The sequence below is a fragment of the Ornithorhynchus anatinus genome, chromosome 21, assembly GCF_004115215.2.
Source record: "Ornithorhynchus anatinus isolate Pmale09 chromosome 21, mOrnAna1.pri.v4, whole genome shotgun sequence".
NCBI lineage: Eukaryota > Metazoa > Chordata > Mammalia > Monotremata > Ornithorhynchidae > Ornithorhynchus > Ornithorhynchus anatinus.
In genome coordinates this window covers 17452926-17513873 of record NC_041748.1, presented here as the reverse complement: position 1 = coordinate 17513873, position 60948 = coordinate 17452926, and the positions used below count along the sequence as shown (strand labels likewise).

Below are 60948 nucleotides of genomic sequence, written 5' to 3'. Positions count from 1 at the left end.
TCAGGGGGGAGGGAGGGAGCCGGGTGGGATTTGGGTTTTAAGGGGCAGTCGGGAGAGAGGAAGAGGAGTCGGAGGGCGGAAGCGGAGCGTACAAAGAGTTTGGAAGGAAGGAGATGGGACGATAACTGAAAGGAGCCATTGGGTGGAGGAAGGAATGTTTTTGATGGGAGACACGTGGGCGTGTTTAAAAGCAGTGGGGAGGGAGCCACTGGAGAGTGTGTGGTTAAAGATAACAATGATAATAATTATGGTATTTGTTAAGCGCCTGCTATGTGCCAGGCACTGTTCTAAGCACCGGGCTAGATACCAGATAATCAGGTTGGACACAGTCCCCGTCCCACATGGGGCTCGCAGTCTGAACCCTCATTTAACAGATGAGGGAACTGAGGCACAAAGAAGTTAAGTGATTTGCGCAAGGTCACACTGCAGACAAGTGGCAGAGGAGGGATTGGAACCCACGACCTTCCAACTCCCAGGCCCGTGTTCTACCCACTAGGCCAAGTTCCATCCCATGGTGTCCAGGGAGGGGATTAGAGTGGGTAATGTGCTGTGCCAAACATATTATTATTATTATTATCGTACTCATTATGTTTTTGTTAAGTGCTTACTATGTTTCGAGTGCTGTTCTAAGCACTGGGGTTGATATAAGTTAATCAAGTTGGACACAGTCCCTGGCCCACATGGGGTTCACAGACTAAGTAGGAGGGAGAATGGGTATTGAATCCCCATTTGACAATTGAAGAAACTGAGACCCAGAGAAGTTAAGTGACTTGCCCAAGATCACAGAGTAGGCATTCAGCAGAGCTGGGTTTGGAATCCAGGTCCTCTGACTGGCAGGCCCGTTCTCTATCCACTAGGCCACACTGCTTCTCCCGCGGCTCCTTCTCCACAGTCCCACCTCACAAGGGAACCTGACTGGGAAGCCGACGAGCTCCCTTTGCCCCGATTTCAGGTTGGCTGTCCGAGGGAGAGCTCAAGATGGGAGCTGGTGAAGTGAGAGAAGGGGGAGAGATTCTGGCTGGGTGAGATCAGAGCTCAGAAAAAAAACTATGACATTTGTTAAGTGCTTATTGTGTGTAAGACACTGCACTGAGCACTAGGGTGAAGGCGAGCAAATCAGGCTGGATGCAGTCGCTGTCCCATATGGGGCTCACAGTCTCAATCCCCATTTTGCAGATGAGGTAACTGAGGCTCAGAGAAGTGAAATGACTTGCCCAAGATCACACAGCAGACAAGTGGCAGAGCCGGGATTAGAACGCATGACCTTCTGACTCCCAGGCCTGTGCTTTATCCATACACTCCTCTATCCACCCCAGATTTCAGCTGGCTCAATTGCCCAGAAGGAGGGATGCAGTGTCCCCTCATCCAGTCTGACACCTAGACTACCCCTTCTAGCTCACACCCCACAGTCACAAGTCTCCCACAAATCCTAGAGGAAATATCAGTCAATCAGCTGTATTTACTGAGCGCTTACTTATGTGCAGAGCACTGTACTGAGCACTTGGGCCAGTACAATCCAACAGAACCAGCAGACACATTCCCTGCCCATTACGAGCCAACAGTCTAGAGGGGAAGACAGACATTAATATGAAAGAGCCGGGGCCTGGGAATCAGAAGATCTGGGTTTTAGTCCTAGCTCTGCCACTAGCCATCTTTGTGACCTTAAGCCAGTCACTAACTTCTCTGTGCCTCGGTTTCCTCATCTATAAAATGGGGGTTCAATAGCTGTTCTCCCACCCAGAAGATTTTGAGCCAGGTTGGGCAGTTGAGGGGGGCAGACTCAGTGACCCCTCGGGGACGACACGGAGAAATCCAGACGCGAAAGGCTAATCCCTCCTCCGTTCCGCCTGTTCTGTAGCTATTTCAGTCGTATTTATTGAGCGCTTCTTGCATGCCGAGCACTGTACTAAGCGCTTGGGAGAGTACAGTATAACAATATATAACTATAATTCCCTCAGGAACTACGAACCTGAAACATGGCAAATGTGCAGAGCAGGCAAATTGGCTATCCCGATGGAAGTGTTAAGTGTTTGATTTGCTGGGATTCATTAGGAGTTCAACTTTGCAGCTTTCCTTTTTCGAGTCATTCCGTCTTCCGTGAGCCAGCTTCCTTGCGGTTCGGACAGACGGAGTGCAGTACACATTTCCCCTTGTTTCCTTCCCCTGAGCTCCCTCCAAGCCTGGTTTTAACTTGAATTTTTCCAAGAATTCTCATCGTTGCTTTAAAGCTAAATAAGGAACAGCTCAGTGACATGGTCTTGTTTTTCTAGGACTCCGAAGGAATTCAAACAGGTCTTTGGAGCAAAGAGGCATTTTCAGGGCTTAGTTCATATTACACTTCATAGGCGCTTAGTACCGTGCTCTGCACAGAGTAAGCATTCAGTAAATGCTACCGACCGATTTTTTCTGTAGTGCTTAGTGCTTACTGTGTTTCAAGCACTACCTTTTTAAGGGTATGTGTAAAGTGCTTTACTCTATGTCAAGCACTATTCTGAGTGCTGGGGTAGATGTAAGATCGTCAGGTCAGAGACTATGACTGTCCCACGTGGGGTTCGCAGTCTAAATAGGAGGGAGAACAGGTATTGAATCCCCATTTTACAGATGAGGAAATGGAGGCCCAGAGAAGTGAGGTGACTTCCCATGGCAGACAAATGGGGGAGCTGGAATTAGAACCCAGGTTCTCCGGCTTCCAGACCTGCGCTCTATCCACTAGGCCACACTATTTCATGATTGATTGATTATCATGAATGTTCAGCCAGAACAAAGTAGAGTCATTTAGCCGTTTAACACCTTCGATGATCGCACAACAGGCTCAGAGTTAGGGAGAGGCAGGGCATTAATAATCATAAAAATGTTGGTATATAATAATAATAATGATAATGTTGGTATTTGTTAAGCGCTTACTATGTGCCGAGCACTGTTCTAAGCGCTGGGATAGACACAGGGGAATCAGGTTGTCCCACGTGGGGCTCACAGTCTTAATCCCCATTTTACATTGAGGTAACTGAGGCACCGAGAAGTTAAGTGACTTGCCCAAAGTCACACATCTGACAAGTGGCTGAGCTGGGATTCGAACCCATGAACTCTGACTCCAAAGCCCGTGCTCTTTCTACTGAGCCTGTTCTAAGCGCTGGGGTAGATACAGGGTCATCAGGTTGTCCCACGTAGGGCTCACAGTCTTAATCCCCATTTTACAGATGAAGTAACTGAGGCATAGAGAAGTTAAGTGACTTGCCCACAGTCACAGAGCTGACAAGTGGCGGAGTTGGGATTCGAACCCATGACCTCTGACTCCCAAGCCCGTGCTCTTTCCACTGAGCTACGCTGCTTTTCTAAGCAGCTTCTCTTCTTCATTACTATCCCATTTTACAGATGAGGAACCTGAGGCCCAGAGAGGTTCAGTGACTTGCCCAAGATCACTCGGCAGGCCGGAGGCAGGGTAGGAACATAAACTCAGGTCCTGTGATCCCCACGCCTTCTCCTGCTAAGAGACAGGCAGGATCAATCAATCAATCATTTTAATGAGTGCTTACTGTGTGCAGGGCACTATACTGAGCGTTTGGGAGAGTACGACACAATAATGTGACAGACACATTCCCTGCCAACAACGAGAGGTTGTATCTCAAAATCAGCTTTTCAATGAATCCTACCCAGGGCACTTGGAATCAGAAAGGGGAGTCACTGAACTGGGAGCACGGGAGATACTCTGGATGGACGGGGTCAGAGTTTAGAAGGAAATCAGGACTTCTGGCCAGCTGGGTCCACTTCCAGTTGATCAAGCGAGGGCTGAATTCCAGATGCTGTTTGCCAGAGGTCTGTCCTCCCGGGCCCCCGAAGTGTCAGAGGGCACCGTGGCCTTCGGGTCTGGAGGCTGTGGATGGCGCTGGCCCAGGCCGAGCTCGGTTCGGAGGCGGCGGAGTCCGTATTCACAAATCCCTCGGGATAGGAATAGGACCGGGGGAGCAGCCGAGAATGGCCCGGCACGAATATGGGTCATCACCAGGGATTGGGAATTTCAACTCGAGCTCCGGAACGGTCCGGCCGCTCCCTCCCGGTGGGCCGGTCGGAGACAGTCAGGGAGAGAGCGATTAGACTGTGAGCCCGTCAGTGGGCAGGGATTGTCTCTATCTGTTGCCGAATTGTACATTCCAAACGCTTAGTTCAGTGGTCTGCACATAGTAAGTGTTCAATAAATACTATTGAATGAATGAAAGCAGAAGTGCTTCGGTCCAGAGTGGGGAGAAGCGGGGATTTCTCTGGCCCGGTTCACCCAGCAAGCCATTACGAGGGACCCTGGTAAGAGGTAGCAGCGTGGTATAAAGGCTTGGAGTCAGAAGGTTACAGGTTCTAATCCCAGTTCCGCCACTTGTCTGCTCTGTGGCCTTGGGCAAATCACTTCTCTTCTCTGTCCCTCAGTTCCCTCATCTGTAAAATGGAGATTGAGACCATGAGCCCCATGTGGGGCCAGGGACCGTGTCCAGCCTGATTTGCTTGTATCGACCCCAGAGTTTAGTACAGTGCCTGGAACATAGTAAGTACTTAACAAACACCATCATCGTCATTATTACCGTTATTATGATTATCGGAGCCCATGTTGACATAGTACGTCAGTATAAGAGCCTCCGTCCATCTGGCGGGTGGTCACACGGCAGGCCACTCCGAGAGCCCCCGGGCACATGAGAGGCTGCTGTGAGAGGCCCCGTTCACACGGCGGTCACACGGTGGGCCACTGGGAGAGGTCCCGTTGACCCGGTGGGCCACCCCATTAGCCCGGCTGCACAACTTCCCGATTTTCCTTCCTTCATCTGGTCAGCCACAGTGGGCCGGCCGGCCACAGGGGGCCCTGTCTAGTGTCGTGGCCTGCCCGAGCCACGGTGGGGGACCTTGGGCCCGGCCTCCGGCCCGGGGAGACCCTGAGCCCGGCCTCCGTCCCGACAGAGAGGCCCGGACGGGGCCGTTCCGGGGATTTGGTCACTGCTGGAATCCCCGCCAACTTTCCAGCCTCGCTTCTGCTACACCCTTTTTCAGCTGTTTCTCTTGCAGGGAGGTTGTGCCAGAAACCCACCCCAGAAATCGTCGGGCTTAGAAGCGGCTGGGAGAGCCACTTGGTCTGTGTGTGTGTGTGTGTGTGTGTGTGTGTGTGTGTGTGTGTGTGTGAGTGAGCACGTCTGTGGGTGGTTGCAAGCAGGAGGGGCGAAGGTCTGTTCCCCCGACCAGAAAGTGGCCGGAACATCTGGCCCTCCTGAGTCCTGCCAGTCCGAGAGAACATCAGGGGAGAGGCAAAGCGGAGTCTGCTTGTCGTGAATGAACACACACGCACCGCCGCACGCACCCACCCCAACACACGTGCCCTTGGAGGCCCGAAGCCGCTGGGAGCCAAGGTGTGGCGGCGGGAGGGGGCGGCCGCCCGCCACCGGCTGAGGAACGGGACTCTCACGCCGCCCCTCCGGGCGCAGATGCCGCTCTGAAGAATCCCCCGGGCCAACCGGGCCGAGGAGCCAGCGGGAGGGGTCCTCTCTTCTCCCCAAGAACCAGGCAGGTAGGTCCCACCGGGGGATTTTCCTTCTCTTAAAGAAATAAGGGAATACGGAGTCCTCCGGACTCCACGGCCACAATCCTCCGCTCCCACAATCCTCCGCCTCACCTGTAGGACCTGAGGGGCTCGAAGGAGGAAATTCCTTCTTGGGGAGCACGAGGGTTTCTTTCTGCCTCGGGCGCAGGCTGGGACCGGTCAAGTAGCAAGGAAGCTGCTGTGTGGCCTTGGGCAAGTCCCTTCATTTCTCTGGGCCTCGGTTACTTCATCTGGAAAATGGGAATTAAGACTGTGAGCCCAATGTGGGACAGGGACTCTGTCCAACCTGATTTGCTTGCATCCACTCCAGCGCTCAGTACAGTGCCTGGCACATAGTAAGCGCTTAGCAAATGCCACCATTGTTATTATTATGAAGAGCTTAGGGGTGTGTGTTGAGAGGGGATTTGGGGCAGGGGCGGTTTCCACACAAGCCTACGTTCATTCAGTCGTATTTATTGAGTGCTTACTGTGTGCAGAGCACTGTCTTTCTTAGGATAAGAAAGCTAGGCTGAAGGATGCCAGCAGAAATGTAACTTGCTTCAAGAAATGTACTCTCTCAAGCGCTTAGTACAATGCTCTGCAAATAAATGCTCAATAAATGCCACTGATTAATCGATAGCAGAGGAAGAGGACTCTGCATCACCCGCCCTCATGGAGGTTCCGGGAAGAAGCGTGGCTCAGTGGAAAGAGCCCGGGCTTGGGAGTCAGAGGTCATGGGTTCGAATCCCTGCTCTGCCACTTGTCAGCTGTGTGACTGTGGGCAAGTCACTTCACTTCTCTGTGCCTCACTTACCTCATCTGTAAAATGGGGATGAAGACTGTGAGCCCCACGAGGGACAACCTGATTCCCCTGTATCTAACCCAGTGCTTAGAACAGTGCTCGGCACATAGTAAGTGCTTAACAAATACCAACATTCCTATTATCATTAATGAGAGGGACAGACAGACAGACAAAAGCGATCTGCAGATTCAGTGGGAGCAAGAGGGAGAATAGAGGCACAATCAGTACAGATCTGTCAGGAGGCAGCATAAAAGTAAGCTTGTGGTGGGCAGGGAATGTCACACTGTTTGTGTTGTGCTTTCCCAAGCTCTTAGTATAGTGTTCTGCACACCGTAAGAGCTCAATAAACACTATTGAATGAATGAATGACAAAGAAGCAGAGTGGTCCAGCGGATGGAGCACGGCCCTGAGAGTCAGAAGGTCCTGGGTTCTAATCTCAGCTCTGCTACTTCTCTGCTGTGTGACTTTGGACAAGTCACTTCATTTCTCTGGGCCTCAGGTACCCCATCTGTAAAATGGGGATTAAAACTGTAACCCCCATATGGGACATGGACTGTGTCCAACCTGATAGGCTTGAATCAACTCCAGTGTTTAGTCCAGAACCTGGCACATAGTAAGTGCTTTAAAAATGCTATAAAAAGACCCAAGAGCTACAAAGATAATGGAATATTCAGAAGAAAAAGATGTAAGGGCTGAGGAAAGGAATAAAATATTTATATGCCTGTTTACTTGTTTTGTTAGCTGGGACTGTCTCTATCTGTTGCTGAATTGTACTTTCCAAGCACTTAGTACAGTGCTCTGCACACAGTAAGCACTCAATAAAAATGATTGAATGAATGAATGAATATACCGTGTATGGGGTGGGTGGCAGGCTGACATAACTGGGGTTTTGCCAGTCAATCGGGTAAGGCTTCCTGGAGGAGGGTAGTCAGACCTGAAACCAGTCAGGTTCTCACTCGTTTAGGGCAAGTATTAGGATTTGTGGAGTCATCTCAATGGAAGGAATAAAAAAGTCAGTGTTTGTTCATGGTCCTCTCAGGAAGAGGTCATCACTAAGACAAGAATGACTGAGCAAGAAAGCAGAGGTTACCCGGACACCCGTGAATGGATGGTAAAGAATGAGTGTGGCCTAGTGGAAAAAACACCTGTCGAGGAGCCAGAGGACCCGGGTTCCAATCCTAGCTCTGCCAATTGCCTGCTGAGAGACCTTGGACAAGTCACTTTACTTCTCTGGGCCTCATCTGCAAAAGGGGGGATTCAATACTTATGCTCCCTCTTACTTAGTCTGTGAGCCCCATGGGGGCCCGATTATCTTGTATCTACCCCAGCACTTAGTACAATGATTAACGTATAGTAAGCACTTAACGAATACCAGTTGTTTACTCTGGAGGGGAATAGAATCTGATCAGAGAATGGGACTTCCTTCCAAGGATTCTTTGAGTGCTCTCCTCTCCCTTTTCTTTCCCCTCCTTCCTCAACCGATCAATGTTATGTATTGAGCGCTGAGAGCCCTATAAAGGGCCTATGACAACAGAGTTGGTAGACAGCATCCCTGCCCATGAGGAGCTCACATTCTAGAGGAGGAGCCTCAAAATAAAATGAATTACAGACAGGGCAGAGTGTAAGGATTTAGACCTAAGTGCTGTGGGGCTGAGGGAGGAGGGACTGTCGGAAATGAGGGGCTCCAGGCCAGAGCGAGGACGTGGGCGAGGGGTCAGCAGAGCTAGATCAAGCTCCTAGAAGCTGACCATCCGAGAGGATGTCCGCTGGTGGGTTATCGATCTGTTAAACGGGAAAAGTTTGTGGGGACCTGCTCTCTCACACACCGGCTAAAACGTAAGACTACTATTCTCATGTGACTGATGCAAAGTTTTGCCAGATACTGTCAAAATACATGAGATTTCTCCACCTCCTGGATGACTATTATTCCAAGAGAAATGAAGAAGGAGAAATTGAATACTGTAACAAAGAGCTGGTGGGTCTGGGAGGGCGAACTGCCATCAGGGAAGGGTCCACACGATTCACCAAGCAGCCGGAAGCTTCCATCGCTCTCTGGCAAAGGTCGAGCCGGGAGGCAAAATGAGTCAATCTGGTCTTGGGAGTCCTTGTGGGATCCTGGGAGGAGCCAGGGAGAAGTGATGGGGGGTCCTACGCTTTCATCCATGGGTGGCACCCTGGTTTGGCACCGTGGGTGAGAATAGGGGTTGCACCTGCCATTTTGGCCCTGGATGATCCAAGTTCTGGGGAGGTTAAGGGGGGTACATGGGTTCTAGGAGTTACCGTTCATTCATTCATTCGTACTTACTGAGCACTTACCGTGTGCAGAGTACTGTTCGAAGTGGGAGAGTACAATACAACAATAGAGTCACATCCTCTGCCCACAATGAGCTTACAGTCTAGAGGGGAAGACAGACATTAATAGAAATAAATAAGTGACAGATATGGACATAAGTGGTGTGGGGCTGGGAGAGGGGATGAATAAAGGGAGCAAGTCAGGGTGACGCAGGAGGGAGTGGGAGAAGAGGAAAGGAGGGCCTAGTCAGAGAAAGCCTTTTGGAGAAGATGGGCCTTCAATAAAGCTTTAAAGAGGAAGAGTAATTGTCTGTCAGATTTGAGGAGGGAGGGTGTTCCAGGCCAGAGGCAGAATGTGGGCGAGGGGTCGGCAGTGAGAGAGACGAGATGGAGGCACAGTGAGAAGGCTGGCATTAGAGGAGCGAAGTGTGCGGGCTGGATTCGGGCTAGGCCAAGGTACTTGTTGTGTTAACAGATTTAGCAGAAATCCCAGGAACCTTTTCTGCCCAAGATCTCACATTACTGCGGTTGAAGCCAGACTCGTTTCTCTCCTGGCTCCGGTCTTGGGCAGACTTAGAGTGCCTGGAGAGGATGACTTTAGAGCCGGAGATGAGAAAGAGAGAATGAATGGGAAGGGAACATGTCCCTTGGTGCGGTGGATATCTGTCTGGTTTTCAACTTACCCATCCACTGCCTGGTGTTGAAATACAAATAATAATAATGGTATTTGTTAAGGCCTTACTATGGGTCAGGCGCTGTACTAAGCACTGGAGTGGATACAAACAAATTTGGACACCGTCCCTGTCCCACAGTCTTAATTCTCATTTTACAAAGGAGATAACTGAGCCCCAGGGAGGTGAAATGACTTGCTCAAGGTCACACAGCAGACAAGTGACAGAGCCGGGGTTAGAATCCAGGTCCTTCTGACTCCCAGCCCCGGGCTCTATCCACTAAACCACTCTCCTTGCCCATTTCCTGCCTGGTGTTGATATGGCACCAGAAGCTGCGTGGTCTAGTGAATAGACCCCAGGTCTGGGAGTTAGAGGGGTACATACAAACTAAAGAGGTTGAACACAGTCCACGTCCCTCATGGGGCTCACAAACTTAATCCCCATTTTCTTCTTCAAATGCCATCAGATTGTTTCCGATCCCTAGCGACTCCGTGGCCACACCCTCTCTAGAACATCCCATCTTCTGTCATAAAGACGTCCTGGTGTGTATATCCGTAGAGTGTTCTTGGTAAAGATATGGAAGTGGTTTACCATTACCTTGGCTGCGGAATAGAAAACTTGAGTCTCTGCCACTGTCTTTGATCAACATTTTGATCACTTGATCATCCACCTTTGATTCCTTCCCGCGCCGCTGCTGCCCAGCATAGGTGAATCAACTTCGTCGGGTGCTTCGGCTTAGATCTCTCCATTCTGGGTAAACCTATACAGCTTAGCTGTAAGCTTCGTCAGCGTACGCAAACTCTCCTGCCACGATAAGGCGTCGATTCACACGTGAGGTAACTGAGGCCCAGTGAAGTGACGTGAATTGCCAAGGTCACAGACTGGAGAAGTGGAGGAGCTAGGATTAGAATCTGGGTCCTCCTAACTCCGAGGCCTGGGCTGTTATCCACTAGGCCATGCTGCTTTTTCCTCTCCACCCTCACAACATCCCACTCTATTTTGGGGCCTCTGTCGCCTTCTCCCCATCTCCTCATTTCCCCACCGTCCCCTCTGCTGCATCATCTCCTGCCCCACTTTCACAATTCCTGAAATCCCTTGCTGAGTTCTGGTAGCTTCCTCTTTCACAAGCCTCAAAAACTTCCTTAAGAGAGTGTAAGGAAAGGGGCGGGTCCATCTGAGGTTACACTAATCATAATAATAATAATAGTATTTGTTAAGCACTTACTATGTGTCAAGCACTCTTCAAACAAATCGAGTTGGACACAGTCCCTGTCCCGCCTGGGGCTCACAGTTTCAGTCCCCATTTTACAGATGAGGTCGCTGAGCCACAGAGAAGAGAAGTGACTTGCTCAAGGTCACACAGCAGACAAGGGGCAGAGCCGGGATTCGAACCCATAAGCTTCTGACTCCTAGGCCCATGCGCTACCCGCTACGCCATGCTGCTTCTCTAACTTTGCCTCGTTATGGCTCCATCTTCCACAGTGCAGGACATGGCCAAATAGCTGCAGTGGGAAGGATTTAAGTTAGACATGAATCATCACCATTATCCTCCAACATCCTCACCGCCTCAAACCCTTCTTTTTTCCCCTTCTGTCCCACAGAAGCTGCTGGCAGCATTTTTTTAAAGGACCATTTAAAACCCCTCCCTAACCTACCAAAAAGCCTTCAGTGATTCAGCCACAACAAAAAATAGAGACGCAGCTTGGCCTAGTGGATAGAGCACGGATCTGGGAGTCAGAGGGGCCTGGGTTCTAATGCCGGCTCCGCCACTTGTCTGCTGGGTGACTTTAAGCAAGTCATTTCACTTCTCTGTGCCTCAGTGACCCCAACTATAAAATGGGGATTAAGACTGTGATCTGTATGTGGGAAAGGGACTGTGTCCAACATGATTGATTTTGTATCTAGCCCAGTGCCAAGTTTACTGCCTGGCTCATAGTGAGAGCTTAACAAAAACCATTTGTATTTGAACAAAAAAACTTGTCATGACTGCTTCTCTTTCTTTGCCTCTTCCACCTTACCCTTTCTACTCTCTTCAACTTGGTGTCTGTCCCACCCGCCAGGCTAGATTTAAAACTCCTGAGGGCTGGGGTTGGGTCTACACTCTACCCTGTAAACTCCTTGTGGGCAGGGAATGTGTCTATCAACTCAGTTCCATAATATTCTCCCAAGTGTTCAGTACAATGCTCTGCACACAGGGAGCGCTCAATAAATGCCATTGATCACTATTTCTGTTGCACTCTCCGATCAATCCAACCAATAAATTTTTTATTGAACATTTACTCTCTGCAGAGGACTATACTAAACGCTCAGAAGAGGACAATATAACAGAGTTGGTAGGTGTGATCCCTACCCTCAAGGGACTCACAGTCTAGTGGAGGAGCTTATAATCTAGAGCCGAGAATCCAACGCACTTCATTCATTCATTCAGTCGTATTTTTTGAGCATTTACTGTGTGCAGAGCACTGTACTAAGCACTCGGGTAAGTACAATAGAATGATCAGCAGACACATTCCCTGCCCACGACGAGTTTACAGATGAGAAAGGGAGACAGACACGACTATAAATAAATGTTACAGATATGTATATAAGCGCTGTGGGGAAGCGCTGTGAGGCACAGTGATGTGGCCTTAATAGGTGATTTAGAAATACTCTGATTGATTGATTGATTGGAGGGAAGCCAAGCAGGTAGCTGGGGAGACTAGAAAAACATATGGCTCTCCTTCAGGAAAACTAAAGAGCCACTGGAATTCTGCAAACTCTCTGAGACAGTTGAGCAAATCCGCAGATGACAAAGCTGGAGAACTCCGGGACCAGAAGACTCCGCTGGCCTGAATTTCAATATTTCTGCAATCGGGCAGAGAAGTCACTGGAGTTCATATCCTGTCGTAATGCCGGAACGGTTGCCTAAGTGCTGATGAGCCGGGGAATTGGAAACACATTCAAGACCCTGAACTCTTCATCTCCTGATCTCTGGGCCATGTCAGAGAGAGGGATCACGGACAGAGCTTGCCTGCTGCGTGATCTTGGACAAGTCGTTTAGCATTTCTGTGCCTCAGTTTCCTCATCTGTAAAATGGGGATTCAATACCTGTTCCCCTCCTACTTAGCCTGTGAGCCCCATGCGGGACAGGGACTGTGTCTGACCTGATTAACGTGTATCTACCCCAGCGTACAGAACAGTGCCTGACACATAGTGAGCCCTTAACAAATAATAATAATGATAGTAATAATGATTCTCCGTCACTTGCCTGCTGTGTAACCTTGGGCTAATCACTTAACGTCTCTGTGCTTCAATTTCCTCATCTGTCAATTAGAGAATCATTCTTTCAATCGTATTTATTAAGCGCTTATCGCATGCAGAGCAGATTCAAAATCTGTTCTCCTGCTACTTAGACTATCAGCCCCATGTGAGACAGAGAACTGGGTCTGATCTGAATAAATTGTGTCTATCCCAGTGCTTACTACAGTGCTGAGTACATAGTCAGCACTTGAGAAATATGGTAAGTGCTCAATAAATATGATTGAATGAATGAATATTATAGTAATAATAATAATTGTAAGCTCCTTGTGGGCAGGGAATGTGTCTACAAAATTTGTTGTATGTCTCACTCCCTGGTGCTTAGTACAGTGTGCTGCCCACAGTAAGAATTTAATAAATATGATTGATTGATCAATTATAGGTTTGGGCTCAGTACTCTGATGTCAATAACACACATGTGTACCGGTTCTCTATTGGAATGTTCATAATGACAATCATTATAGTAATAATAATACTATTAAACACCTACTATCACTGCGCTAAAAGCCGGGGTGGGTAAAAAAAATCATCAGATTGGACACAATTCCTGTCCCACTTGAGGCTCACAGTCTAAGGTCGGGGGGAAGAATGGGTATTGAATATCCATATCACAGATGAGGAAACTGAGTCACAGAGAAGTTGAGTGACTTGCTCAAGGTCACGCAGCAGGCAAATGGTAGAGTCGAGATTAGAACCCAGGTCCCCTGACTCCCAGGCCTGCACTCTTTCCTCTAGGCCAAGTTGCTCCTTTGAAAATGAAAATAAATTAGGCAGTCAGTCGTACCTATTGAGCACTTACCCTGTGCAGGGCACTGTACTAAGCACTGGGGGAGAGTACACTACAGCAATAAACGGACAACTTCCCTGCCCGCAACAAGCTTACGGTCTAGACGGGGAGACAGATATTAATATAAATGAATCTATTACATAAATGATAAATAAATAAGAGATCTATTTAGAGGCCCCAATCCTTCTCGACATCTCTGCTCTGCCCCACTGTCCCGAGGGGCTGTAATCCGGAGACGAGCCTGCCGCCCCGCTGGTGGGCCAAACTGAAGCCCCCCGTTTTGTCCGTCTCCAAGGCTGGGGTCTCCGGGCAGCTGGGACGACTTGGCCATCCATCACTGCCAGGAGTGTTACCTCCAGGAAGTCCAACCTTGGGCTTGGGGCAGCTGTTGCTCTGCTGGGAAGAAAACAGTCTTGAGATCAGGGATGGGGGTTATTAACTCTACTGTCCTCGCCCAAGTGCTCAGTCCAGTGCTGTGCACTCAGTAGATTGTGGGGTCCGAGGGCAGGTATTATGCCTACTAACATTGTATTTTACTCTTATTGTATTTAGAAGCAGCGTGGCTCAGTGGAAAGAACACGAGCTTGGGAGTCTAAGGTCATGGGTTCGAATCCCTGCTCTGCCACTTGTCAGCTGGGTGAGGGTGGGCAAGTCACTTCACTTCTCTGGGTCTCAGTCACCTCATCTGTAAAACGGGGATTAAGACTGTGAGCCTCACGTGGGACAACCTGATTACCCTGTATCTACCCCATCGCTTAGAACAGTGCTCTGCACATAGTAAACGCTTAACAAAATACCAACATTGTTATTATTATTACTCTCCCAAGCGCTTACTACAGTGCTCTGCGGACAATAGACTGAAAGCTCTGAAGGCAGGGATCATATCGATTTACTTTCTCGTATTCTCCCAAGCGCTCAATACAGTCCTTCGTTCCATAAAGACGGCCGATCGAAAGGGAAAGGAGAAAAGGTCTGTGTCGATTTCCAAAGTGGAAGGAGTGGCCACCTTTGGGTGTTTGTCACAGGCCAGACCCTGCTCTCAGTCTCCCAGCCCAAGGCCCATCATCTTGTTTACTTCTCATTTCTTCCCCTCCATCCCGAAAGCCGCAAACAATAATAGAAAGGAAATATGAAACGGGAAAACAGGAAATGGGCCATGGTGAGCATCCAGGAGATGAAGCCGGGCAGGCGGAGAGCAGATGGGATCTGTTAATTCCACAGCTCCGCCCTTCCTCCCGTTTCCAACGACAGCGCTCGGTGTGTGGGAGATGCCAGACGCGAGGAGGGAGTAAAAAAATCGGAAAATCCTTGGAACTCGGCAGCGTGGCCGGATTCTGACAAAACACAAGGGTCCTTGGAATAGCAGGAACGGGGAGAAAGTGTCCGAGCTGAAAGCCCGTCTGGCTGAGCTGAGCTGAGCTCTGGGTGGACAGGGAAGGGGTCTGTTTATTGTTGTATTGAACTCTCCCAACCACTTAGTCCAGGGCTCTGCACACAGTAAGCGCTCCAAAAATACCATCGAAAGAGTGAATGAATGCTGGCTGACTTGCTGAGTCTTTCTGCTGCGGATGCGGGGGAAAGGGCACGGCTCTGGGAATCGGGGTACATTTGGCTAACGAGGGGCAGACCGCCCATGCCTTTCTCAGTGTGCTGCCTCCCTGCCCCCTTTCTTGCTCGTTGCGCTCCGGGCCCCAGCGGGACCATGACGACGTACGGGGACCAGAGCAGGGATGGGTGGCCCTGGAGCAAGCCACTAGTACCAACATCAACTCCTCCACCCAAGTCCTCGATGCTCAAGTGTCAGGGCTTGGCTCGTCTGCCATGATCGACGGGAAATCATCTTCTGATCTCCTGCGTTTCCCTCCCTCCCCCTCTCTGCCCGACCCTCACATCAGCTGAGAGCCCCCAGGGTGGTCGGGAAGTCGGGAGACCCGGGTTCTAATCCCAGCTCTTCCACGTGTCCGCTGTGTGACACTGGTCAAATCACTTCATTTCTCTGTGCCTCAGTTACTCTGTCCATAAAATGGGGAGTAAGACCGTGAGTCCCATGTAGGACGGGGACTGCGTCTAATGCCATAACCCTGTATCAACTCCAGGCTTAGTACACTGCCTGATATTTAGTCAGCGCTTAACAAGAACTATTTTTTAAAAAATGTGACTTTGGGTGAATTGCTTAACCACTCCGTGCCTCAGTTTCCTCAACTGTAAAATGGGGAAGAAATAACTTCTCCCTCTCCGCTTTAAACTGGAAACCCCGTGTGGCACGGAGTCCGTGCGTGCTCCAATTATCCTGTGTCTACTCAATGCTTGGCCTAGCGACCGCCACTTAATAGATGCCTTGATGAGGACGGGGCCTCTGGCTGGAAACCGATTTTCCAGAACAGGAACAACTGACGGTGGGAGGCCGATGTAACTCTGACAGGATGCCAGCCCGGTGGTTCCCCTCCCTGCCTGCTGTCGCTCTGGTTCCCGTCTGGCACTACCACACAGTTCTGAGGCTCCAATTATTCACGTTTCTGTGGGTCGGCACTTTACATCACGGCTGTGTTTGCGTGGTTCATCTGGGTGGTCCTATTTGTGACCGTCGCAGTGTCACCTAATGGAAGGCACAGGGCTGGGAGGGTCAGGAGACCCGAGTTCTAATCCTGGCTCTGCCGCCTGCCTGCGGTGTGACCTTGGGCCAGTCACTTAACCTCTCTGGGCCTTGGTTTTCTCACCTGTAAAAAAAGTGACGGTCATACCTGCTCCCTCCCCATGACCCTGGGGAGAGTGACAGGTGTCAATCTGCCCCATGGACTGGGGCTTGTCCCGGTTTAGACAGGCAGTCCATCCTCAAATAGCTCCAGGAACACCCCCGACCCAACCCCACCCCAAGCCCAGAAACACAACAGCCCTCAGCCCTGGCACCTACAAGTACCCTACCCTCCGTCTCCCGGGTTGTGTGACCTTGGGCAAGTCACTTCACCTCTCTGGGCCACAGTTCCCTCAACTATGAAATGGGAATTCATTACCTCTCCTTCCTCCCCTGAAACTGTGGGCTCCACTTGTGGCAGGGACTGTGTCCAACCTGATTATCTTGTAACTAACAAGTGTCGGGAGCATAGGAAATGCTCAATAATTACCACAATTAATATTTTATCAGTGGGGCTCTCAGCCTCTTCCTCGGTTCACACAGAGGTCTCCCCTCCCAAACAGCCGGAAGTAGGGTGACCCAGGTGAAGAGCCAGGTGCGTAGTGGGGGACGGTGAGGGAGAGGAGCAGACTCTGAAGGAGAGAGTGGACCTTGTTGTCTGACAGCTCCCACTCATCTACACAATCCAAATGAGAAGCAGCGTGGCCTAGTGGATAGACCCCGGGCCCGGGAGTCAGACAGACCTGGGTTCTAATCCCGGCTCTGCCACTGATCTGCTGCCTGACGTGGGGCAAATCGCTTCACTTCTCCGGGGCTCGGTTCCCTCATCTGTAAAAGGGGGATTAAGATTGTGAGCTCCACGTGGGACAGAGAGTGTGTCCCACTCAATTTGCTTGCATCCACCCCAGCACTTAGTACAGTGCCTGGCATATAGTAGGTGCTTAAATACCATTATTATTATAATTATTATTATTATTCCTACTATTACTTTACTTCTCAGGGCCTCAGTTCCCTCATCTGTAAAAATGGGGGATTAAGACTGTGAGCCCAACATGGGACGTGGACCGTGTCTAGGCCGATTAGCTTGGATCTACCCCAGCACTTAGAACAGTGCCCGGCACAGAGTAAGCACTTAACAAATACCATAAAAAAAATGGAATGGTTGGACTTTCTGTCCTACCACATTGCTGTGTTTCCCCAGGGGAGATTTTAGGTAAGAATCTGGGCATCTCTGCTCCTAAACCTATGCCCGTTCCAATTTTTTTATGGTATTTGTAAGGCACTTACTATGTGCTAAGCACTGTTCAAAGCCCTGGGGGTAGATACAAGAGAATCAGGCTAGAAACAATCCATGTCCCACAAGGGACTCACAGTCTTAATCCCTCTGTTACAGCTGAAGTACCTGAGGACCAGAGAAGTGAAGCGATGTGCCCCAAGTCACACTGAGGGGCCCTGGGGGATTTTTAAGCAGAAGAACACGAGTCCTGAGGCCAGTTACTGCTGCTTTGGTTGCCTTGTCTGCCCAGACTGCCTTCTTCCCTGGTTGTGGGGCAGCTATTTTTCCCTTTCAGCACCACACTGAAAGCCAAAGCCCACATCCTCCCTCTGTCCTGGAACACCCTCCCTCTGCAAACCTGCCCCTCCTTCAAAGCCTTATTGAAGGCCCATCTCCTTCAAGAGACCTTCCCTGACTAAGCCCCGCTTTCCTCTTCTCCCACTCCCTTCTGCGATTCCCTGAATTGCTCCCTTTCTTCACCCCCCATCCCATCCCCACAGCACTTATGTCCCTGTCTGTCATTTGTTTATATTAATGTCCGTCTCCCCCTCTAGACAGTAAGCTCGTTGTGGGCAGGGAATGTGTCTCTTGTTGTATTATACTCTCCCAATCGCTTAGTCCAGTGCTCTGCACAGAGTAAGGGCAGAACAAATACAACTGAATGAATGGATGAATGAATGAAGCTCAGGCAGCAGCTTAAAGGAGAAGCTTTGGTCAAGGGGTTGCGTGGGCGTGGGGCCTGATGCAACACCAATCGCCCTGCTAGGCTCGCCTGCCTTCCCTCAGGAAACAGACAGAGCAGAGCCAGGGCCAGTGGGTGGCCGCTGGGTCTCCTCAGCTGGAGCGGAAGGTGACGTGAATCACAGACGGGGCCCAGCCCATTTCTTCTCACGGAACCTGTGAGTGGTGGTGGTGGAGGCGGAGATGCGGAGCGATGGGGGTCTCACACGCCGGAGACTCCGAGCCTGGGCCCACCTCAGGTGAGCCGGGCTCTGGGGGTAGGTGGGAGGGCGGGTTTCCCCCCTTGAGGCCTCAGATGCAGAATCCATCGGTCCTATTTGTTGAGCATTTATTGTGTGCAGAACACTGCACTAAGTGCTTCATTCATTCAGTTGTATTTATTGAGTGTTTACTCTGGGCAGAGCACTGTACTAAGCGCTTGGGAGAGGACAACATAAAAATCGACATATTCTCTGCCCACAAGGAGCTTACAGTCTAGAGGCTCCCAAGAGCTCGGAGAGTACATCATAGTGGAGTTGGTGGACATGCAGATATGTTTCTCCTTTATATTATTCATGCATTCAATTGTATTTATTAAATGCTTACTGTGTGCAGACTACTGAACCAAGCAGTAATGCAGTAATCAAGGCAGATAGGTATACGTACTTTAATTGATATAGTAACAGTTTGGATGGAGAGGAAGGGGGGTGCTTTTAGCAATACCGTGAAGGTTGAACCAACAGGATTTAGTGATAGACTGAATAAGTTGGTTGAATGAGAGATACTGTCAAGGTTACAGGCTTGAGGTGCTGTCTGCGGTGATGGGAAAGCCAGGGGGAGGACAGGGTTTCGGTGGGAAGATAAGAAGTTCTGTTTTGGACATGTTCCGTTTAAGGTGCAGAGAAGCAGCGTGGCTCAGTGGAAAGAGCGCGGGCTTTGGAGTCAGAGGTCATAGGTTCGAATCCCGGCTCGGCCACTTCTCAACTGTGTGACTTTGGGCAAGTCACTTAACTTCTCGGTGCCTCAGTTACCTCATCTGTAAAATGGGGATTAAGACTGTGAGCCCCACGCGGGACAACCTGATTCCCCTGTGTCTACCCCAGCGCTTAGAACAGTGCTCGGCACATAGTAAGCGCTTAACAAATACCAACATTATTATTATTATTATTAGGTGACAAGCAGGACATCTGAGTAGAGGTGTCTTGAAAGCAGGAGGAAATGTGAGACTGCAGAGAGGGAGAGAGATCAGGGCTGGACATCTAGATTGGGGAATCATCCGCATAGAGGTGGTAGTTGAAGCCATGAGAGTGAATGAGTTCTCCAGAAAGTAGGTGTAGACAGAGAATAGAAGGGGATGCAGAACTGAAGCTGGGGGAACTCCCACACTTAGAGGGTGGGAGACCAGACGAGGAGCCTGAGAAAGAGACTGAGAATGAGCAGCCAGAGAGATAGGAGAACCAAGAGAGGACAGTGTCAGTGAAGCTGAAGTTGGATAATGTTGCCAGGAGAAAGGGAAAGTTTCAAAATGTTCAGAGTATGGAGGCAGCTGAGAGATCGAGGAGGACTAGGATGGAGTAGAGGCCGTTGAATTTGGCAAGAAGAGATCACTGGTGACCTTTGAGAGGGTGGTTTCTGTGGAGTGAAGCCAGATTGGCGGGGGTCAAGGAGAGAAATGGAGGAGAGAGACGGCAGGTGCAGACAATGCGCTTAAGGAGTTCGGAGGAATGGTAGGAGGGAGACAGGGCGATAACTTGAGGGGAGCCCAGAGCCCAAGAGTGTTATTTCTCCTTATCACAAGCTTCTTCAAAAACAAACTACTGAGCCGAAGTGACAGCATCACATTTTCGTGGTGAGCAGAGGGCTCCGAGGAAGGAGGAAACGTCTGCTGGGGGAACAGAGAGAGGGTTTTGGTGGTCACTGCCACCTCCAGCTCTTTAGAGCAGAGATCACTGGAGCTGGGTAAGGATTGGAAGGTTGCTGATCTAAGACTCCCTCGACAAGGAAGTGAGACAAGTGTATTGTTCTGTTCTCTTCCCAAGATGGCTCCAGGGGTCCATCCTGAGGGCAATGTGAGCTCCTTGGTCCCTTTGAAAAATCCAATCACGATCCCTGTGCCCGGTCCAGAGAGAAAACCCTCGCACTTGGATTTGCACCCTTTATATATCCATAATTTATGTTACCTATTTACATATTACATAAATAATTACATAAATCTGTAATTTATTCTTTCATATTCATGTCCATCTCCCCCTCTGGGCTATAAGCTCATTGTGGGCTGGGCATGTGTCTCTTATATCATTCTATTGGACTTTTCCAAGTTCTTAGTACCTTGATCTGCACACAGTAAGCACTCCATAAATATGATTGATTGATTGATTGATTGATTGATTGATTGATTGACTTTATTCATCCCCCCTCAACCCTACAGCAGATATGTCCACATGTGTAATGTATTTATTTATTTTCATGTCTGTCTCCCCCTCTAGACTGTAAGCTCCCTGTGGGCAGGGGACACTTCTGACAACTCTGTTCTGTTGTACCCTCCCAAGTGCTTAGTACAGTGCTCTCAGTAAATGCAATGAGCTCTCAATAAATGCAATTGATTGATTGATAATAGTAATTATGATATGTTTTAAGTGCTCCTTCTGTACCAAGAACTTTGTAATCAATCCCTACTGAGAGAGGGACTGTGTAGATTCTGGATAATCAGGTTGGACGTAGCCTGTGTCCCAAGTGGGGCTCACAATCTAAGTAGGAGGGAGAGAAGCATGTAATCCCCATTTAATAGTTGAGGTAACCGACACAGAGTAGTTAAGTGACTTGCTCAAGGTCAGTCAACGGGCAAGGTGGCTGAGCTGGGATAAGGAGCCAGGTCTTCTGACTCCCAGGCCCAAGACACAAAGAAGTCAAGTGACTTGCTTGAGGTCAAGCGGCAGGCAAGGAGGGATTAGAACATGTGTCATCTGACTACCAGGCCTGTGCTCTTCCCATTTCTCTAGTAAGAGAGTTAGCAGCTAGTGTTCCAAGCACTCTCTCGAGGAAGAAAAGAACTCACAGTTCTAACACTTTCAGTAAATGATTTGGTATTAGCCCAAGGGAAGAATCGGAGAATGTTTTCCCCACAAGGAGAATCTGTCTTGAGAGCAAATGATCCACAAGTTTGGTGGGCTTGAGATGAGATGATTGTGCGCGTGCCTGAAATCAAGGCTCGATGCCTCTACTCTACCCAACCTCGGGTTCGGGTGACAGGACTTTTGTGTCTCTTGGGGTTTTTGCTACCTCACTATCATTACTATAGTGGAACAGCAGCACGTAGCCAGGGTGAAAAGCATTCTCCTAGTGGTGGATAGAACGGTAACATCACTCAGTCGATGGATTGGATTAATTGAGCACTTAATTATGTGCTGAGCACAGTACTAAAGGCTTAGGAAAGTACAACAGAGTTGGTAGACACATTCCCTACCCACAATGAGCTTACGGTCTAAAGAGGAGGACAGTCATTAAAGTACGTTGAAGAAAGGAAGAATAGTAAAGCATAAGGATGTGGACATAAGGGCTGGAAAGCTGGGGTGAGCAGCAAAGTATTTAAGGGCCATTCTGTCAAGAGTGTGGGCTTGGTTGTAGAAGGAAGCCCGGGAGGTAAGGTTGGAGAGGGCAAGGTGAGTGAGTGCTTTTAAGTCTTTGGTAAGGAGTTTTTGTTTGATGTGGAAGTGGATGGGCAACCACTAGATGTTCTTGAGGAATGGGGAAACATGGACCGAAAGGTTTTGTAGAAAAATAATCCAGGCAGCAGAGCAAAGTGTGGAATGGAGCGGGGAGAGATGGGCGGCAGGGAGGTCAGCAAGGAGGCTGTTGGGGTAATCAATTGTTAGCAACTTATATTATTGCAGGCACTTATTTTTTAACCTCTGGGAGCTGAGTTTAAATTGGCCCTTAATAGCATCATGTTGAAGTTGATTTTCCTGGCAAAAGCAAGAAGTTCTCAGCTGGAAGGTACCTGAGGAACACCAAAGGACTAGGCAGGAGGCGGCAATTCGGAAAACACGTCTCCAGCTTTAAACTTGTTTTCCCTTATACTTCAGGTCAAAGACGCACCCAGAATTGCAATCCAGGAAAGAAAAGCCTACTGTAAAAACAAGTGAAATCTTATGTTGGTCCTGGCGGTTTCTTTGAATCAACAAAGCCTAACCTGTTCCTCCCAGTAAATATAAACCAGTTTTCCCTATAAAGCAGTTTTCCCTATAAAGCAGTTTTCATAGCATGTTCTTTCCTCAGTCCCTGCCATTTTAACATTTCCTCATCACCTATGCCCTGGAGTCCTCACACCCTCAGGACTTAGTTACTCGTTCTCCCCTCCCGACTGAGAGCTGTATCTTTGAATTTGGTTGTTTTCCCCTGCCTCTAATTTATTTTTTGTGCCTTTTTTCCTGTTAGATTGTAAGTTTCTTGAAGGCAGGGACCATGACTACTATTGCTATTGTGCTCTCCCAGTCATTTAGTATTCAGTACTGTGCTCTCCTATCACTCAGTACAGTGCTCCACCCAGAGTAAGCACTCATCCATTACCACCAATTCACTGTAACACAAGATTCTTCAGGGACCGACCCCCCGCATCCAAGGAAAACATCCTGGATTTGTTTCCCGCGGGGAGGGGAATTCCCTTTTCTCTGGCCCTGTCTCTAGTTCTGTTGCTTAGTCACCTAATTGCGTGATCTGTTCTTCCTCTCCCTTAGACCATGAGCCCCATGCTGGACAGGGACTGTGTCTGACCTGTTTAACTCATATTACGCCAGGGCTTAGAACAATACTTGACACAGTGAGCTATGAATAAATACAATAGTAATAATAATGATGATGTTGTTAATGATAATAACGTTAATAATAATGAGAAGCAACGTGGTTTAGTGGCTAGAGTGCGGGTCTGTGAATCAGAAGGACCTGGGTTCTAATCCCAGCTCCGCCACGCTTCTGCTGTGTGACCTTGGGCAAGCCATTTAAATTCTCTGGGTCTCAGTTACCTCATCTGTCAAATGGGAATTAAGAATGTCGGCCCCATGAGGGGACAGGGACTGTGTCCAACCTGATTAACTTGGATCTACCCCAGCAGTTAGAATAGAGCTTGGCACATAGTAAGCACTTAACAAGTATAATAATAATAGTAATAATAATTATAATTATTATTATCATTAATTATCTGCCCCAGGTGTGTCTTAGGCCCGAGTGATCTCCGCTGAGGCAGTCCTTGGGGCCCAGGGCAGCAGCCTCCAGCTCCTACCACTCCCTGGAATTTGAAGCATTCCCCCGGCACCAGCTCCTTGAATTGTGTTTGGGTTGGCCGGTTAGCCGTAGGCTGATTTTTCTGAATTTCACCATTCCTTCCGTTCCTCCTGCCCGTGAAAAATACTCAAATGCATTTTTCCACTACCCAGAAGGCCACCCCACTGTGTGAGACTGACTGGAACTAAAAGAGAAAAAGAAAAGGAATTTTTCCCTTTAGGGGCGTAGGTAGTACCTAGGTGGGGGAAGTAATTGGGCAGTGCAGAGGAGGAACCACTAAGCCTTTTACAAGGGTCAGAGTTCGGTGTTGCTGGGCTACTCCACATTGGGGTATGGCCAGAGATGAGCCCTTGAAGCCACAATGGACAGAGGTCCTCTGTACCTGGTCATCCTCACCCTCAATAGAAGACTTGTAGGAGCAGAGCTCCTATCGGAATAGCCCAGAAGCTGAGCTAGGGGTTGCCTGCCCCGACTTAGCCCTTTTTTTTATTTTTTAGGTATTTGTTAAGTGCTTCCTATGTGTCAGGCACTGTACTAAGCATTGAGGTAGATACAAGCCAGTCAGGTTAGACACAGTCCGTGCCCTCCATGGGGCTCACAGTCTTCATTCCCATCTTACAGATGAGGTCACGAGGCCCAGAAAAGTGAAGTAAGTTGCCCAAGGTCACACAGCAGACACTAGGTGAAGCTGGGATTAGAACCCAGGTCCTCCTGATTCCCAGATCTGGGCTCTATCCACTAGGCCACGCTGCTTCTGTAGTCTTCATCCCCTTTGGCCGATAGTGGTCACCGGACAGTTAATAATAAAAATAATAATAATAATGATGGTATTTTTTTAAGACCACATCAGGGTGTTGCTTCCGGTCACTTCCAGCCAGTCAGTCAGTTAACTGTATTTATTGAGCCCTTACGGTGTGCAGAACACTGCACTAAGCGCTGGGTAGATTACAATATAACAATAAACATACACATTCCCTGCCTACAATGAGTTTACAGTCTAGATGGGGAGATGGGACATTAGTAGCAATAAATAGATTACAGATATGGACATAAATGCTGTGGGGCTGGAAGGAGGATGAATAAAGGGAGAAATACACTGGGGTCTGAGTTCTCCAAGAGTCCTAGCAGAAAGGACCTGGTCCTGGGAGTCAGAGGACCTGGATTCTAATCACAGCTCCCAGCTGCGTCCCCTTGGGTGAGTCATTTCACTTCTCTGGGCCTCTGTTTCCTCATCTATAATATGGGGATTCAATGCCTGTTCTCCCTCCTACTTAGACTGTGAACCCTTGGTGCAACAGGGACTGTCTCCAACCTGATCAGTTAATCTGCCCATCAGTGGTATGTATTGAGCACTTAGTCTGTGCAGACCACTGTGCTAAGTGCCTAGGCGAGTACAATATTGTGCTTTCCCACGTGGTTAGTACACCTCTCTGCACAGGGTAAGCACTTGATAAATTGCATTGATGAAGATGATACAATACAATACAGTAGAGCTGGTAGACATTTTTCCTGACCTTAAAGAGCTAACTGTCTAGTTGGTGAGAAAGACATTAAAATAAATTACAGAGAGGGGAAATCACAGAGTATAAGAATACGGACTTAAGTATTAACCTTTGCCAACCCCAGAACTTAATGCTATCACTCATTCAATTCATTCAATCATATTTATTGAGCACTTACTGTGTGCAGAGCACTGTATTAAGTGCTTGCAAAGTACAATTCAGCAACAAATAGAGATAATCCCTACCCAACAACTGGCAAAGCCGCATCCTGAGTTTCCATTCTGCTCTCAGATGACCCATGGCACCGCAAGGGGCATGGAAACAATTCCCAACCCAAAAGAGCAGTTTTGCCTAATAGTTAGATCCCAGGCCTGAAAGTCCACCTCTTGTCCGCTGTGTGACCTTGGGCAACTCATTTCACTTCTCTGGGCCTCGGTTCCCTCATCTATTAAATGGAGATTAAGACTGTGAGCCCCATGTGTGACAGCGACTGTCTCCAACCTGATTAGATTGGATCTACCCCAGGGCTCAGTCCAGAGCCTGGCACAAAGTAAGTGCTCAACAGATATCTCATTAAAAAAAAGAGAGAGAAGGAGGTGCAATCGGTATTTTCTGGCGGATGCTTGGTACCTCCGGGGAGGAAGATGGAGGTCCATGGCCTGGGTCATCTGTCCCGCCCTGTGCCAAAAAGGCTGCACCAAACTGCTGAGGAATCTGAATCCAGCTGCTGGTTGGTCACTGATATACTTGTTGACAAAGCAGCTGACCTCCTCCATGGAAAAATTCCTCCTCTTCAGGAATGGCTGCTGGCTGCCCAGTATCCCCGGGGAAGGGTTAAAGGCATTTTGTGCCAGCTGCTTGTATAGACTGGTGCCCATTGAGCCACCTGGGCATCCCCTCCTTCCCTCTCCCTAGGCTAGCTACATCTGCCTAGCTGACCTTGAGAACGGCCAAGAATGGAAGGCAGGCTGGTCGCTCACCTTCTTCTGCCCTGGCCTCTCCTTGTTCCCCCCGTCCCCCTCCTGTTCTTTTAAGAGTGTATTTATTAAGCACTTAGCATGTGCCAGGATTTGTACTAAGTGCTGTGTTAGATACAAGATAATCAAGTTGGACAGAGTCCACGTCCCACATGGAACTCACAGTCTTAATCTCCATTTAACAGATGAGGGACCTTGGGCACAAAGAAGTTAAGTGATTTGCCCAAGGTCACACAGCAGACAAGCAGCAGAGTTGGGATTTGAACCCAGATCATTCTGACTCTCAGGCCTGGTTCTGTCCATTAGGCCACGCTGCTTCTCTCTCTTTTTCCTCTTTCTCTCCCTTCCACTCTCTCTCTTACCCTTCTTCTATTTCTCTTTCTTTCCTTCTTTCCTTCTCTCCCCAACTCTCTCCTTCTCTCTGACCTTCCTTCTCTCCTTTTCATTTATACATTCATTCAATCGTATTTATTGAGCACTTACTGTGTGCAGAGCACTGTAATAAGCACTTGGAGTGTACAATTTGGCAACAGGTAGAGGCAATCCCTGCCCAACAACAGGCTCACAGTCTAAAAGGGGAAGATAGATAGCAAAACAAAACAAGAAGTCAGGAATCAATACAATCAAAATAAATAGAATCATGGATATATACATATATATATCCTTGTTTATCTCATGCTCTCTCTTGCTCTTTCCCTGCCCAACCGCCCTCTGTTTCTCTCTCCTCTCTTTTCTCTGAACATCTCTGACTCTCTCTCCCTTTCTGTATTTCTCTTCCTTTCCTTCCTTCTCGCTCATCTTTCTCTCTCTCTGTCTTCTCCTCCTCTCCTTCCTCTTTCTTCTTTCTTTCTCTTCCCCTTCTCTCTTCCTTTCTCTTCTTTCCTCTCCCCCTTCTATTCTCTCTCTTAATTTCTATCTCCCTCTCCCTTTCACATCCTCTCCCTTTCTCTTTCTGTTCCCCTCTCCCCTTTACTCTCCTTTTCTGTCTCACTTTTTCTCTCTGTTTCTGACCCTCTCCTAGTTCTCCCCCTCTCCCTCTCTCTTTCTCTCTGTCTCCCTTTCTTTCTATGTCTCTGACCTTTTCCCAATTTTCTCCCTCTCTCTTTCTGCCTAAGTCTTTCCTTTTCTCTCCTTTCCTCTCTCTGGTTCTCTCTCTCTCTCTGTCTCTCACACTGTCCCTTTCTCTCTCTCCCTTTTTCTTTCTTTCTGTCTCTCTTTTCCTCTCCTTTCCTCTCTCCCTTTTTTCTCTGTCTCTCTTGCTCTGTTTCTCTGTCTCTCTCTCACCTTCTCCTCTCCCCTTCCCTCCCTGCCAAGAATGTCATTCTCCCCAACTTCTCTGCTGCTTCTCTGGTTCCAGGAACAAAAAACCACCATCGTGTGGAGCTCTGAGACTCTTTAGTGTTCCCAAAGCCAAGTTCTTATGTAGATTTGAGTGGGAAGTGTCACTGTGTGCTTTCCTCACACCCACGGCTGAGCCGAGATTAGAGATTAATCCTCCCACATTCGAGTGGGAACCAGTGTGAGTGCACAGAGGAGCTGAAACCCATTTTGAGGAGAAAGCTGAAACTTTGCAAACTGATCCCAAAGATGTTTTCAGATTCTGGGGAAAATCTGGATTTAGCCCACAGTACTGATCAGGAAGAGTCCTATGGTATGGATCTTTTGACCAAAAGACTCATAATGGCAGAAGGACAGAGCACCACCCAGGATAGAGCAGTATAAGGGAGAGTGTGTACTATTACTATTATTATTACATTTGTTAAGTTCTTTCTAAGTGTAAAGCACTGTTCTAAGCCTGGGGTAGATACAAGCTAATCAAGTTGGACCCTCTGATACATGAGACTCCCAATGTAAATTGGAGGGAGAACAGGCATTGAATACCCATTTTATACATAATAATAATGATGATGATGGTAATAATAATAATAATTGTGGCATTTGTTAAGTGCTTACTATCTGCCAGGCACTGTACTAAGCAGTGGGGTGGATACAAGCAAATGGGGTTGGATACAGTCCCTGTCCCACATAAGGCTCACAGTCTCAATCCCATTTTACAGATGAGAGAACTGAGACACAGAGAAATGAAGTGAATTGCCCAAAGTCACCCAACAGACAAGTGGCAGAGCCATAATTAGAACCCATGACCTTCTGACTCCCACGCCTATCCCTTAGGCCAGGCCATTTATGAAACTCTTCCTCTCACAAGGTGAGAAGAGAAGAAGTCTTGCTACTAATGGGAAGTTCTGCCATGGAAAGCACCCATCAGTTGCGTCTGCACAGGGCCACGGGTCTCTGTCGAAAGGGAAATTCCTCTTTTGCTCCAGCTCCGCATGGGCTCAACCCAACCTTCCCATCAAGCCTAGGGCAAGCGAGGAGGGCAACTTGACACGGCCAATGTCTCTGTAGTCACTAGTCCTGCCGTGCCACGCATCTCGCTCAGGGAAGCCTTCCCGGAGGAGGTGACATCTTAGGAGAACATCACAGGTGGGGAGAGCAGGTGTTGGATGCATTGGAAGGGGGAGGTAGTTCTGGATAGCCACTTACCTCAGTGGGCAAATGTGAGCAAGAGAGGGAGAGAGGGAAACAGAGATAGAGAGCCAAAGAGGGAGATAGACATGTGCTTAGGGGTGGGGTAACAGTATGTGTGTGTGGCTGGGCGGGCACCAGGGTTGAGAGCTCCTGCTTCTGCTTCCAGTAAAGGGTAGGGAACAAGAACAAACCAAGAATCCATGGCAACTTTTTTATGGTATTTGTTATGCACATACAATAAGCCAGGCATTGTAGTAAGCACTGGGATAGATACAAACTAGTCAGGTTGGACACAGTCCCTGACCCACATGGGGCTCTCAGTCTTAATCCCCATTTTACAGATGAGTTCTATGGCATTTGCTAAATCCTTACTATGTGCCAGGCACTGTAGTAAGCACTGGGGTAGATTCCAGACAATCTACCGTTTGTCTGCCATTTGTCTGCTGTGTGACCTTGGGCAAGTCACTTCACTTCTCTGGGCCTCGGTTACCTCATCTGTAAAATGGGGATTAAAACTGTCAGGCCTTCCTTATCTCATAAAGGCCTGTCTCTCCAGAGCTCTGGATAATAGGAGGGTCTCTCTAGGACTCTGGATACTAGGGCTGTTTCTCCAGAGATCTGGATAATGGGACACTCTCTAGCCAAGGCTCTGGATAGTATTCATTCATTCGTATTTATTGAGCACTCGCTGTGTACAAAGCTCTCTGTTTAGAGCTTGGGAGAGTACACCGTAACAATTAGCGGATGCATCCCCGGCCCACAACAAGCTTACAGTGTACAGGGGGAGACAGACATTGATATAAAGAAATAAAATACAGATAATAATGGAGACGTCTCTCCAGGGTTCTGGATAATAGGGCTGTTTCTCCCGGATTCTGGCTATACAGAGGTGTCTCTCCAGAGCTCTGCATAATAGGGGTGTCTCTCCTGGATTTTGGATTATTGGGCTGTTTCTCTAGGACTCTGGGTAATAAGGGATGTCCGTCCTGGGCTCCAGATATTTGGGCTGTATCTCCATTCATTCAATAGTATTTATTGAGCACTTACTATGTGCAGACCACTGTACTAAGCGCTTAGAATGGACAGGGATCTGGATAAAAGAGGTCTCTCTCCTGGGCTCTGGATTCCTGCTCTGGGTGAATGGGGTGTCTTTCTTGAGCCCTTCACTGACTCCCCTTCCCCAGGGCTTAAAGATTTGGGAGGGCTTTGAGGTGGGGAGAGTGGTGGTCTGCCAGATATGAAGGGGGAGGGGGTTCCAGGTCAGAAGGAGGACGTAGGGGAGAGGTCAGCGGCGAGACAGATGAAATCGGGGCACAGAGAGTAGGCTGTCATTCGAGGGGTGAAGCGAGCAGGCCGGGCTTTAGTACAAGAGGTAGGGAGGTAGGGATTTGATTGCATTTATTGAGCGCTTACTGTGTACAAAGCTCTGTACTAAGCTCTTGGGAGAGGACAATGTCACAACAAGCAAACACGTTCCCTGCTCACAAGTTCACAATCTACAGGGGGAGATCCTGACCTCTCTATCACAGTCCTTCCCTTGGCGATGGTTTGGGCTGGCGTGAACCCCATCTTGTTAAGCAGCCTTCTGGACAACTTTTTGATTGATCTCTGAGGGCGGAAGACGTCGGAAGACGGACTAGAGCGCGGGTGGAACATTTCCATTCACCGTCCCCATCTGGTCCCCATCAACGGTTCTGGATCCCTGCGTTCCTTTCTCAGGAAAAACTTTACTCTCCTTCCCCTCCACGCCTTTGCCTCTCTCTCCCATCCTTTCAGAAACTGACATTTGGGTCACAAGGTTCTGGCAAGGGACGGGAAGGTTTTGGAGCTATTTTCTCTTCAGGGAGCTTAGTGGGATAAAGAAAAACGGCCTGTTCCTGGCAGACAGACGATTAAAACCAGACTGGATTTGTTGTCATATTAGGGAGGGAGAATCGTCTGTGCCAGAGTTAGTAGCCACCGGAAAATCCTACTTCTGAAGTCTCTGCTTGCATCCAAACTTCAGAACTCGATGGCATTTGATTCTGGTAACAATGTGTTTCTGAGGTCCCGCCTGATTTTCCATTCCATCTCGCAAACAAGGGTCAGAGAAACAGTGTTTGTTTGCTCTGAGTTTTTAGAGGGAGAGAAATCACGTGTGAAAGATCAGCGCTCCACACTCAGTAAGCACTGCAATGGGAGTCAGAAGGATCTGAGTTCTAATCTCAGTGGGCGCTTAACAAAATACAATAGTAAAAATAATAATGATGATGATGATAATAACGCTAATAATAACGAGAAGCAACGTGGTTTAGTGGATACAGCGTGGGCCCCAGAATCAGAAGGACCTGGGTTCTGATCCCGGCTCCGCCACACATCTGCTGTGTGACTTTGGGCAGGTCACTTCACTTCTCTGGGCCTCAGTTACCTCATCTGTAAAATGGGAATAAAGAGCATGAGCCCCATGTGGGCTCACCTGATTAACCAACCTGATTAATTTGGATCTGCCTCAAAGCTTAAAACAGTGCTTGGCACATAGTAAGCATTTAACAAGTACCACAGTATTAATAATAATAACCTGTATCTACTTCGGCGCTTAGAACAGTGCTTAACACATAGTAAATGCCATAAAAATGCCAGAAATACTATAAAAAAGCACTCAATTAATACCATTAATCAATTGATGGATCTAACGGCACCTGAGAAGCACCGTGGCTTAGTGGAAAGAGCACAGCCTAGGGAGTCAGAGGTCGTGGGTTCTAATTCTGGCTCCACCACTTGTCAGTTGTGTGACTTTGGGCAAGTCACTTCACTTCTCTGTGCCTCAGTTATCTCATCTGCAAAATGGGGATGAAGACTGTGAGCCCCATGTGGGACAACCCGATTACCTTGTATCTACCTCAGTGCTTGGCACATAGTAAGCACTTAAATACCATAATTATAATTTTTATTAACTGAGAAATCAAAGACTTCATTCCCCCTGTCAGCCCCACAGTACATATGTGTCCATCAGGTTGGACACAGTCTTTGTCCCTCATGGGGCTGACAGTCTTAATCCCCATTTCCCAAATGCAGTAACTGAGGCACAGAGAAGTAAAGTGACTGGCCCGAGGTCACCTAGCAGACATGAAGCAGAGCTGGGATTAGAACCCAGGTCCTTCTGACTCCCAGGCCCAGGCTCTATCCCCTAAGCCACCCTGGTATATCTTGGACTCCAGACCGAGAGAGGGATATTGGGATTTGGAAGAGGGAGAGGGAGAGGCTCTCAGACCAGTGTTAATGGAAGGATTCTGAAGTCTATTCTCTTCAGCGTTGGAGAGAGCAGACATCACGTCCTCTTACTCCACTGTACCCTCCCAAATGCCCAGGACAGTACTCTGCACAAAGTAGAGGTCTAAAGCATCTTGAGAGCAGATATTGTGGTGACTAACTCGGTTGTACTCTCCCAATCGCTTAGTACAGTGCTCTACACACAGTACAGCGTAAGCCCCTTGAGAGTGGAGATCGTGTTGACTAACTCTATCGTACTCACCCAAGCGTTTACTACAGCACCCTTCCCATGGTAAGCGCTCAATAAATAAGACTGATTGATCGGTTGATTGACTGACTGGCTGTAATGATGGATGATTATAATCTGTAGCCGCCCTCTGTCCTCCACCTCTCACTATTCTGGTCTCGGGAAGGGCTCTCAGAGGCTTCTAAATCTCAGTTTCAACTTTCCACAAGTTGGAGGCGGGGTGTTCCAATTCCTAGTCAGGTTAATTGCTAAGGCTTCTGGTTTCTGTCAGTTAATCAGCATTCCATCGTATTTATTGGGCACTTACTGTGTGCAGAGCACTGAACGATGCACCTGGAAGAGTACAATAGAACAATAAACAGACATGTTCCCTGCCCACAATGAGCTTAGAGTCTAGAGGGGGAGAAGGAAAAGCAGCAGAATAGTGGCCGCTCTTTGCGAGGGGCCAAACGCTTTTAGTTTACTGAGGTAACGGATGCAAAAGCCCTTCAAAAAAATAAAAGCAATAATAATAATAATACCATCTACAGGTACAAGATCCTACCTCCCTTTTCAACTGGTCTCCCCCATTGAGCCGGCTCTCACAGGACCCACAGAAGGATCCTAGGGCCTATGGCCTCACCGCAGCTCTGAGATTCTTCTTGGAGGATGGGGGGGTTGCCATGGAAACCAATCTTTGAAAGAACTGCAAATATGGGCTGAGAGAAAACTCACCAAGGTACATTTGGTCTCTCAGATCTGCCAGAAACTGTGGTGGGCCTAGGGTCGCCTCCTCCTCCTCCACTCACCTCCTTCTGGGGTGGGGGTGGGCCGCTTAAAGGTGGTCACCTGGGAACTGCCCCATTTGAAGGGGAATAGCCAAAGATGCTAGACAGCTGGAAGGTGGGTGGCTTTGGAGAAGAAGCGTGGCCTAGTGGATAGAGCCCAGGTGGAAGTCAGAAAGACTTGAATTCTAATCCCGGCTCCGCCACCTGTCTGTTGTGTGACCTCGGGCAAGACACTTCACTTCTCTGGGCCTCAGTTCCCTCATCTGTAAAATGGGAATTGAGACTGTAAGGCCGACGTGGGACGGGGTCTGTGTTCAACTTGATTTGCTTGTATCCTCCCACAGTGTTTAGAACAGTGCCTGGCACATAGTAAGCGCTTAACAAATGCGACGATTATTATTATTATTATTGGAGTCTGCTCAGTTGGATTCCATGGCCCAGAGGAAAGAGCATGGCTGGGAGTCAGGAGACTCAGGTTCAAACCCTGGTTCCACCACTTGGCTGCTGGCTGCCTTTGGGCATGTCACAAAATCTACTGACTGATCCCAGCAAGCACAGAAACTTGCACAACCCAGCTGCTTCCCCAAGGTTTCTGTCTCTCTACAAATTTCCTTGTCACTGGGTGTGGGAGCTGAGTGGAAATTCTGCCCTGGAAGAGAGCTAAATTGATTTTGGTGCCGAGGGCCAACTAACAGGAGTGAAAACATCTGTCTGGTCCCTCCTCGTCTGTGTATCTAGTCTGGCAAATAGATGACTTGCTACTTGATGACAAACTCATTCCAGACCGTTTGAGATGGAAGACCTCTCAGCTTTTCCATTAGCTCCTGCATCTGCTCCCAGACCAAATGGCTCTTTAGAAGTTTGGAGACCAAATTTACCCTTATGGAATAATAATAATAATAATAAATAATTGGGAGATGCAGTATGGCTTAGTGGATAGAGTACGGACCTGGAAGTCAGAAGCTCCTGGGCTCTAATCCTGTCTCCACCATTTGTCTGTTGGGTGACTTTGGGCAAGTCACTTCATTCCCTCATCTGTAAAATGGGGATTAAGACTGTGAGCCCAAGTGGAGAATGAGAAAATAGTTCTGCAATGCTCCATAAATTAATCAGTGGTATTTATGGAGCACTTCCTGGGTGCAGAGCACTGTACTAAGCGCTTGGGAGAGTCCAGTACAACAGAGTTGGTAGATTCTGTTGTATTGAAGTAGCATGTTAAAGCAGCATGGTGTAGTGGATAGAGCACAGACATGGAAGCCAGAAAGTCATGGTTTCTAATCCCAGCTCCGCCACTTGTCTGCTGTGTGAACTTGCCCAAGTCACTTCACTTTTTTCGGCCTCCGTTACCTCATCTGGAAAATGGAGATTGAAACTCTGAGCCCCACGTGGGACAGGGACTGAGTCCAACCCAATTTGCTTGTATCCACCCCAGAGTTTAATAAGTGCCTGGAACATAGTAAGCACTTAACAAATAACACAATGGTTATTATTATTATTATACATGTTCCTTACCCACAGGGAACTCACAGACTAAAGGAGGAGACAGATGTTAATATAGATCAACAATTTTTACTTTATAGACATATATGTATATATATATATGTATATGTATATGTGTGTGTGTGTATATGTACATATATATATATATATATATATACTGGGGGGCAAAAACCAATGACCACACATTCCAGATCCAAGTACAATGAGAATTTGATTAAGTTGGTCCCAGCTGGCTCTGAAGTCTGCCTTCCTGTCAAGATCGATGGGGATGAGTTGGGAAGGGGACTTTTACTTTGCGCCTGCCTTTGATGTCGCCATCTGGTCAAGCAGACGTGGACTCAGATAAGGATTTTGGCTCCATGCCCAGGGAGCCGGGGGTGTGAGGGAAGGGCCGGGGGATGAACCGGGACTAATGATGTGTGAGTATTTGGGAGATGACTGTAGTCTGGAGACCGGAGCCTCTGAATCTTCCCCGACTAATAATGATAATGATAATCATGGTACTTGTTAAGCACTTACCATGTGCCAAGCACTGATCTAAAACATTGGAGTAGATACAAGTTACTCAGGTTGGACACGGTCCATGTCCCACATGGGGCTCACAGTCTTAATCCCCATTTTACAGAGGAGGTAACTGAGGTCCAGAGAAGTTATGTGACTTGCCCAAAGTCACATAGCAGACCTGGAGTTAGAACCCAGGTCCTTCTGAATCCCAGGCCCGGACTCTTTCCACTAAGCCATGATGTTTGTCTGCACTGGGCCCTGCGTCCCCCCACCCCACATTCACGGACAGCCCCGCTTGATCCCCTTCTATTTTCCATCTACTCCCACCCCCTTGGAGAACTCATTCGCTTCCATGGCTTCAACTACCACCTCTAGGCAGATGATTCCCAAATCTCCATCTCCAGCCCTGATCTCTCTCCCTCTCTCCAGTCTCGCATTTCCTCTTGCCTTCAAGTCATCTCTACTTGGAGGTCCTCCCGTCACCTCAGTCACGTGTGAAACAGAATCCTTTATCTTCCCACCCAAACTCTGTCCTCCCCCTGACTTTCCTATCACTGTGGATGGCACCACCATCCTGGATAGAAGCTACCCCACCTCTTAATACGATGCCTGGCCCATAAGAAGCTCTTAAATACCTCAGTATTATTATTACTATTCTCTCAAGCACTTAGTACAGCTCCCAGACCTGAGTAGGTGCTCAGTAAATTACCACAGATCCCCTAATGGAGCGGTTAGACAGAGACGGAAGGTGGAGCTCTGCAGCCTCCATCTTGGTGCTGAGATGGATCACTCCTTTAGCTGAAAAAAAAAACTGAAGAAACTCTTCCCTGAGCTAAGCCTAGGTGGCATTCATCGCTAAAAATAAATATGGGGAGAGTAACTGCAGCTGTCTCCTGGCTCTTCAAGCTCCTTCCCTAACAGCCAGCACCAGGAAAACAACAGTTGGCGAAGAATTCCTCATTCCTAACCATCTCCCCGAGCTTCTCCGCCTCGGATGGGCGCGTTCTGTAACCGGCGGTTTGTTTGTTTGTTTCCCTGGTGTGTTTTCCAACACCTACCGCTGGCTGAGAAAGTTCTGGGCGACATCCGGTCGATTAGTCAGTGGAATTTATTGAGCACTGACCTGGTGCGGAGCACTGTACTGAGTGCCTGGGAGAGTTGGCAGGCATGATCCCTGCCCAGAGTGGGCTCGTGGTCCTGATGGCAAAGAGGGTTGGGTTGTCTGGGCTAAGGAACCTTTGGCCAATTAAGCCTCCTCTCTCCTAGCTGGGGCTCTGCTAGGCCCCAGGGCATCTCTCTGGCAGAGTTTTTGTCCATCTGCCTCCCCTGATTAGACTGTAAGCCCGTCAGTGTGCAGGGATTGTCTCTATCTGTTGCTGAATTGTACGTTCCAAGCGCTTAGTACAGTGCTCTGCACATAGTAAGCGCTCAATAAATACTATTGAATGAATGTTCGTCAGTCAAAGGGGGACCCCAGCCCCCAAATGGCAAGAAGCTAAAACCTCCACTGTTCTGAACTCTGGACCTTAACCGCCAAACAATATTCAGGGCATTCTCCCATAGTCTGGGGCTTGTGTTCTTGAAGAATCTTGTGTCATGGAAAAATCGTCTTCTAGGAACCTGTGGATTCAATGGGAACGAATGAGCTGAAGGATAGAGATAATCACCGTTTCTTGTTGTATCGTTCTTTCCCAAACATTCAGTGCAGTGCCCTGCACACAATAGTGCTTAATAAGTCACTTAACCTCTTTGGGCCTCAGTTTCCTCATCTGTAAAATGGGGATTAAAACTGCGAGCCCCACTTGGGACAGGGACTGTGTCCAACCCGATTTGTTTGTACCCACACCAGTGCTTAGTGCAGACCTGGTACATAATAAGTACTTAACAAAATGCCATAATTATTTGTTATTATTATGATATTAACATGATTCAAACAGTAGAAATAGTAACAGTAAGAGCAATTGTATATATTTTCATTATCCTATTTATTTTGTTAATGAGGTGTCTATCCCCTTGATTCTATTTATCATTCATTCATTCTTTCATTCAATAGTATTTATTGAGCGCTTACTATGTGCAGATCACTATACTAAGTGCTTCGAATGTACAAATTGGTAACAGATAGAGACAGTCCCTGCCCTTTGACAGGCTTATAGTCTAATCGGGGGAGACAGACGGACAAGAACAATAGCAATAAATAGAATCAAGGGGAAGTACATTATCATGATTATGTTGTCTTGTTTTTGTCCGTCTGTCTCCCCCGATTAGACTGTGAGCCTGTCATTGGGCAGGGATTGTCTCTGTTGCCGAATTGTATATTCCAAGCAATTAGTACAGTGCTCTTTACATAGTAAGCGCTCAATAAATACTATTGAATGAATATAGTAGCACATCAGCATAGTTCAAACAGTAAAAGTAGTTATCAGTCAATCCATCAGTTACACTTATTGAGCACTTACTATGTGCTTATCACTGTACTCAGCACTTGGGAGAGTAACAATGTAACAGGGTTGGTAGACACAGTTTTTGCCCACAACAAGCTTACAGTCTAGAAGGGTAGGCAAGCAAGAATGTAAATAAATTATGGATAAAATCATAGGAATACTATAGGGATAGTATTTTCTAAGCACCTACAATGGGCTAACCTCAATCTCATCTATCTCACCGCAGACTTCTCGCCTACATCCTGCCTGTGGACTGGAAAACCCTTCCTCCTTAAATTGAACAGGCAATTACTCTCCCCCTGTCAAAATGTTACTGAAGGCACACCTCCTCTGAGACACTTTCCCTGACTAAGCCCTCCTTTCCTCTTCTCCCACTCCCCTCTGCATCACCCTGACTTGCTCCCTTTATTCATCCTCCCTCCCAGCCCCACAGCACTAATGTCCATATCTGTCATTTTATCAATTTCTATTAATGTCTGTCTTCCCCCTCCAGACTGTAAACTCACTGTGGGCAGGGAATGTTCTGTTCGACTCCCGCAAGCATTTAGTACAGTGCTCTGCACACAGGAAGTGCTCAGTAGATGGGATTGGCTGACTGCCTGACTGACTGATAGATACCCGAAACCATATCAGCCCTAATCCCTGTCCCACCTATGGCTCAGAGCTCAGTAGGCTTGAACCCCCTTTTACAGATGAGAAAAATGAGGCGCAGAGAAGTGACCGGCTCGAGGTCATGCGACAGGCAAAGCGGCAGAGCCGGGACTAAAACCCAGAACCCTCGACTCCCAGGCCCGTGCTCTCTTCACTAGGCCATGCTGCTTCTCCCTTCAGTGGGGCAGGGGAAGGGAGAAGGTTTCCCGGGAGTCTCCTCGACTCTGACAAGATCTGCCCCGGGCCAGCCTCGGGATGCCGGCGAGGAGATCGGACTCACTCTGGGAAAGGTCGACGGATGCGGCCTCGAGGTCTTAGGATGTCACATTTACGGCAACTATCACGTGGGCAGAGATCTTATCTGCTCTTGACACTTTTTTTTTATCTGCCACCCCACTGCAGGAGGTGAAGTTCCCTCACAGGAAGTCGGTGTGAAGTTGGGTTTGTTTTCAGAAGCAGGGCTGACTCGCCTGGTGTCTGGGACTGAATGTAAGTGATGCTCAAACGAACGGGTCCATGCAGAAATGGACTTTTGGGGGGTTGGGGAGAAGGCGACTGGGGCGGTGATGGGGTCTCCATCTCCTAGAATGAGAAGTGTGGCAGGGAGGAGAAGAAGACGAGTTGGAGAGGTAAGTGGGAAATTTGTGACCCAGTGGAAAGGGAAGTCCCAAGGAGCATATTGGATAGAGCATGTGCCTGGGAGTCGAAAGGTCATGGGTTCTAATCCCAGCTCCACCACTCATCTGCTGTGTGGCCTTGTGCAAGTCATTTCACTTCTCTGCACCTCGGTTACCACATCTGTAAAATGGGAATAAAGACTGTGAACCCCAGGCGGGACAGGGACTGGGTCCAACCCGATTTGCTTTTATCTGCTTAGTACAGGGCCTGGTACATAGTACCCTCTCAACAAATACTGTAATAATAGTAGTAACTATTGTTATTAAAGGGAGAGGGGTTGTGGGGCAGGAGAAATGGGGTGTAATCGCAGACCTGCCCCTGGAATACTGTGGGAACTCGGGTAGTTGCTCCACTGAGAGTTTACTGGGAGCAGAGCTACAACTAAGCACTTGGGAGTGTCCAAGGGAATTAATTAATTAATTTTTGTATTTGTTAAGTGCTTACTATGTGCAGAACACCGTTCTAAGTGCTGGGCAGATACAGGGTAATCAGATTGTCCCACGTGGGGCTCACATTTTTTTTAATCCCCATTTTTACAGATGGGGTAACTGAGGCACAGAGAAGTTAAGTGACTTGCCCAAGGTCACACAGCAGACAAGTGGCAGAGCCGGGATTAGAACCCTCGACCTTTGGGTTCCCAAGCCCGGGCTCTTTCCACTAAGCCACGCTGCTTCTCTAATGAATAGACAAGACCCCTACCCTCAAGGAGCTTACAATCTACTGCGTTCGGGGCAATGTACTGAGTACTTGGGAGAGTCCAAAAGAGTTAGTAGGCCGGATCCCTGCCCTCAAGGAGCTTACACTGTACTAAACCCTGGGGCGAGTCCAGTAGAGTGAGTAGAAGCATTCCCTGCCTTCTTGGAGCTTACAATCTTCTTTGTTCAGAGCACTGTACCTTACACTTGAAAGAGTCCAAAAGAGTTAGTAGACTTGATCCTTGCCCTCAAGGAGCTTATAATATAGCAGGGAAGACAAACATCAATCAAACAATACTATTTATTGAGCACATAATAATGGTAATAGTAATGTTGGCATTTGTTAAGTGCTTACTATGGGCAAAGCACTGTTCTAAGCACTGGGGGGATACAAGGTGATCAGGTTGTCCCACCTGGGGCTCACAATCTTCATCCCCATTTTGCAGATGAGGTAACAGAGGTACAGATAAGTGAAGTGACTTGCCCAAAGTCACACAGCTGACAAGCGGCGGAGCCAGGATTTGAACCCACAATCTCTGACTCCCCAGCCCGGGCTCTTTCCACTGAGCCCCGCTGATGCTACCGATGCCTGTTTACTCGTTTTGATGTCCGTCTCCCCCCTTCTAGACTGAGAGCCCGCTGTGGGCAGGGATGGTCTCTCTGTTGCTGAACTGTGCTTCCCAAGCTCTTAGGACAGTGCTCTGCATACAGTGAGCGCCCAATAAATACGATCGATTGAAGGAACGGGTGAATTTTAATAGTAGGAATAGTAGCAGCTCTAGAAGAGGCGAAGACGAGGGATAGGAACGGGGGGACGCCCTATGCTGGCCTGTCCCCCAGGTCACTTCCTAAACACCCTTGGTACAAATCCCAGGAATGGGCAAACCTATCATCTTCCTTTCATTCATTCATTAATTCAATAGTATTTATTGAGCACTTACTATGTGCAGAGCACTGTACTAAGCGCTTGGAATGTACATATCGGCAACAGATAGAGACAGTCATCCTCACCCGTGTCCCCTCAGCAAAAGCAGCGGCGACAAGGCACCCGGACCTGGGGGCGTTTCATCGCCGGATTGCTCTAGGCTTCAGTTTTCTCACCTGTAAAATGGGTACGGAATCCCCGTCCTCCCTCCTTCTTAGCCCGAGAGCCCCACGTGGGCCAGGGCCAGCGGGCGAGCGGCTACCTGCCCCGGCGCTTGGCTGGGGGCTTGGCATAGTAGGTGCTGAAAAGACCCCCACCACCACCACTACAACAACAACAACAAGGACAACAATGATGGCAAGAGACGTGGGCGAGGGCCTAGCAGCCCTGTGTCTGGCTGAGGACACAGACCCCCGAGCCGCCTCCCAAATCCACCCCACAGCCCCCCACGCTCCCCTTCTCTCCCTCACGTCAGCGTGGACAGAGCTCGGGCCTGGGTTCTAATCCCAGCTCCACTGCTTGTCTGCTGGGTGACCCTGGGCAAGTCACTTCTCTGGGCCTCAGTTCCCTCATCTACAAAACGGGGATGAAGACGGTGAGCCCCTTGTGGGACAACCTGATTACCTTGTAACACCCCCCCCCCCCCCCGCCCCAGCGCTCAGGACAATGCTCTGCACATAGTAAGCGGTTAACAGATGCCATCATCATCACTTCACTTCTCTGGGCCTCAGTTACCTCACCTGCAAAATGGGGATGAAGACTGCTAGCGCCATGGGGGATGTGGACTGTGTCTAACCCGATTATCTTGCATCTACCCCAGTGCTCAGAACAGTGCCCGGCACCTAGTAAGCAATTAATGAGTACCGTAATTATTAATTTATTGGTCCCTGCAAACCCCACATCATTCCTGTGGCCCCGGCCCTGAGCGCCGCCTGGCATAATAATAATGATAATGATAACAGTGACAGTATTTGTCAATCACTTGCTTTGTGTAAGGCACTGTGCTAAGCGCTGGATTCAAGCAAATAATAATAATAATGATGATGGCATTTGTTAAGCATTTACCTACGTGCCAGTTACTGTGCTAAATGCTAGATTCAAACCGATAATAATAACAACAGTAATGATATTTGTTAAGTGCTTACTGGGTGCCAGGCACTGTGCTAAACACCAGATTCAAGCAAATATTAATAACAATGGTATTTGTTAAGTGCTTACTAGGTGACAGGCACTGTCCTAAACACTGGATTCAAGCAAGAAATGATACTAATAATAACAGTGTCATTAAGTGCTTTTGTAGGTGCCAGGCACTGTGCGAAACGCTAGATCCAAGCCAATAATAACAGCAATAATGACATTTGTTAAGCGCTTACTAGGTGCCTGGCACTATGCTGAGCATTGGATTCAAGCAAATAATAATAATAATAGTACTTGTTAAGCCATTACTATGTGCCAGGCACTATCCTAATCACTGGATTCAAGCAAATAATAATAATGACATTTAAGCCCTTACTATGTGCCAGGCACTGTGCTAAACACTGGACTCAAGCAAATAATAATGGTGTTTGTTCAGCACTTACCAGGTGGCAGGCACTGTGCTGAGCACTGGATTCAAGAAAATAACAACAATAATGGTATTTGTTCAGCCCTTACTATGTACCAGGCACTGTCCTAAACAGTGGATTTCAGCAAATACCAATGGCGTTTGTTCAGCCCTTACTATGTGCCAGGCACTGTCCTAAACACTGGATTCAAGCAAATAATGGTGGCATTTGTTAAGCGCTTACTTGGTGCCAGGCACTGTGCTGCATGCTGGATTCAAGCATATAACAGTGGCATTTGTTAATGTGGGCAGAGCATTGTACTAAGCACTTGGGCGAGCCCTTGTCAGCTCTGTGACTTTGGGCAAGTCACTTAACTTCTCTGTGCCGAAGTTACCCCATCTGTGAAATGGGATGAAGACTTTGAGCCCCAGGTGGGACAACCTGATAACCTTGGATCAACCCCAGCACTTAGAACAGTGCTTGGCATATAGTAAGCGCTCAACAAATGCCATCATCATCATTATTATTATTAAACTATAAACGGAACTGGTAGACATGTTCTCTGCCCTCAAGGAGCTAACAACCTAGAGTGGAAGACATTAAAATAAATTATAGGTATGGGGAAGGAAACGATTATAAAGTTATCTTCACAAGTTCTGTGGGGTGGGAGTGGAGCTATATAGCTCTTCAGTAATGAAAAAAAACCCAAAACCAACCATGTAATAATGATATTGACAGCAGCAAGGCCCAGTGTCAAGCCTGAGAGTCAGAGGACCAGGGTTCTAATCCCAGCCCTTCCAACTGCTTGTTGTGTGACCTTGGGCCAGTCACTGTGCCTCAGTTTCTTCAACTGTAAAAAAATGAGGATTCTATATCTATTCTCCCTCCTACTTAGACTGTGAGCCCCATGTGGGACAAGGATTGGGTTTGACACATAGTAAGCGCTTAACAAATATGATAAAAATAATAATAACAATAATAAGAAAAATAAAATTGCTGTTTTATTATTTGTTAAACACTTATTGGGTGTCAAGAATTGTGCTAAGTGCTGAGGTAGTAATAATAATAAAAATAATAATATTGGTATTGGTTAAGCACTTACTATGTGCCAAGAACTGTACTAAGTGCTGGCGTAGACAAAAGATAATCAAATTCCATGGGGCTGACAGTCAAAGTATGAGGGAGAAGAGGTATTGAATCCCCCTTTTGCAGATGAGGTAAATGAGGCACAGAGAAGTGAAGTGACTTGCCACTGTTACACAGTGGGAAGGTAACAGAGTCAGGATTAGAACCCAGGTCTTCTGACTCCCATGCTTTTTCCACAAGGCCACACTGCTCCCTGGCCTGGGGTAGATATAGGATAATCAGGTTGGACACAGTCCCTGTCTCACAAGGGGCTCAGAGTGTGAAGGGGAGGGAGACTAGGTATTGAATCCCCATTGAGCCGCAGCATGGCGAAGTGGATAGAGTCTGGGCCTGGGAGTCAGAAGGTCATGGGTTCGAATCCCAGCTCTGCCGCTTGTTTGCTGTGTGACCTTGGGTAAGTCACTTCACTTCTCAGGGCCTCAGATCCCTCATTTGTAAAAAGGGGAATGAGACTGTGAGCTCCATGTGGGACAGGGACTGGGTCCAACCTGATTTGTTTGTATCCACCCCAACGCTTAGTACAGTGCCTGGCACATGGTAAGCGCTTAACAAGCGTCACAATTATTATTATTTTACAGATGAGGGAACTGAGGGCCATAGAAGTGAGGTGACTTGTGCAAGGTCACTCTAAAAATGCCAGCGGTGTTTTTCCAGCCTGGTGACACACGGAGCGTGTGAGAGGCCAGTAGTTACTGCTGCCGCCGTGACCCAGGCCGCACGGAGGAATTCTGTCCCATATCGAACCCTGAGCAGCCACCTCACAACACCAGCTCCTGGTCCCAGGGAGACGGGATGAGTGTGGATGATTCCAGGCAAACCCTCACCTCTACTGGAAAAACACTCCAAGTAGAACTGTCGACCCAATGTCCAATCTTTAATGATCACTCGTCCAACTCCGCATCCAACAGAAACTCCTTACCATCGACTTTAAGGCAGACCCCGGCCTGCCTCACTTTGCTTCTCTCCTACTACAACCCAGTCCGCGCGCTTCGATCCTCTAGTGCTAATCTTCTCACTGGACCACAGTTTCAACTCTCTCATCACCGACCTCTCACCCACATCCTCCTTCTGGCCTGGAATGCCCTTCCTCCTCAAATCCAAAAGACAATGACCCTCCTCCGTTCTAAGCCTTATTGAAGGCCCATCTCCTCCAAGAGGTCTTCCCTGATTGAGCCCTCATTTCCTCTCCTCTCGCCCGCCTCTATGTCATCCTTGCCCTTGGATTTGATCCTTTTATTCATCCCCTCTCTCAGCCCCACAGCACTTAAGTCCATATCCATCACTTATTTCAATTAATGTCCGTCTTCCCTTCTAAACTGGAAGCTCATTGCGGGCAGGGAACGCTCCTACCAGCTTTGTGGTATTGTAGTCTCCCAAGCACTTAGCACATAGTAAGCGCTCATGAGGATTACTTTAAAGAACAGATTAGTTGCAACCAGGAAACGATGCATAAATACCATACAGAGAGATAGAATCAGAACCCCACAAATCGATAAATACCGATTCGGCACTGAAGAAAAGACCGGGGCGGTCACGGCGATTGGTCTGCTTGTCTGGTTGTGTTTTAGACTGACCTTTGATCTTGGGCTTTTTCAGCTTTAGAAATGCTGTGCTCATGGGATTTCAGTTCCATACCGAAACAAGAAGTGCAAGCAGCCTGGAGACCATTTGTTTCCTGACCGTGGATCCACTCCAGTTTATCAATCCTTGACTCACTGACGGAGACTGTATAGTCAGCATTGGGGTGACCTTGTGTTTGACCGGTCGCGTTCTAGAATCAATCAACCGTACTGATTGAGCACTTATCGTGTGCAAAAACCTAGGGAAAGAAGCACTGTGGTATTTGTTAAGCACTGTACTAAGCACTGGGGTAGATACAAGATCATAAGGTTCCACAAGGGGCTCACAGACTAAATAGGAGGAAGAAAAGGGATTGAATCCTCATTTTGCCAATGAGGAAACTGAGGCCCAGAGAAGTGAGGTGACTTGTCCAAGGTCACGCAGCTGGCAAATGGCAGAGCCGGGATTAGAACCCACATCCGCCGACCGTCAGGCCCAAGCTCTTTCCACTGGTTCTCTGAGCCCATTAGAAACCTATGATCGATTTTGACTTTGGAGGAGGCACATGTGGGTATGAGGGGAGTTTTCTGAGCATCCAGAGAGAGGAGGAGCTTTGTCATCGGGGCCATTTTCCTCCTCGCTGCTTGCCTGAGGTATCTGTGCAGGGCACTTTAATGAGTTCGATCCAGTTAGGAGACACGATCCCTGTCTTCATGGAGCTTACAATCTACTGAGTGTAGAACACTGTAGTGAGCATTTGGGAAGAATACAATACAGCTGGTAGATATGATTCCTGCCCTTGAGAAGCTTGTATTCTACTACATGGAGAGCACTTTACTGAGTGCTCAAGAGAGGACAAGAGAATTAAAAGACACATTTGCTGCTCTCGAGAAATTTGCAATCTACTGTGTGCAGAGCACTGTTCTCAGCTCTTGGGAGAGTACCATATAATTAGTAGACACTATCCCTACCCTCAAGGAGTTTACAGTCTGCTATGGGCAGAGTGCTGTACTGATGATTATAGTATTTGTTAAGGGCTTACTATGTGCCAAGCACTGTTCTAAACCCTGGGGTGGAGATAAGGTAATCAGGTGGGATGCAGTCCTTGTCCCGGGTGAGGCTCCCAGTCTCAATCCCCATTTTACAGTTGAGGGAACTGAGGGCCAGAGAATAATGATGTTGGTATTTGTTAAGCACTTACTATGTGCAGAGCTCTGTTCTAAGCGCTGGGGTAGATACGGAGTAATCAGGTTGTCCCACATGAGGCTCACAGTCTTCATCCCCATTTGACAGATGAGGGAACTGAGGCACAGAGAAGTGAAGTGACTTGCCCAAGGTCACACAGCAGACAAGTGGCAGAGCCAAGATTAGAACCCATGACCTTCTGACTCCCAGACCCGGGCTCCAGCCACTACACCATCCTGCTTCTCTTCGGAGAGTCCAATAGAATTGGAGGATACTATTCCTGTCTTCAGCCAGTCAAACATATTTATTAAGCACTTACTGTGTGCAGAACACTGTAATAACTGCTTGGGAGAGTCCAGTACAACAATAAACAGACTCATTCCCTGCCCACAACAAGCTTACAGTCTAGCAGTGGAAAGAGACCCTAAAATAAAGTAGAGGTCAGTGGCCAGGGAAATTGCTCCTTTTTTAAAAAATGATATTTGTTAACGGCTTACTATGTACCAAACACTGTACTGACCGCTGAGGTAGAGAAAGCTGATCAGGTTAGACTGTCCCATGTGGGCCTCACGGTCTTAATCCTCATTTGACAGACGAGGGAACTGGGATACAGAGAAATGAAGTGACTTGCTCAAGGTCACAGGAGGAGAAGCCAGGTCCTTCCAACTCCCAGGGCCGGGCTCTATCCGCTAGGCCACGCTGCCTCAGTGCTTCTGTGAGTACCTAACCAACTGTGATCTCCACCTTTGCAGGCCCTTCGAACTGTCGTCGGGACGTCGTCGACTGAGCGGAAAAGTTACAGCCGCGGGGTCACTACAGGAAACTGAGTCAGCGGGTGAGTGAGACCCTCAAGGAGGAGAAGGTATCTCCCCAACCCCCCACCCGTCTTCCTCGTCCATGCCCTTAGATCTGTTCCGATTAAGCACTTCATATTCAACCTATGCGCAGCCCCACAGCGCCGACGGATCCCTAATTTATTTGAATGTCTGCCTCCCCTTCTGGACTGTTAACTGGTCGTTGGCGGGAAAAACTTCTTCCAACTCTGCAGTGTTGTTCTCTCCCAAGCGCTCAGTACAGAGCTCTGCCCCCAGAAGCCGCTCACTAAATAGCACTGCTTATTCTGATCGATTGATCCACTGGGCATTGTGAGACGGCAATTGTAGACTTAGATGGGGAGGCAGGATTCGTCCAAAGAAATCTAGTTTCCTGCCTTCAAGCAAGGGACTGCCTATATCATTCAGGTTGGGCAGAAATTCATTTGTTCATTCATTCAATAGTATTTATTGAGGGCTTATTATGTGCAGAACACTGTACTAAGTGCTTGGAATGTACAATTCGGCAACAGATAGAGACAGTCCCTGCCCACTGACGGGCTTACAGTCTAGTGGGGGGAGGCAGACAGACAAAAACAATAGCAATAAATAGAATCAAGGGGATGTACATCTCATTAACAAAATAAATGGGGCTCACAGTTTTAATCCCCATTTTACAGATGAGGTAACTGAGGCACAGAGAAGTTAAGCAGCTTGCCCAAGGTCACACAGCAGACAAGTGACCGAGCCAGGATCAGAGCCCATGTCCTCTGACCTCCAAGCCTGAGCTCTTTCCTCTAGGCCACACAGTTTCCCCTCTAGTCCAAGAGTTCTTTCTCGTGGCCACCAAACTCTCTCTTACCGCAAATGAGCCTCTTTCCTCTCTTACAGCCCACTTAGAAATGGAGAAGGGCAGAATTTTCTCCTCCTAAAAAACCCACAAACCCTTCAGAGACTCGAAGCCCATCGCGCAGTCACCGCTCCCTCCGAGCCTCCCATTTACCGATTCCTTTCGTCCCCACCCCAGAACCCGGAGCTAGCCGACAGCTTCAGGGATGAAGTCCCTGACTGAAATGTCCTCTCCTCCCTCCCCGTCCCCCGCCTCTCTATTTTCAGAAAATGGCTACCGAAGATTACAACCACAGCTACAATTACAATTATAATTACGACCCGGAAGAAGACTCCTTACAGGAAGTGACCGAAGAGGCGTCCCCCGGCCACCTCGGCGTGGCCGGCATCCTTTCGGTGGTGATCTACAGCGCGGTCTGCTTGCTTGGGATTCTGGGGAATGGGCTGGTGATCGTCATCACGGCATTCAAGATGAAGAAGTCGGTCAACACCGTCTGGTTCCTCAACCTGGCCGTGGCCGACTTCCTGTTCAACATCTTCCTGCCCCTGTACATCGTCTACACGGCCATGAACCACGACTGGATCTTCGGCACGGCCATGTGCAAGGTCAACTCCTTCCTCCTCATCCACAACATGTACACCAGCGTGTTCCTGCTCACGACCATCAGCTTCGACCGCTGCATCTCCGTCGTCTGCCCCGTCTGGTCTCAGAACCACCGGAACGTCCGGCTGGCCTACGGGGCCTGCGCGGTCATCTGGGTCCTGGCCTTCTTCCTCAGCTCGCCGTCCCTGGTCTTCCGGGACACGGCCCCGGCCAAGGGCCGGACCACCTGTTTCAACAACTTCACCCTCTCCGACCCCCTCCTCGAGGACCGGGCCAGCAGGGAGGCGGGCGAGCGGAGGCACGTGGCGGTCAACGTGACCCGTTTCCTCGGGGGCTTCGTCCTCCCGTTCATCGTCATCACGGCCTGCTACCTGGTCATCGTCAGCAAGCTGAAGCGCAACCGGATGGCCAAATCCAAGAAGCCGTTCAGGATCATCGTCACCATCATCGTCACCTTCTTTCTCTGCTGGAGCCCCTACCACGCCCTGGGCCTCCTGGAGCTCTTCTACCACGTGGTCCCCCACGCCGTCTTCAAGCTGGGGGTGCCCCTGGCCACCGCCCTGGCCGTGGCCAACAGCTGCATGAACCCCATCCTCTACGTCTTCATGGGCCAAGACTTCAAGAAATTCCAGGTGGCCATCTTCTCTCGACTGGTCAACGCTCTGAGCGAGGAGACCGCCCATTCCTCTTACCTCAGCCACAGGGGAGTCACGAAGATGTCGTCCATGAACGAACGGTCCGTGGCCAACGACAGGGAGACCAGCATGCTCTGAGTCCGGTCCGGCCCCTTGGTCCCAAGCGGGTCGTCGTATAGGAGACCCGATTGGAGTTTCTCAGAAGGGCCCCTGGGCTTTGGGTGCCCGGGGTGGCTGGTCTCCGGCCGGGGAATGTTTGACTCCGGTGGGGCCCGGAGGGTGGTGGTCCCCGGTGGCCCAGGGAGAACTCTGCCCTCCTACCTCCCACCTTTCCTCTGGGCCGGACAGGAGCCGACGGGAGGGTCACTCCGCTGAGCCCTCTGGACCGACGCCCCTTTTCTGCCTCCTCATATCCAGGTTCTGCTCTCTGAATGGAGCTGTCAGTCCATCGATCAGTCAGTGCTAGCCACTGGACACTGATTGTGTGTAGAACACTGGAGTAAGCACTCGGGAGAATACCGAACAACCAAGTGGGTAACCTCGATCCCTGCCCCCCAGGGGCTTGAAGTCCGCTTCCCCCCAGGAACTCAGAGACAAACCACCCATGGGTCCAGGCAGGACTGTCTCAGAGCAGACTCCGAATAATCCTGCCCCGGTCCGGCTTGCTTTCAGTCGACGACATTTACTGAGCGCTTACTGTGTGCACAGCACTCTGCTGAGCGCTTGACCTTTGGAGGTGCTGGGGGCCTGTCTGGAGTGTGCCCCATCCCTGCTATTTCTGGGCGCTCCTTGAGGTCGGCCCCAAAACTCTTCCAACTTCCCCTCTGCGGGTTCCCAGGACCCTAGGCCAACCCGGACCCTAGGAGGCTCCGGGGTAGTGCCATCCGTTTTTCTTTTTCATGCCGGGGGGTGTCGGGCTCTGGGCTCTCTTAGTTAAGGAGCTGAGAGAGAGGCTGAGCCCTCCACGGAGTCCCCAGTCTAACTGCATCATTGCATAGCTCCGACATTGATTCACTCCCATTTCCTCATACCAAAAATAGCACTCGAATATTTCCACTCCGACTGTGAGCAATCTCGCCTTGGGCTCATGAAGACAGTGGGACCTGAAAACTTTTGAAGATTCACACGCAAACACAGACACACAGACACACACCACACACAAATCTGTTGCTGAATTGTACATTCCAAGTGCTTAGTACGGTGTTCTGCATATAGTAAGCACTCAATAAATACTATTGAATGAGTGAATACACACACACCACACACAAAACCCCACCAAAAACTGAACAGCCATAGCAGTTGGGAGATAGATTTGGTTTCACCCAAGCACAGATAGGGAAATGAAAAGCTCTACCCCTTTCCTTTTGCTCACCCATGCCCATTCGAAGGAGGCCAGCCTTTCCATCATACATTCCCACCCCTCGTAAAACTCCTAAACAATCAGTCGGTCAACAGTATTGTTGAGCACCTTTCTGTGGGCAGAGCTCTGTGTAAAGCACTTGGGAGAGTAGAATGCAGCGGGTAGACACGATTCCCATCCTCAAATTGCTAATAGTCTACTATGTGCAGAGCACTGTACTAAACACTTGGGAGTCACGATCCCAGCCCTCAAGGACCTTACAGTCTAGTCACTTATTTAAAAATTAAACTTAGAGGCAGACTTGTACATGGTTAAGAAATCTATCAAGTCACCAAAATCTCCCAGCTGTATTTAGCTAAATAGTCTTACTGTGTGCAGAGCCCTGTACTAAGCATCTTCGGAGAAGAAGGAAGGTCTCTCAACTCGGCCGGACTCAAGGGAAATAGTTCCGGGAACGACTGAGGCACAAGCTTGGACCGCGTTTAGGTGGGCTGCGACCACATGAGAAGAGCCCGGGCCTGAGAGTCAGGAGGACCCGGAGTCCTGGGGAGTCCTGGCTCCACCACTGACCCGTTGGATAACCTCGTGAGCAAGTGAGCCTCGGTCGCCTCATCTGTATAATGGGGATAAGGCTGACTGTGAATCCTCTGTGGATGGAGACTGTGTCCGATCTTGTAACCGTTTACCTACACCCAAACTCAGCACTTTGTGAGAGCTTAGTACGTGCCGTAATTGTAATGATTATGTTATCATAAAAGGGATGTGACGAAATGCTTTGAGGACCACCTAAAGAAGAGGGGCTAACTCGTCTCTCTTCCTTTTCATTATACTGTGTTTACCCCAGTTTGGAGGGCTCTGCGCTCTGTGACTTTTAATCTCCATATGGCGAGAGCCCTGTCACGCTAAAACAGAAACTACTTAGAAGCAGGATCCCAGGTGGAGAGTGGGATGAAGGAGCCAGGGAACTGAAAAATGCAATAAGCAGGGACGAGGAATCATACGCTCACCCACGCCCACACCGGGCTGTTAATCAGTCAATATTTGGGGGATATCTTCAGAAAACGAAGCACTGCACTGAGTGACTGGGAGAATACAACCGTGATACGCTATCCACTTCCTGCCCTTAAGGAGCTCACGATCTTAATGTTGCTAATGGTTCAGATCTTATCCATGTGCTCTTCCTTCGCAATGAGAAGCAGTGTGGCCTAATGGAATGAGAACAGACCTGGGGGTCAGAGGGTCCGGGTTCTAATCCCAGTTCTGTCACTTGTCTGCTGGCTGACCTTGGACTCAGTTTTCTGGGCCTCAGTTACCTAATCTGTAAAATGGGGATTTTACATGGGACATAGACTGTGTCTGATCTGATAAGCTTGTTTCAACCCCAAGTTTAGTACAGTGCCTGGCACCTAGGAACTGCCGTAAGTGCCTTTTTGTTTTATGGTATTTGTCAAGTGCTTACTATGTGCTCAGCGCTGGGGTAGGTACAAGTTGATCAGGCCAGACACAGTCCCTGTCCTACTCAGGGCTCACAGTCTTAATCTACATTTTACAGATGAGGTAACTGAGTCCCAGGGAAGTGAGGTGACTTGCCCAAGGTCATACAGCAGACACGTAGCAAAGCCGGGATTAGAACCCAGTTCGTTTTGACTCCCAGGCCCGTGCTCTATCCATTAGGCCATGTTGCTTAACAGATACCTTTAAAAAAACAAACAGATTCCTCCCCTTCCTCTCCACCCTAACTGATCCAAGCACTTATTTCCCACCTTGACTAGTACATCTGGCACTTCGTTGACCTTCCCGCCTCCTGTCTCTCCCCTCTCCAATCCATATTTTGCTCTACGGTCTGGGTTGTTCTTCTAAATTGTCATTCTGCCCACATCTCCCCACTCCTCGAAAACCTCCGATGGTTAGCCTCTCATCTCCACATCAGACAGAATCTCCTGATCACTGTTTCTAAGGCCCCCAATCAACTCTCTCCCTCTTATTTAGTCATTCTCTCCTGCCACTATCATCCTAGCTTGCACGTTTCATTCCTCTCAAACTAATCTACTCATTACGGCTCATTCTCCTCTCCACTGCTGCCCAAGCCCTGCCTCTGGCCTGGATCTCCCTCACCCTTCAAATCCCACAAACCGACACTCTCCCAATCCTCAAAGCCTTTCTTAAAAAAAAAATAAAATCAAACCTCTTCCAGGAAGCCCTTCCCGTTTGATTTCTATCTTCTCCATCCTATATCCCCTCGCTCCCATTTTAGCATTTCCGTGAACTCTAAAGCTCTCAAGTTCTCTCAGTCCTCACCCTATAGCCCTTTGGTTTATATTCTATTACTTCCTCCTACTTGTAGTTTATTTTAGTGTCCGTCTCCTTCGGCTAGACTGTCAGCTTCTTCTCATTCTGTCATACACCCCTAAGCGCTTAATAGAGTGTTCTGCCCCAGGAGGCGTTCAATAAACATTACCGATTGATCGATCAATTGATTTTGCGGCTGAAAAGACTGATTTAGAACCTACGCCCTCCTATGACATCGTGTTCATGTTGCACTAATGGGATCAAGCTCCCAGGATGGAGAAGCAGGAATTCCCGTTCGGCAAAGGATTCTGGACGGGTTCCTGTGTTCCTCTAAGACGGGCTTGCTGTGCGCGAATCGGCTCTGCCTAGGATGACTACCATCTCGTCGGCAATTAGCTGAGTCAGAAAAGTCCTGTTTTTTGCATCTGACCTACTTGTCCCGAGACGTGACTCACTGCTCTTCACATATCTCACACTCGCTCTGCACTCTGGGCGCTCTAAAAATGTTTGTCCCTGTGGTCGGGAGAAGGGGGAGGAACAGATCAGACCCCCCGGCCTCTCTCCGAGGCCCCCAGCCCACCTCCCCTGAGCTTAGGTGAGAAGCAGCGAACCTAGATCACAGGCCTGGGGGTCAGAGGTTCTGGGTTCTAATCCAAATCTGCCACTCATCTGCTGTGTGACCTTGAGCAAGTCACTTCACTTCTCTGAGCCTCTGTTACCTCATCTGCAGAATGGGGATTAAGACTGTGAGCCCTACGTGGGATGGGACTGGATCCAACCTGATTAGATTGTGTTTACCCCAGTGTTTAAGTACAGTGCCTGGCCCATTAGGAAGTGTTTACCTAATACCATAAATAAAAAAAAAGATCGAGTCAGGCTGGACTGAGGTTTCCCAGTTCCCTGTCCCCTGGTTGGGTGTCCATGTATGGGCTTAAGCTGGACATACTCTCCTTACCTGTCTGGTCTCAAGTGACCCCTCCCCAAGACTACCCGCTTCTTTTGGCGGGTCGCCAGGTTCCTTGTCGGAAAATCTACTCCGAGACATGATCTGACGCAGGATCAAAGCTGGAGGAGCCCGGGTCCGAGCTCCTTCTCTTCCACTGGCTCATGCTGGGTCAGCTGGGAAAGTCACTTCACCCCTTTGGTAGTTACAGTGTCCTCCTTTGGGGAATGATAGATTGTGAGCCCTGGATGGAACTGGACCTCTGTCTGATCTCATAACCTTCTATCTAACCCACGTTGTAGTGCACAATAAGGGCTTAATAAATGCTATCATCATCATTATCGTTATTATTGTTATGGAAGACTTGGTCTTTATTATTTTTAGAGCACGGGCCTGGGAGTCGGAAGGTCATGGATTCTAATCCCGGCTCCACCACTTGTCTGCTGTGTGACTTTGGGTAAATCACTTCACTTGTCTGAGCCTCAGTGACCTCATCTGTAAAATGCGGATTGAGACTGCGAGCCCCATATGGGACAGGAACTGTGTCCAACCCGATTTGCTTGTATCCACCCCAGCGCTTAGTGGAGTATCACAATTATTATTATTAACAATATAACGGACACATTCCCTGCCCACAATGAATTTACAGTCTAGAGGGCAACAGACAATAATAGAAATAAATAAATAAATGACAGATATGGACATAAGTGCTGTGGGGCTGGGAAGGGGGATGAATAAAGGAAGCAAGTCAGGGTTACACAGAAAGGCAACTAAGCCCTTGGAAGAGTACAAAACAATAGAGTTGGTAGACACAGTCTCTGCCCTTATACTCTTTCTGCTGCAACTGCCCAAACTGCCCAGTTTTGAGCTCCAAACTGCCACAGAATGCACCTTCCGGCCCAGATTTTCTAATATCTGACAAAGCTCCCCCGGCCCAGTGAAGCAGCTCCTTAGTCAGCACCCTTAATGGATCCCCTGAAAACACAGAGTTACACGAAGGAGAGTCAAACCGAGTGGAAACGATCCCAAGGGTATTGATGCGCATGGGCAGGGAGCCTGTCTACCAACTCGATTGTATTGACCACACCTGATGCCTGCACACAGTCAGTGCTCGATGAATACCATGGATTGATGCCTGTCCATAAACGGAGATTACGGAATGCTAAACTGAGAACTGATCAAATGAGCTCTTAATAAGTCAAAATACTTCGAAGTTTGAGGGGTGGGGAAATGGGCAGAGAGAGAAAAGAAGTTGGTGTTGGAGCCAGATTTAACAGCAGGCCGGGGCAGAGCTGGGCTAGAACCCAGGTCTCCCGTCTCCCAGCCCCGGGTTCTCCCCGCAGCAGGCATCGTTACCTCTGCTTGGGGTCGTAGAAGACCTGCTTAAAGGGAAGCTCTCCAACCCCAACTTTTACTGCGTCTTACTTTGAGTCCTTTTAAATATCTGCTAAACCGCCACTGCAGCATTTAATTGCGGCATTAATATTCCGGGGAACATCTCCTATTAAGACATGTATTATTTATCAGGTCCATTTGATGTGCACCATAGCTTCCCCAGAGAAATATAATTGCACATATGAGGGAGATTTGAATAATATTTGCCATTAATTTTTGTCAATAAAACAGTCCCCTGAGGTCCCGGGCGGGAATAGGAAATTTGTCCCGGCTCAGTTTCCCCTGAATGCTTCTGAGCGACAAAGAGCCGAGGTGCCGCTATCTCCCAGGGCTGGTCCCCGCTGCTATGGGGGCCTGGAACAGTGGGGCCTAGTGAGAAACATTCTTGCATAGCGGTTAGAGCACGGGCTTGAAGGTCAAAAGAACCTGGGTTCTAATCCCGGCTCCACCACCTATCTGTTGTTTGACCTTGGACAGGTCACTTCACTTCTCCAGGCCTCAGTTCCCTCCTCTGCTAAACTGTGAGCCCCACGTAGGACAGGGACTACTTCCGACCCAATTTGCTTCTATCCTTCCCAGTGCTTAGTACAGTGCCTGGCACATAGCGAGCCCTTAATGAATACCAAAATTATTTTTGTGATTATTCAGACGGTGGGGGAGATCAAGATGGCCTCTCAGAACGAGCATGCTGTCTGGGCACCGTGCCACCTGAATCAAAACTTCTTGCCCTGTGGTCAGCAATGAAGAGAGTGACCAATATGCAAGGACAACAAGCAGCCCTTGACCTATTTTCCCCTGATCACTCCCTCCCTCCCTAGAGTAGCAATCGCAGCATTTGTTAAATATGGGAAGCAGCACAGCCTAGTGGAAAGAGCCCGGCCTGGGAGTCAGAGGGCTTGGGTTCTAACCCCGGCTCTGCCACTTATCTGTTGTGTGACCTTAGGTAAGTCACTTTGCTGTCATTCATTCATTCAATTGTATTTATTGAATGCTTACTGTGAACAGAACACTGTACTAAGCACTTAGTCGACTATGATACAACAATGAGCAGTCACAGTCCCTGCCTACAGCAAACTTACCATCTAGAGGGGCGATCAGCATGATGTAGTGGAGAGAGCCCAGGCCTAGGAGTCAGAAGTTCATGGGTTCTAATCCCGGCTCTGCCACTTGTCTGCTGTGTGGTCTTGGGCAAGACACTTCACTTCTCTGGGCCTCAGTTCCCTCATCTGGAAAATGGGGATTGAGAATGTTAACCTCTTGCAGGACGGGGACTGTGTCCAATCTGATTTGCTTGTATCCACCCTAGCACTTAGTATATTGCCTGGCACATACTAAGCGCTTAACAAAAGCCACAATTCGCTTCTTTGGCCCTCAGTCTCCTCACCTTTTCAATGGGGACTAAATCTTACTTCCTCCTACTGTGAGTCCTCCGTGGGACAGGGACTGCATCCAACTGGGTTATCTTGTACCTACCCCAGTGCTTAATACAGTGCTTGGCACATAGTAAGCGCTCAATAAATAATGTAAGGTTAATCGCTGAACAAGGACCATAATTATTAGGTGCCGAGCGTTGAAGTAGACTCAAGATAAGCAGATCGGACACTGCGTGTCTCTCACCCGGGACTCACATTCTAAGGAGGGGGAACAGGTATTCATTCAATCATAATCATTGAGCACTTACTGTGTGCAAAGCACTGTACTAAGCATTTGGGAGAGTACAATATAACAACAAGAAGACACATTCCTGCCCACGACGACCTCACCGTCTAGAGGTATTCAATCCCCATTGTACAAATGAAGAAACTGAGGCCCAGAGAAGTGAAGAGATTCACCCCAGGTCCCACAGAAGGCAAGGGGCAGAGCAGAATTAGAACCCAGGCCTCCCAACTCATATGGCCTTACCACTAAGTCATGCTCCTTCGTTTTGTTGTGGTAGGTCTAAAGGAGAAGAAGATAAAATGTTTTCTAGCCCCTATGCACACAAAAGCCAGGAGGCGGAAAGCAGTGTGCTGTGCGAAAAGGTATCACCGGGCAGAGCCGTGACCTAGGTTGTGGTGACGGTCAGCCCCCGGGCCTCCAGTAAACATAAATAAGCCTGTCAGGTGACGAGCGCTACCGGGCTTAGTTTCTGTGGTTTTCTCAATGTGAACTCCAGTCAAGTGAAGGCCCAGACGAGAATACTAAACATTTCTCTGGCAGTGGAGCTTAAAAACAGGTCTCCAGAGGTGAGCTGAAGACATTTAGCCACTTATCCTGGCCCACTGCTGACGTGGCCCAGAGAAGTCTCTTCATTCGGCTAAGAGGGAGCACACCTCCGTGACTGCCAACCTTCCCACCTTCTCTCGACTCCCCCCAATAAAGAACAATAAAATAAATGCGGGTCGGGTGTTTCGGCCTACTGGGAATCAGAATGACCGATCCGTGAGCAGAAATGCCCGGTTTAAGGGAAGGAATTATGATCTTCAGGCAGTGACTTTTCCCGCCTTCTGCCTAGAATTCTCCCCTGGCCCCTAGCCTCTCCACCGTGAGGGCAGAGGGAGAAGTTTCTTAGGGGGAGGTCCCTGCTAAGCCCCGGTAGTCTCTACGAGGCCTGCGGGGGTGAAGTGACCTTATTATCCAGAACACAAAGTGGGGCAGGGGATGTGGCCACGGGGGGGGGGGGGGAGCCAACCGGCAGAGCCCGGAGATGGAGCGGAAGATAAGACGCCCCCCACCGTTACCCGCAGTCCTCCTCCTCGTCAACCCTCGCATCCTGAGTGCCTACCTGGGCCGAGCACTGGAACAGGAGCTTGGGAGCTTGGGGTAGGATCCTGGCCCCAGAGCAGTTCTTGGTGAGCGGAGAAATAGGGGTGGAGAGGGAGAGAGGCAGAGAGGCAGAGGACAAGGACGAGGGAGACAAAGAGAACGGCGATGGTCAGGGGGAGAGGGAAGGAGAAGCGGGAGAAGGAAAAGGCACCACATGCACCAACACACACAAATAGACACAAACACACACACGCTTAACCCCTTTCCCACACCAGTCTGGGCCTCCTCCATCTCTCCAGCCATTTTTAAAAAATATTTGTTAAGTGCTTACCATGTTTCAGGTATGGTACTAAGCCCTGGGATAGAGACAAGCTGATCAGGTTGGACCCAGTCCCTGTCCCACATGGGGCTCATAAATCTTATCCCCATTTTACAGATGAGGCAAGTGAGGTATGGAGAAGTGAAGTGACTCGTCCAAGGTCATGAGATCACTTGCTATGGCTGCTGCAACTGCCAAAGGGAGGGAGGAGGAAGAGGAGCACTAAGAGGAGGCAGTGGGGCAGCTGGGAAGGGTTCTGCTTGTCAAGGCTTTTTTTCTTTTTGCCTTTGGTTTTAACAGGAGTTAGTTTCCTTCATTCATTCAATCTTATTTAGTAAGTGCTTACTGTGTGTGGAGCGCTCTACTTACCGTTTGGGAGTTGGCCTAGTGGAAAGAGCCCAGGCCTGGGAGTCAGAGACCTTGGTTCTAATTCCAGTTCTGCTGCTTGTCTGGTGGAGCAAGTCACTCTAGTTCCCTGGGCCTCAGTTTCCTCCTTTGTAAAAAGACTGTGAGCCCTAAATGGGACAGGGACTGCAGCCGAGTTGATTAGCTTGGATCCACCTCAGAGCTTATACGGTGCCTGGTGCATAGAAAGTGCTTAACAAATACCATTTTTTAATAAAGGGAGACGGGGGGAGATGCCCAATAAATACTGCTGATTAACTGATCGACCTCTGCTCTCTAAAATAAAGAAATTATGAAATATCTTTTTGGCTTCATGCTTTCTAGCCCTAGCCATCTGTCAATAAATCACCTTTCCCTAAAACTGCTTTTCATCATTGGTGGGTAACACTGTCACTTGCCATTTGTGTCGCCTCTTAGACGTTCCAGTGTCCGTGATAAATCTTGGGCGTGAAAGACGGGTCTAGCCTCGCACTCGATCCAATTTCACGCCCAGTTAATTTATCAGATAATTCATGTTTTAGCTGGATTAACTTGAGTACTTTCAGTTTCAGCCTCCAAACCGCTGGCAGGCAGGGGAAATCGATATCCAAAGGATCTATCTCCTGGTTCGGGGGTTGCGGTGCTATTGCAGAGTGACCTGGTGGAGAGAGCCCGGGCCTGCGAGTCAGAAGGACCATGGTTCTAACTCCGGCTCTGCCACTTGTCTGCTGGGGGACTTTGGGCAAGTCACTTCACTTCTCTGTGCCTCAGTTACCTTACCTGTCAAATGGGGATTTAAGACAGTGAGCCCAATGTGGGGCATGGTCTGTGTCCACCCTGATTAGCTTGTATTTACCCCAATGCTTAGTACAGGGCCCGATACATAGTAAGTGCTTAACAAATGGCATAAAAAAGTAATAAAGGTGCAGAATGATATATTCATGTTCAGTAAGGAAATCGCAGTAATAAGAATTGTGGCATTTTTAAGCACCTACTATGTGCCAAGCACTGGGGTAGCTTCATGACGATCAGGTAAAACAAAGTCCTCTCCCACAAGGGTGTCCCAGTCTAAGAAGGAGGGAGATTTAGACTGTGAGCCCGCTTTGGGCAGGGATGGTCTCTTTTTGTTGCTGAACTGTACTTTCCAAGCACTTAGTACAGTGTTCTGCACACAGTAAGCACTCAATAAATACGACTGAATGAATAAATGAATGAATCAGGGGATTTACAGAGAATTTAAGAGACTTGTCCAAGGTCACATAGCAGGGAGAGGGATTGGAACCAAGACAATAATAACAGTGCTATGTGCTAAATGCCAAGTACTGTACTAAGTGCTAGAGTAGTTTCCTAAGAAAAAACTACGAATCCTTTAAAAATGGATTCCCTGCCTCTTTCAGACAAAGCAAATCAGATCACAGAAATACAATGCATTGCTCTTAGCACTTCCTTTTTGGTCTCGAGAGAAGCAGTGTGGCCTAGTGGAAAATCAGAAGGACCTGGGTTCTAATCTTGTCTCTGCCACTTGTCTGCTCTGTGACCTTGGGCAAGTCACTTCACTTCCCTTATCTGTAAAACTGGGATTAAGGCTGAGAGCCCCGTGTGGGACAAGGGTTGTGTCCAACCTGATTAGCTTCTATCTACCCCAGTTCTTAGGATAGTTCCTGGCACATATAAAACACTTAAATACCATTTAAAAAAAAAAAAGACTTCAATCCTCTAAAAGGGCGATTCGTGACTTATACTTTTGTCACCACACTGGATGGTTCACCTTGATGAGGGGAACTTGATGACTAGTTTGGCTTGAGGAGATAAGGCAGCAGATCTGTGGTGAGGACTTCCTCCTCTGGCCTTCCTGATAGGCCCAACAGAACCTCCTCACTAATGGGCTTGAGACTCCTTATTAGACAACTCTCTTTTATGATCGGCCATTTCCACTCCCTACGCACCAACATGTGCTTTTTCTTCTTCCACAGCAAACCCCCAGGCGGTCCCTTCTCTTGGCTTCCCGTCTCCGACTGATTGCCCACCCTTTTCCTGCTCCCTGGAGACCTTCACCCTTCAGCCTCCCCACCCTCCTTCAAAGCAGTGTCGCCTAGTGGAAAGAGCTTGAGCCTGGGAGTCAGAGGACCCTGGCTCTAATCCCAGTTCCTCTACTTGTCTGCTGGGTGCCCTTGGGAAAGTCATTTAACTTCTCTGTGCCTTAGTTTCTTCATCTGCAAAATGAGAATTAAATTATTGAGTCTCCCTTCTACTCAGACTGTGAACCCCATGTAGGACAAAGACTACATCACACCAAATTATCTTGAATCTACCCCAGTATTTAGTAAATGTTTAATAAGCAGAATTATTATTATTATATTTTAATGGTTTTTGTTAAGCGCTTGGTATGTACGAGGCTCTATATTAAGCACCGGAGTAGATATAAACTAATCGAGTTGGACACAACCTTTGTGACCCAGTTTTACAGATGAGGCCCAGAGAAGTAAATTGACTTGCCCAAGGTCACATAGCAGACAAGTAGTGAAGCCAGGATTAGAACCCAGGACCTCTGACTCCCAAGCCAGGGCTCTTTCCAATACACCACATTGCTTTCAAACTTAAAACTTTAAGTTAAGTAAACTTACCTCCTTAAAACTCACCCTCGTTCTTGAGGATTCCCTGATCCCCCTCCTCTTCCTCCTAGCCCTACACACCTCCGGCACTCACAGCAGCACCCTTCTGAAGTCACCTGCTTATTTATTGGATCCTGACAGACTTAGCTGCCTGTATCGATTATTCACATCTGCTATTGGCTCATTGATTCATTTCTTGTCTTCCCCATTAGGCTGAGGGCTCTTCCGTGTCAAGGCCCCAGGCTTATACCATCTCAATCATGTGGGCAGGGAAACGTGACAACCAACTCTGTTCTATTATACTCTCCCAAGCACTTAGTATAGTGCTCTGGACACGGTAAGCGCTCGATCAATACGATTGACTGATTGAGTGATTGAAATGTCCATTCAGGAAAAAGAGCACCTTTCAGCAGAATCATGAAGGGAGGTTCTGGGGAATGGGCCATACCTCAGCAGGAAACGCAAATGGAGATATTTCCACTTGGATTTCCAGAACAAAGAGGCTTGGAGAAGCATAAAATAAAAACATGAGCTCTGGGCTGCTTTTCAAAACTGAATCAGACATGCAGGCTGGAAAGGGATTTGCTCACTGC

At 48.6% G+C, this 60948-nt stretch overlaps 1 protein-coding gene across 2 annotated transcripts; it reads left to right on the top strand.

Moving 5' to 3' along the window:
- The first annotated feature begins 4902 nt into the window (after positions 1 to 4902).
- On the top strand, positions 4903 to 50511 carry CMKLR1 (chemerin chemokine-like receptor 1). 2 transcript variants are annotated; one of them, XM_029049428.2, is made up of 4 exons: positions 4903 to 5539; positions 38078 to 38164; positions 46161 to 46243; positions 47337 to 50511. In XM_029049428.2, exon 4 carries the CDS (start codon positions 47340 to 47342, stop codon positions 48444 to 48446), a length of 1107 nt encoding a protein of 368 aa, XP_028905261.1. In that variant the 5' UTR covers positions 4903 to 5539; positions 38078 to 38164; positions 46161 to 46243; positions 47337 to 47339; the 3' UTR covers positions 48447 to 50511. The 2 variants fall into 2 exon arrangements, with proteins under 2 accessions (XP_028905261.1, XP_028905260.1); XM_029049427.2 differs by lacking the exon at positions 4903 to 5539 and adding an exon at positions 18134 to 18288.
- Positions 50512 to 60948: the final 10437 nt, after the last annotated feature.

Excerpts from the sequence above, each read along its gene's own strand:
- CMKLR1 (XM_029049428.2), top strand. The coding sequence starts at position 47,340 with ATGGCTACCGAAGATTACAACCACAGCTACAATTACAATTATAATTAC.